This window comes from Pinus tabuliformis, chromosome 3_2 (assembly GCF_031772625.1).
Source record: "Pinus tabuliformis cultivar Carrire ecotype Pingquan chromosome 3_2, CPIR1, whole genome shotgun sequence".
Lineage (NCBI taxonomy): Eukaryota > Viridiplantae > Streptophyta > Pinopsida > Pinales > Pinaceae > Pinus > Pinus tabuliformis.
In genome coordinates, this window is record NC_142302.1 from 1083030906 (window position 1) to 1083102994 (window position 72089).

Below are 72089 nucleotides of genomic sequence, written 5' to 3' on the forward strand. Positions count from 1 at the left end.
AGATAAGGAGGCACTAACCTGAGGTTGTGATTGAGTCGTTGAGACAAGAGGCTGTTGTATTGCAACCTGAGAAACTTGGGGTTGACCTACAACAGGTAGCGCTTGTACTTGCGACGCAGTCACCAAATCAGGTATAGTGGGAATATTCGACACAGGGTGGACTGGTTGCATTGAATATACAACCCTTGGTTGCTGAGGCAGTATTGGTACCCAACCGCTGGATGTAATTCCAGTTTGACCTGAACTTTGTTGTAAACTCCCATATGGTTGTTCTCTGGGAGGGAACAATGAAAAGGCATACTGCCCTCCATATGGTGGAAATCCAATACTTAAAGGGTAGATTGGCCTTTGAGGACACATTGGATCAATTTGTTGAGTTTCAACATAAGAAATACCAGATGATAATCCAGATGAAGAAATAGGAACTAACCATGTCGTCGAAACAGTCCCTGATTGGACTCCGGCTTATTGTTGATAACTTGTCGGGACAGATGGTATACCATCGTACATCGTTGGAGTAGCAGCAGGAGGCTCTGCCACTGCTGCGTCGGATGACACAGTCCTGGATGTCGACGGTTGTTCAGACATATATAGTTTATCCAAAAGATTTTCTAGCGATTCTATAAGAACTTTGCGATGAAGGGAGACTAACTTCTAAGACCAACGAGGGAACAGTGATGTTATTTCCGATTAAAATAAATTTTAGACGCTTTGACACAACTTGTTTTTTCAATTTTTAAGAGTCGAGAAAAAACAAAAGATGACTCTAGTCGCCTTCAATTTTTAATGAGCCTGAAGTGACAAGTGCTCAGATGGACCTTTTCCGTTAAGGAGTCTAAAAAGGAATGGAAGGGACTGTTCTAGAAATCTAGGTAGAGGGATTACCAAACCAATCACAAAACTGCAAAATACTTTTTACTGTACGGCAGTCAATCTTCCCGAATGTTGTGTTCAGTGCATTGCGATCGATAGGGTGGCAGACACGGCTTCCTATGGATAAAGGATTAAGCCTATTGGGGTCTCCCAAAATATACTCAACGGTACGTGGGAGCACAAGTCCGTACTGGCACTTATCGTCTCAAAGTGGAGGAATCACCCAACCATCAGTGAGAACAACAGTTACCAGCTTTACGACGTCGGAATACGTCTCTAGCCTAGACTTCTAAATGTTGTGCGTTAGGTTCCAAAGCGTTGTTAGATTCATTGAATTTATTTTATATTTGATCTTGTTTATGAAGTTTGCCTTTCAAGTTCACCGCGAGATGTAGATGTAATTCCTAAAATGCAATCTAAGATGATAAACAATCTTTTTATCTTCTTTGTGCAATGAAAATCCTAGATACTAAGGAAAGAAAGACAGAATCCTTTCACAAAGAGCAAAGAGCACACTCTAAATGCACTTTCCTAAATCAAACCAATTAGACTGTCTAAATGCAAATGCACATGCATGTATTTGTTTTCGACTTTCTTAGTATGTAAATGATAAAAAGAAAGTTGATGCACAAATCTGAATTACTTTTCAAGCGACAGTTATCAACAAGTTTCTTTTCGAAATCAAAAATGGAGGCAATCACAACACCTTACGATTTGGAAATGAATACTTGTTTTCGACACTAGAAAAATTACAAATTCAGACCAAAAACAACAGTAACAGGATAACCGTCTATCAACAGCAATCAAACTCTTTCCTATGCCTGAAAACGACACTTGCGATGCTTTCAAATCAAAGGACAACAGTACGATTACGCTACTTTTGCAAAGGAGAACTGAAAATGACTCAACAAACACACAAAAACATTTACAGTTCTTTTGTACAAAGGAGGCGGAATAACAGCAAGGAAAAGGGGTTTCAAATAGAGATATGCTGATCACTGGCAGCAAAATTCATGAATAGAACTTGAAAGAATGAATCACAAAAACCAAAACTGAACAATGCCTAGTCTGATCAGCGCACCTGTAACACAGGTAATTTGAAATGCAGGGCACCTACTACACTCGGGAAGTGCGCTGAATTTCAGATTCTCAGAACAGTACCTGCGCTGGGCCAGAAACGAGACTTTGCTTGGGTTCCGGGTCACAGTTTGCAGTTCAGTTCATGGGTTTTGGCCGAGCAAATGGTAATCAGTAATGCAACAATCAGGGGTAGATCTAAGGAGGATCTAAGAGCTACCACAAGGGCAGTCAAAGAGTTTGTGAATTAGTTGTTTAAATCATAAACAGATCCCGGAGATTGACCGAAGCGGCATTTATCTACTCTATGCAAATGCAGTTCAAAAGCTACCTAGCACGACTTCAGACTCCGTCTGTAAGTTTATGAAATAGACAACAAGGAAGATAAACAAACAAACTAATTCTTCCCCAGTGGAGTCGCCATTTTGTTACAGGGAAAAGTGTCTACTCAGAACTGCTTATCCCACTAAGGTGTGATAGCTGCCTTAGAAACAAACAATGTAAAGCTACTTTCATTTTTCCTTTATGAAGTATAGATAGAGAGGAACAAAGAAGACCAACCTCTGTCTTGCGCTAATCTCCTGGTCCGATTCCTCTCTTCCTTGATAGTCTTTCGCTACTTGTTCCCTTGCACGCCCAGCTTCACAGAGTACCTGTAAGATCACAGTAGCATAGCACTATACAAGAACATGGATCTATAATCATAAACAATCTAGGATCAGATGTAAATTGACCATACAAATGCAGCAAACATAAATGACACAAGAGTATGGAGGAAAACTTGAATAGCTTTTATTGATAAACAAGAAAGAGCGAAGAGGAGTTACAACCAGTTGTTCTGACCTAGCATCAACCTCTCAGCAAGGAAGCCCCTCTTCACCTCATACAAAGCTTAGATCACCCAACAATCTGATGTTTGTCTCAAGAAACGAACAGCGATTCCTTACAATATGCAAAATTCTAGCCTCTGGATCTCTGGGATGAGGGATCCATATATAGATATCTATAAGGGAGATGAGTCAGCTTGTGATTTGATTAGTGTCTTCCCTCTGATAGTTCTTGCTTCCACTTGGAGATTGATGATCTCTTACTCATCCTTGGTCGAATTCAAAGAGGCAAGTGTCACAGGAGAAGTTTCTGGAAGCTTCCGTTGCCTCTCCACCTCGCAAAATGACACTGCCATTTGTCATTTCTCGCCCATCGCACCCCATAGAAGGGCTTTTTGAAATGCAACGCACCCACACAGTATATTTAGGTGAGATGCAATGCACCCACACAGTGTATTTAGGTGAGATGCAACGCACTTGGCCTGTGGAGCAGCTGAAATGATCCTGTTTTGACCAATTCTGAGCAGTTTTTCATGGAGAACTTCTGGGAGAAGCTGTAATCAGTTGACCTTGTTCCTTTAGGGGTTAGAACAACACTTTTAGGGACTTAGGAGCCCTTGGTTTATGGACATTTCATGCTTGGGGTTGTAGTGCCCAAAAATGTCTATAACACCCCTGGTTCTTCAAACACTCAAATCATTCTTACCCAACTAGGAGTTTTTCTTCCTGGATGCGAGAGGTCACTCGGGAGGACTAGCCTTGGGCTTTAACATCTCCTCAATCAAAATCACAAATGTATGGGGAGGGAAGGGGTTTCTGGGAGTGGACATCACCTCCATCACTCCCCATCTCACTCTAATAATCTTCAATATCTATGGCCCTTGCCATCACAGAGAGGCCTACTGGAAAGCCTATGAGAGACGGACTTCATGTAGCCAGAGAATATAATTATTGGGGGAGATATAAATTTCTCCTTGGGGCTGGCAGAATCTTGGGGGCACAGGGCTCAATCAGATGCCCGAACAGGCTTCTTTGAAAAATTACTGAACAAAAATGACCTCATAAGCATAGACTCAGGCCATAAAATGCCCACCTAGATGAACCGTCAAATTGGGGAGCATGCCCTTGCCTATTGATTAGACAGTTTCCTTATCAGATCTCCCCTCCTAAATAGTATTGGCTGAATCAGGGATTGGGTCGGATTTGGGGGCAGCTCAGACCACTCCCCGATTTTTCTGGAACTTGAAGATGAAGCCAGGAAGCCAGGATCCCCATTCAAATTCAATGCCGCCTGGATTGGGGAAGAAGGGTTCCAGGACTTGGTAAAAGGAAATTGGACCCATTATAACAGGGAGGACGAGCTATCTCCCGGATCTGCTATCACAAAAAACCTAAATTGTCTCAAACAGAAAACAATTGCCTGGATGAAGACAAGAAAGCAAAAATAAGAGGAGGAACTGGTCAAGATTGAGGCAGAACTAGCCCAGCTCGATTCACTGGGGCTGACAAGCTATTCTACTCTCAACACAAAGGATCAACTCGTCAACCTAGAAAGAAAAAATAAATAAAACTCCTAAGACGAGGTGAAGAGACATGGTGCCTAAAGAGCAGAGTAACTTGGTTAAAAGCTGGCAATGAAAACACAAAGTTTTTCCAACAATTCGCTAGAGGAAGGTGAAACATCAACACCATATGGGTTCTAATGGACCAACATGGAAGAGAAGCCAACTTTCGCTTAGCTGGTGGATCTAAGGGTTCAACACTACTCGAATATCTACAAAAACCCAAGAGTAGCAAATATAGCAGAAATCCTCTAGGTAGCCAAAGCGGTCCCTCGTTTTGTCGAGGAAGAAGAAAGGGAGATGCTAAACTCGCCCATCACCATGGATGAATTGGAGGCTGCCCTCAAAAGTCTGGGCAAAGACAAGAGTCCTAGGCCGGATGGCTGACCCATCGAATTCTACATCACTTTCCTTGAGTTCATCAGCCAGGACCTCTTGCTAGCTGCCGAAGACTGTAGAACCTCGGGAAAAATGTCTAATGCCTTCAACTCCACCTTCATAGCTCTCATTCCCAAGGTGGACAAACCACAATCCTTTGACGACTACAGACCTATCTCTCTTTGCAACTATATCTACAAGATCATCTCCAAGATAATTGCACTCCGTATCAAACCAATCCTCTCCAGGATGATCTTAAAGGAACAATTCACTTTTCTAAAGCATTGCCACATCTAGGAGGCTATAGGCACTGCCTAGGAAATGCTCCACTCCATAAAGACCTCTTCAAAAAAAGCAGCCATCCTCAAAATTGAGTTATCCAAAGCCTTCGACAGAGTCAACTGGACTTATCTACAGCTCATGCTCACACACATTGGTTCCCCTCACCAATTCATCAAGTGGATGAGGTGTTGTTTCACGTCGGTTTCCTTCAATGTTCCGAACAATGGAGCAGCTTTCAATTTCTTCCACGCTAAAAGGGGCCTTAGACAGGGCTGCCCTCTCTCCCCAATGCTTTTCCTTCTGGCAATGGAAGGACTCAGAAGACTCATAACATCAACAAGGAACAATGGCACTCTAGGAGGAGTGAAAATCAATGACAGGACCACCATTTCTCACCTTATCTTTGTTGATGATATTCTAATTTTTCTAAATGGATCCTATAGGGACACCTCTAGTTTCAAGGCAATCTTTTCTCTCTTTTGTAAAACTATAGGAACGTAGCCGAACTATATCAAATCAACAATCATATTCAGCTCCTACCTCCGGAATGAACAAAGATTCGCCTTCCAACACTTCGGCTTTGTGAGACAAGAGCTAGAAGATGACTTAAAATACCTGGAATTTAGACTCAAGCCTAATGGGTACCACATTGCATATTGGGCATGGATGATAGCAAAGATAGAAACCCGCATAAACATCTAGCGACAGAGGTGGCTCTCTATGGTAGGCAACCTCACTCTCATCAAATAAGTCCTTGAGGCCATATTGGTCTACTGGATGTCCCTAGCTTGGATCCCTGAAGGCATACATCGCAGAAGGCCAAACAGTTGGCAAAACCTTCGCCCGGGTCAAGTGGGAGAGGATAGCAAAACCAAAGAAGTTGGGAGGTTGGGGATTAAAGGAACCCCAAGAGTTTGCTAAGGCTTTGGGAGCAAATTTGACCTGAAAAATCATCACTACAGGTAGCCTCTGGACTTAAGTGATTTACAATGAATACATCTATCCACAATCAACCATAGATTGGCTATGTAGCCCAAATCACCGCCAAGTGGGGGTCTCAAATATCTGGAAGGAAGTCACATACTCCATCGACATCATCAAATTAGGCCTGGCCTGGAAGGTGGGGGACGGCTCACAAATCAGAATTAGGGCCAATTCCTGGGAAGGTAGTGGCAACGCCCACATTCTACCACAGGAAATGAGACAGGAACTAAATGCGGCTCAATACTCATACTTTGCCCACATTAAAGAGGAGGGGCGGGCTGAGAATCCTTACAGATAATGGCGAGCATTTGAAAATTTGGGCATCAGAGACAGATGGAGCAAGGAGTGGTTACGATTCGTTGGAGGCCTGGAAGAGGAAAACATCAAGATTACAACAAAATAAGATATGCTAATCTGGGCAAAGGCCCCCAATGACAACTACACCCCTAAATCTGGGTTTGCGGCCATCATGGAAGCTCAAGTAATTGGCCCTCTGTGCTGGTGGTGGAGATCCATATGGAAGCTGAAAGGCCCCCACAAAGTGCGACTCATCCTCTGGTCTATCCTATCAAACAAAATCCCCACAAACCTTCACCTGACAAAACGGAACATACACGGGCCTTCAAGATGTAGTCTTTGCAAATTGGTGATGGAGAATACTGCCCACCTATTTCTCCATTGCCCTGTCTCGGCGGACATCTTGAAAATAACCACCACTACGCTTAATTTTCATTTTCACTGGATCGGCAATAATATAAAGGAGGCATGGGAAAATTGGTGGTCCAAAACAGATAGCCAAAAGCAAAAAAATCTACCACCCATCATCTGCTGGGGCATCTGGATTATCAGGAACCAAAAAATCTTCCAGGATAAAGACATATTGGGAGCGGCAATATGCAACAACATCCAGGCCACATAAAATTCCATCCCTGAAGACCAAGCACCGCGTCCCCCTCAGACAATAATCCCAGAAATAATAGACAGGGGTCAGCCTTGGGCATATTTTGAGGGCTCTGCCCAACTAGAGGGATGTGGTGGTGGAGCTATCCTACACCTGTCTGAGTTTGTGAGCTACAAAATAAAAGTGGGACTAGGGAGAGGCACAAAAAACTACGCAGAACTAAACAGTCTTAGACACCTACTCCTCTTTTCCAAGGAAAAACACTGCCGCAAAGTACAAATATTTGGAGACTCTCAGCGCATCATTAATTGGCTAAATGGGACTTATAACTGCCACGTGCACACACTCAGAGACTTGGTGGAAGAAGCCATTGCATTAAAATCACAGTTTGAGTCTTTTGTCTACTCTCATATTTATAGGGAAATGAATGAAGTCGTTGATCTTCTTTCCAAAGAGGCTGCATAGTTGACTAGAGGACAGTGGATAATCCAGGAATACAGGGATGGAGACTTTTTCCAGATCTACCATAGGCCTTACATCGACGAGGCAGTACATCCATAGGACTGATCGATACGATCATCCTAGTTTTTTGTTTACTGTGGTTTTTTACTACTCTATAGCTCTACAAAAAATTACAAAAACAGTCATGGTTATTTTTTGATCCTTCAAGTTTAATGAAGGAATATGTAAATATTTTTTCTCAAACAACAAAACTGAACATTAGAACTGATCCACCACCTGACAGTAGTGAAAGCATTGCACAAATGCTGGCATACAACTTGTAATTTTCTTAAAAACTTAATGAAAATTACACATTTTTCTTTGGAAAAAAAAAAAAGTGTTAGTGATAAATAAATCCACATTTTAGGGTTATCTGGACATTGCCTTTTAGTATCCATGGAACCAAGGTAATCATGTTTCTAAATTAAATACATCTACTTCTTTTAAGAATGTAACAGGCATGGGAAAAAACAATAGAGTTAAACTTTATGTTTTGGAACTAAACTTAAACTTTATGTTCTGTAATTACTTTTGAAAAATACAGATGATTGTAAGATCGAAAAACTCTAAATAATAGAGAATTCAAAACTTTTAACTAAATAAAAATATGGAATTGAAAATTTAAAAATATGCCTAATAATACTTGTACTTTATAAAATAAAAGATGAATTTTTAAAATTCTCATTTATACCAATCTTCCAAGAGTGTAGAACCCAAATCAATAATTTCCTAAATTTGATTTAGGAATAAAGGAAAAAACTTTATATAAAAAAAAAATAAGAATTAAGCTTCTCTAGTAATCTTACTGATATCCTTTCTTAAAGATTTTATATATTTTTTAATTAGAAACAATGGTTTTTAATTTCAAAATCTTGATATTCTATTATAAAAACTATAATGATAGTAAAATAAATAATTATGAATTTCAACCCTTTAATATTTTATTTAATCAACTGCCATGGTAATAGAATAAACTCTAAAGTTTTTCCATGGGTTCTTGTTAAACATGATTTTGGAGATTCTTGAACCTCAAAATCATTACAACGTGATTTATATAATTCGTTATAACAATGTGATTTATATATTTATTTGGAGGAAAACACTTCAATAAGTTTTTATTTTAGTTATTTTTTCTAACACATGAGTGAAAATATTGGTAGTGTAATGATTAATAATAATATATCTTATCATTATAATTATAATTTTAAAATATTTAATATAATTTTTTGTTTTTTCTTATTATTGAAAATATGTATAAGTATAATATGTAATTTTGCTGTTTAGTATTTGTGTTTTATGGAAAAAGTAATTGATAGCAATTATTGAATATTTGAACAAATTCATAAATCGAGTAATAAAATACATTTGAATACATGAACATAAGTAACGAAAGTAATTAATGGGCTATCTAACTATATAATGTGAGAGAAAAATAAATATATGTGTATAGATAATTTTGGATAAAACATTTTCTCCAACATCATGATTTGTTACAAAAGTTAAAAATTTATTAAAATTTGAGCGTGCACATTTTATTCCATCATTAGCTTATAAAACCAAATAAGAAAGAGAAGTTACAATGTCATATATATATATATATAAATTACAATGTCTAGTATATTAAAAAAAAAAAATAGTTACATAAGAGTTTAAGTATGAATGCAAAAGTCTTATTTTTGTTAAGTTATGATTAAAATTATGAAGATAATAGAAAATATTATGTACCGTAGCATTGACTTAAATATGATTTTTTATATTGCATCATGATTTAAAATTGAATTGTGAAAATATATAATATAGTTAAGGTTTATTGAGGAAAATTATTAGACCAAGTCCATTCAATAATAAAAATCAGCAAAGAAAAAATATGAAGAAAATAAGTAAGAGAAAAATCACTATAATGTCCACCAGTGTTTCTTTTGTTTTTTAAATCAGCAAATTTCCATATTATTATAGAACTCTTTTTTTTTAAATATTAATTATTATTTTTAAACACTTTTTAGTGTTGAAAATTTGATTTTAAACCACATAAAATTAATCATCTATAAAAATTCAAATTTTAAAAATAATTTCAATTTCTAAAAAAATAAATTTAAAATTTAATTTTACCAAAACTTTCATAAACTTTAAGAAAGGAAAATCTAAAAATCTAGTTAAAAGTCCAAACATGTGACCCAAACTAATTACAATATATTTTATCTTCCACAAATATAAAAATATATTAGGACTTCAACCAATATAAAAATATATTAAGACTTAGAATTACTTATCAAATACATATCTAAATCTCCCTCACTTTTCACTCTTTTCAAGTAGGAACATTGATTAAAATATAATAGATATTGTAATATAACATATATTGAAATGAAGCATGATAAAAAAAATATATAAAAAGAAGGGAAGGGAGCTTCATACCTACCAACTTTGACAAGATATCGATCATGCTCACTAGTCGCAATATATTCATCATTAGGCGTATCTTTTCTTAACTAAAAAACACTTTATTTTTAGGCATATAGTATAAAGCTATGTTTGCGTTTTTATGAAGGCATTCCATATAATATAAATCTGCTTATATACCATTTTTGTTTAATAGGATGAGCACCTAATATAGTTATGTTTATCTAGGATGTTTATACAAGGGGGTAAAACTAAAACCCAAACCACAATTTAAAGTAAGAGATCATATAATTTTGACCCTTTATTGAGAAAACAAATCGTGAATGAAGTTTTAGGAACTAACATGAGCTGCAACCTAATTCCACACTCAAACATAACCTAATGTGCCTTCCATGGTCATACATAACTCAATGTGACTAAGGCTTAAGTTTCAGGGTCATGTGCCCATGGGGCTTTGGATTGATGGTGAATGGGTGCGCTGTTAAGGCACTCCTTGCGATATGTCACCGGTTCAAATCCTCATGGGTACTTAGGTTAGTCTTAATTAAGAAAAAAAGTTTCAGGATCATGTAAAAATTTATGATGGAATGTCTCCCCCCATATTTCTGAGCGTTAAGTTTCTAGGCAATGTAAGAATTGGATTTTTTTTTTTTACAATGAAAAATTAAATTTTTAATGTTTTAGTATCTTGTTGAATTAAAAAAGTTTTATCACCCATTAAAAATCATTTGCTTTAATTAAATATAAATAATTGCTTATTTTTATTAAAATATTAATATGTTTTAGAAAATTTGTTTTATATAGTTTAATATTATATATAGAGATGTTCTATAGTTTAATATATAAATAATTGATTAATTTTATTAAAATATTAATATGGTTTTAGAAAAATTGTTTTATCTAGTTTACTATTATATATAGAGATGTTTTATAGCTCAATATGGTATTGTTTTTGTAAAATATGATTTAATGTAATTGTTTTCGTAAAATATGATTTAATGTAATGTTGATTGGTTAAATTATTTAAAATAATATAAAATTAAAGTTAAAGTTAATAAATAATAATTATATAAGTTTGAGTTAGTCATTTTATAGGTTTGCAGATGGTGGTTTGCAATCACATGGTATTATATATTTTATGATGGCTTTTTAGATGGTGGTTTACAACCCCATGATATTGCATAGTATACGATTTTTGTTATGATGAAGCCTATAGTATAAGAAGATGGATCTAAGATATTTATTAAAATAAAGAAATATGTATAAGATGAATTTAGGCTATAATTATAAGATATTTATTAAAACAAAGAAATATGTATTTTTTAAATGGAAAGAGAAATACATATAGTATTTTGATTCAAAATGGAGTAGGTTAAGAAGTATCAATTTTCTTCTATGGACATTTTAATATGATCGATTATATTTTTGAATTAATATTTTTTTGGGGGTTAAAAGTTATAGTTCCCCTTAATTAATTAGAAATTTGATCATAACACTCTTTATAAGAGTTTTATTTTATTTGAAAAAAGGCAAAGTTTAAACATTTTAAATTTTAGTTTTGTTTATAAAGGTTTTATTTTATTTGAAGAAGGACAAAGTTTAAACATTTTAAATTTTAGTTTTTTTAATAAAAATACGATATACGATAGTACAATTTTTAGTAAGATTACAATTTTTCATTATTTAAATTATATTTTTAAATACATAAATATTTTTAATATCATAAAAAAACTTGATAGATTTAATAACTCAAATATATAATTTCAACCATTCTAATTAAATATTAATTTTATAAAAAAACAAAAATGAAACCGACATTTTTTAAAAACTCAAACTATTAAAAAAATAATAACTTAAAAAAACGAAATCGAAACTTTACTCTACCTTATTCTTAACCATAACAAAATAAATAAATTAAATCTATGATTTTTTAACATATTCCTTTCAAAACTTACTTGCATTACCTAGGACAAAATAAAGTAGCAATATATAAATAATTATATGTCACTCTACATAAATATAATAATGACCAATATGCAAAGGCACCCTTTTAAATGTTGGTACTAATGAAGTTGTTCCATATGCTATACAACTTTGTGTAAGCCAAATTCCATAAATTAATATGGGATATGTGCTTTTGTTTTCTAATGATTCAGCGCTTTGTAGACCCACAAGTCTATAATTAGCTTTATATTTTTTGGGATTACGTACACAAAATTATATTAAAATATCATTATATCATTAATAATTTTAATAAAAAATATTTCTTTTATCTTCACATGAATCTTGTGATATAAAGAACAAAACTCATTATTGAATTGAGAGTCCTCTGTGAACGGTTATGCACACATGAATCTTGTGATATAAAGAAAGATTAAGTTCCTTAAATCAAGATTTTGTTGATATGGAAAACTACATTATGTCAGTGACTACATTATTAAATTGGAAGCCTTCTCAAAGTGGAAATCTAGACAAGATTCTGATGTTTTCTTTGGGTAATATTATCTCATTAATGTCTTGAAAAGTCAATAGTTATATTATTTAATAATTATGATGTTTACATAGATTAATGAAATCATGTTTCACAAGATATCGATTTGTTTTAAGTCAAATCTACAACCATAGCAAAATTCATTGAAAATAAACTTAGCTATCATTTTAGTATTATTTAAGGTAATAAAATCTAGGCGGAGATTTACATATGCACTGGCCAAATTAACTATTGTTATTTATGAGTTTGAATGAAGGGAAAGGTAGGAAAAACATTATAAAATACATTTTGAAAGGTAGGAAAAACATTATAAAATACATTTTGAATTATTATGAGTATTAGTATGTTCACAAAGGTTGCAGTGATAAGATTTTTTATATCATAATTTGGAGTGAAATTTTAAGCAAATTTTTTTCTCTCGTAATAAAAATAAATATAGTTAATGATGTTATGATTAGAGTTTAATATTAGGATTTAACCGTGTCTACATATTAGAGTATATATAATGTTAAATTAATTTTAATATATATATATATATATATATATAATTAATTTTAAAATAAAAGTTATATATATATATATTAAAAATCAAAATTAAAAAATTATGATGGGGTGGATAAACCAAGGTCATCAAGAGTTGTGCTTAGCCATTTTCAAGATGAGTCATGCATGTGAGCATGCGAATCACAGTGTGGCGGCACGTGCAATGGTTTGTTCGTGTGAAAACATCCATCGGCGGAGAAAGGCATTTATGCATCCACGGGTAGATTAAGTGTTTCATAAGGTGGATTATGGACCTCAAAAGGGTATTATTGTGGCTGCAGTTCAAGGAGAATGAGTGAGACTGGTGCCATAGGCCTATCCTCCGGTTCGTTGGCAATCATTAGAGGTTAGAATGGGTGATGTATTATAATTCAGTGGGTGACGGGCGTGGCAAGAGATTACAAAAGCGGACAAAAAGCAACTCTACCTCTTTCTTTTGTCAACTCTCCTTGTGGCGTCCTCCAAAACGACGTGGTAATTCAAAATTAACCCGCTTTTGGTTTTCGTCCGATAATTTTCAAAGATCATTGTTTGTATTGGCATCTTCTCCCCGGGGTGCCATTGAAATTGAAAGTAGTGTGGAACAAGAAATGATAGGGTTGTTTTCCCAATTGATTTTCAGCCCCTTAGTGGTTTTTTTTCTTGTGTCATTGAGTTATATAGATACAACAGTGGTCGACATTTGGTTGGAATTTGTCCATGGGCTTTAGAGCATCCATCTAAGGTGGTGCACCTCCAAGAAGCCGAACCAGGAGTTGGTGGCTTGAATTGTGGGAATGAGGAGGTTGGCCTTGGAGGGAAACATTCACTATGGTTTGAATTCAACCCATTTGTGGTTAAATTTGGTCTGGGTGTCAGACCCTTTGGAAGCACCTATATGGTTCTGGAGTAGATGAGCTAGAGATGAGGTACGTTCAATATCTCAAAGGAGGTCTACAGATGTGGGACATACATGCATTATGTTGAGTCTAGGGGTGACTCAAGGCACAGTGTGGGTGGTGTTGCAAGGGAGCCTTCTTCTGAATTCTCCCTCCATGGCTTCGCGTAGAAGCTCCCTTTTTGGAACTAGTGGTAGGGACAAAGCTTTGGTGACCATGCCTTGGCACCACCACCAAAAGAAGGAGTTTGTTGGCACAAGCGTGAAAGGAATGGGCACACTTCGAGCTCTCGTAGAGGTCACTGGCCATCCCGTCAGTGAAACCCCTACACAACCATGACAGTAAATTAAATTGCAGTTTGAGAACTATGAAAAAAATCGTAAGGAGGAGCATGAAGCAGTTATGGTGCCCCTGACCCAAATACAATGCTTCCAATGTCATCTACAAGAGTGAGTTATGGTGGTGTGGCATGGACACATGCGCATCTTTGAGAAATTAGAATAGTTTGAAGCCTAACTAACTCACCTAGAGCAACACGTCAGTTGCCCTTTCCGCCCTTCCCCTCCACCGAGGATGGGGCCAGATAATCCAACTTCTATCGCCTCCAATGACTGAGTATGTCCACTATTGTTTTGTTTGTTCTATATGTTTTTTGCATTTTTTGCCTCTTCGGTTATGGTCGGCTAGTTTATGTCTTTTTTGGACTAGTTTCCATGGTCTAGTACTACTGGTCAATAAACTTGGTTGAGATGAGGCCACTACGAACCTATGGAATAGCCATGTAAATATTTACATTTGCAATTATATATATATATATATAATTTTATTTTTTTGGATTTTTTGCATAATTTAATATTAAAATGGGTAATTTTTTCTTAGTATGATATTATAGAACACGACAATTTCTAATATGACATGGAATTGATATATCACATTTAAATTTTTTTTTATTAAACATTAATTAAATAAAAAATATACAACGTTGGTTATACACACACACACAAATATATATATATATATATATATATATATATATATATATATATATATATATATATATATATATAAGCTTTTGTGGGAAATTTAATTACAAAGCTCGTGAAAATATAAAGTACATTTGAATACAAAGTCTCATGTTCAAATCCTTGGTTGTTTAGCCATGGCCACTAGAGATGCTCAAACCATAGAATGTTGGAGATATATTGGCATACCAAAACAATGATTGTTTATGTCCTCGTCAAATAAGAAGCAAAGTGTAGAGAATTGTAAGCCGGATTGAACAAAGTAGATGGCAAAAAATATGGGCAAGTCCTTATCTTCAAAGCCAATGTAAGTTCCAACGAAAGCATTATTGACAACCCTTGATGATGCTCCTCTGGTTGAGCTTACAACCAATTAATTTCATTATCTACAATCTTGTTTGTGTTTTATATTTATTAGATATGATCAACTTGCACAAATTCTAAGTTTCCAAAAATTGCAAGATCCCTACTCCAACTTTGGAAATTTTGTGTATATGTTAATGACCACTGTATCAAATGTTGATGATGCCTAATTTCCCTATAAATAAACTTAAAATAACAAGAGTTAAAGAGCATCTAGGTTTATAAACTTATCTTATGTAAAAATATTTTAGCAAATTATTAAGTCAAATAGAAATAATCTTGTTAACTACTAACATTAATTTTATAAATAAATATATTATTAAATTTCATCAAATACATTTTTTATTTAAATTAAAAATACACCATAACCACCTAGTAGAAAAAAAGAAAAGAAAAAGTAAGAACGAAACCAATGAGAATACAAACAACTGGAACTGCTTTAAAGTCATGTCATGAGTCTTATCATGAATTTATTTTTAATGTGAAAGGACATCATATGATAGAAAATATATAAAACATTGTTATATAAGTATATAAAATGTGTGTTACTCAATACACCTAGTTGGCACATAAAGAATAATTTTGCATGCTAAGGTATATCACTAATATTATCATGGGGTACCGACCATCATCCTTAAAAAGGAATCTTACCCAATCAATAATTTTAGTTTTTAGTGTATATGATAATGAAAAAAACTATTGTTTATGTTAATGTACCTATAATCCCTCGCCCCTTACCTTAACTTCCTTTTTGAGAAAACTTAAGGAAAACCTCAAACATCATTTTCTTTCTAAAAATATCTGGACGTGGCAAGCAATTTTGTAAAGTGTCTCTCTTAGTCGTTCAATGGTCCCTATAACAATAATAGAGAGAAGTGGGCCCCTCCATTATGGGTTTGGAAGTAATCCAATTCATTGATTTGTTTTTAATCCAAAACATTTCCATTAACATTATAATAACATGTTATCACTTTAGCTACATTTTGGTGGTTAATAATATTAATAATTTAGAATATGAGTACACAACGTGAAAATGATACTTAAAAAGTTATAAAATAGTTATGTGCCCCCTCTAAAGTCAACAAGTCATAAATGTTTTACTTATTGCAGGAGTAAGTAATCATAATCATTTTATTGTAACATGTTTTTAGTACACTAATATTAATTTATATTTATATTTTTAAAAACATGAAATTAAGAGAATATATGTAAATTTTGTCTTTTGGTTTTTGAATAAGGATTAAAACTGATTTTGATTGGTTTAACATAATTATGATTAATTAAATATTTCACTTCTTTCCAAATGAAACTTCATGAGATAATTAGATATTTTTTATTATTTTACATGTATATTGATTGAAATTTACTTTAAAGTAAATTATTATTATTATTATTATTAGGATTATTATAATATCAAATAAAAATTCATAAAAAAAAATAATTTAATTAAATAACAATAAAAATAAATAAAATTATGAATATGAAAAATGAATATTTAAATTTTTTATATAGTTTTTTAAATAGTATAAATGTTTCTTTCAAAATTATAATTATGAATGATTTTTTTGGGTAAAAATGTTAAGTTAAACTAACATAATAATAATAAGGGAGAAGTGCTCTTACATAGAAAGAGAGAATAAAGATGAGATCACTAATATTAAAGTAGTGTACTTATATGTAATATTTTTAAGAGTGAAATTAAAATATACATTAATTTAAGTGGGCTCATAAAATATGTTGTCAATATTGTTTTCTAAATAACAATATTTTAGGCTTCCATGACCTTCCAAAAAAGACATCATTTTGGCATTAACCAAACATTAGATTATTATAAACCAAAAAAACATAATTGCTCTAAACTATTCATATTTTCCTTTTCTAGCATGCTTATAAAATTAGAGTACTTTTTTCTCAATATACATTTTTGTGGTTTTTAAAATGAAACATGTAAGTTCATCTTAACCCTAAACCTACTAATTTTTCAAAGAAATTAATCCCTATGTATACATTTATTTTAGAATGTGTAAATTTTACGAAATAATTTCACTATTATAAAGATTTACACCTTCAAGATACTCCGTGATCACTAATTGGTAAAAAAAACTCTATAATAAAAGCACCTATTTTTGACATAAGAGATTTAGACCTTGTAAATGTCTATGTAAGGAAAGAAAAATCTACAAATTAGTTATCTATCATATAAGCTCATTAATATGATCATATACCTATAACAATGTTGCCATGATGAAATTGGTTTTCATACTTCAACAACCTCTCAAACTATTGCCAAAAAAATTCCTATTGCTAGAAATACTTATGCAAGACCATTGTCAATTTGAACATTTCATGCAAGATAGTTAGTTCATAGTTGTCACATTAGTTATCTACCACTTCATGCATACATATTACATGTGACTTAATGTAGCGAAGAACATATCAACATTGTATTCTAATTCATATTCATCATTTTTATTCATTCTTGGATTCTTCAATGCTTCAATTACCATTTATGCTCATCTCTTCATGCATACATATTACATGTGACTTAATGTAGCGAAGAACATATCAACATTGTATTCTAATTCATATTCATCAATTTTATTCATTCTTGGATTCTTCAATGCTTCAATTACCATTTATGCTCATCTCTTCATGATAAATCTTTATCAAATAATGTCTTTATATTTCATGTTCTTTAGCAATCCAAACTCCATTCTTGACTTGTAAGCACTCTTATGTTTATTTTGTCCTCTCCCTCGTGAATTCCATTTCACATTTAACACAAAATTTGTTTCATTAACACATGATTGCATGCATACAAGTGATGAGTATTATAATAACTACAATCTTAATTTCTATTTTCCTAGTGTTTACTAGCCCCAGAGTAGGAAACTAAATCTTAGGGTCACTAAAATTTGAATTTGTTTAGAAGTAACAATATGATCTTCTCATATTTCATGTATTTTCAATTTATCATACTATATGTCTATTACATTTTGCATCCGATAAGTAGTTACACTTGGGGTTACACTTGGAATTTGACTAAAGTTATAAGGGTGTAAATTGGAAAAAGAAGTTTAAATTTTTTCCCGAGTACTTTACAAAACTATTTACCTTTATAGTTAAGGCCATCATCTTAAATCCTATTGGTTAGCTTAAAGTTGATGTTGACAACACAATTTTTGTTTTTAAGCCGATTTTGGTCAAAATTTCTCTAATGCTTTATGATATACATAATATTTGCATCAAGAAAAGATATGAATGATTTATATAGCCTTAGATGATATCTATAATACACTCTAGAATCAATATGGATCACATGTGGAAAAATGCCCTTTTAATCCACAAGAGGAGACAACTTATGTATATATATCTGGGTATGTTTTGTATGTATATATGCATTTATGAATATGGTATATATATGTGTGGGGGCGATGGGGTAATTAGTAATTTGTTAGAGTAACCTAGGTTAGGCTTGGGACATGACAAACTAGTTACAATTATAACCTAAGAGTATATCCAATATCCCACATGTTAGATATAACAATAAGTCATGACTTAGCAAGACTTGACATGTGCCAAAACACACTTATGGGGACCTCTATTGAAGGGAAAGTCTAACTAACTCTAGTGGAGAGAATAGGAAACTTAACTCTTTACAAAACCATATTTGTATTATGACTTAATTAAGGAAAATGGATAAGAACACAATATTCTAATTTGAAAGACCTAAAATATATACCTATTATAAACAAGTCATTAGATTATGAAGAGAAACTAGCACACCAATTTCATATTTAATAAAGATGTCCATTGTTAAGAAAACTTATCACTTAAAATAAATTAAATTACTATAATTATTATATATGCATATATAACATAATATATTCATTTCAAATATTAAAAAATAATAATTTACAACACCAATAAAATCATCAATATTGAAATAATAACATATTAATGAAGTTAATATTTTAATTATACAATAAATTATTATGTGAATTTATTTAGAAATAAGCATATATAGCCATCATTATCATATTGGCTACAAATAGCTACATATATAAAATAAATAAATATTTATATATATATTGGCTATTACAAATATAAAAAAAATAATAAATATTTATATATATATTGGCTATTACAAATATAAAAAAAATAAATATTTTTATAAATAAAAATGAATAATAATACAATAATAATATTTTATTAAAATTATTATTTTAATGGAAAACTAATCATCATTCATATTAATTAGCAATATAAAATAAACATAATAACAAAAAATATTGTCTCCTCATATAGGTTTTTTTTATGTATATTTTTTTAATTTTTTTTGTTAAAATGGTTGGAATTATACATTTGAGAGTTATTAAATTTAAACCAAGAAAATTTTAAAATGTTAAATTTATTAAATATATTTTAAAAATAAGATTTAAATAATAAAAATTACATTCTCACCAAAAATTATATAACTAATTTTAAATACCACAAAATATAATGTAAAATATTTATAATTAAATTTATTAAAAATTTAAAAAATCATATATTTATTTTATAATAATAATATATTATATTTTCTCCTTAACACAAAACTAAATATTTTAGAAAATTAAAATGTTAAATTTATTAAATATATTTTATAATACAATAATAATATTTTATTAAAATTAATATTTTATACGGAAAACTAATCATCATTCATATTAATTAGAAATATAAAATAAACCTAATAATCTCCACATACGTTTTTTTATGTATATTTTTTTTTGTTAAAATTGTTGGAATTATACATTTAAGAGTTATCAAATTTAAACTAACTAAATGTTTTACAAAATTTTAAATTGTTAAATTTATTAAATATATTTTTAAAATAAGATTTAAATAATAAAAATGATATTCTCACCAAAAATTATATAACTAATTTTAAATACAGCAAAATATAACCTAAAATATTTATACTTAATTTTATTGAAAAATCGTATATTTATTTTATAATAATAATATAAATTAGTTATATGGTAGTATTTTGGAAAAGAAGTTAAGCATATGGCTCGAACGTGAAGGTAAGCGGGCTAAAGGCCAAGCAGGTTTCAGAAGGCATCACTCAACAATAGACCACCTCGTTACGCTTAGGATCATTGCGGAGGAATGTCGTAATGATAAATCCAATTTATTTTGTTGCTTTGTGGACTTTAGAAAGGCTTTCGATACGGTTCGTAGATACAACCTTTGGAATAGATTAGAAGAGCTAAAGGTTCCTCTCGAGTTGTGAGTTGTCGCTATAAGGTTATACGAGAATGTAATTGCCAAGCTAATGAGCAATGAGGGGTGGTCGAAAGATATTAAGTGTAACATCAGAGTTAAACAAGGTTGCCCCCTCTCCCCTACCCTATTTGGCATTTACATCGATAAGCTCGAAGGCTATTTAGAGGAAGCAGGATGTGATGGCACGATCTTAGTTGGGATAGTCATCATCCTTCTTCTCTATGCTGACGATATTGTTCTTTTGGCAAGGTGCCCATCTGATCTTGATAAGCAACTCGGGCTTCTTAAGGATTTCTGCTCTACCATGGGTATGAATGTTAACACTGACAAAACAAAAGTTATGATTATCAAATCCAAGAAGGACACTTACGTTAATTTTATGTATGACAATAATAACTTGGAGGAAGTGTATTCTTACAAGTACCTAGGAATTGATACTCATCACAAGCTCAAGTGGAACCATAGCATTGAGAAAAGGATTAATGGGGGGTGGAAAGCTTATTTTGGTCTTGAAAATAATTGTAAAACAACAAACCTTGTAATGTGGGATAAAAAGAAGTTCCTCTTTGAAACTTTAGTCAGTCCTGTTATCTTATATGGCTGTGAGGTTTGGGGTTGCAGCATCTCCAGAGAATCATGGAGAAAGATTGAGCAAATCCAGAAGCGTTTTATAACTTATAACCTGAAAATTAAAAGTAATACACCCTATCCTATTCTCCTTATAGAAGCAGGTATTTCCCCTATTGAGAGCCTAGCTATGATTAGGTTTCTATTGCACAAGCACAAACTCAATAACATAGACGATCATAGACTTCCTAAGATAGCTTTAAATTCTAGCCAAAACCACCTAAGGCTCAATCGGGGGTGGCATAAAGACACAAGGGCCTGGTTAAACTATTGGGAGATCAACGAGAATGATGCATTGCAAAACATAGATAACATTAAAGATATTGTTACTTCTAAGTTCAAAGAAAAAATGTGGTGTGAGAAAGATTTAGCGGGTAAAAGAAAATTGAGTTATTATAAGAAGGTCATCAACCCCACCCTAGAAGATCAAAAGTATCTTTCTATTTTAACTAGCTCAAAGAAGAAAATTAATATAGCAAAGATTAGAACGAATTCTCATGAGCTCCATAGTGAAACAGGTCGTTGGGCAGTTCTTAAAACGCCATGGATGGAAAGGATCTGCCATATATGTGAGAATAGAAACATCGAGGATGAAAACCACTTCCTCTTATAGTGTCCCGCTTACAACCACATTAGATCTCAGTTTCACAATCTTTGTTACAATACTGACCTTCCTAGCCTTTTACAATGTCAAAATTATAGTGAACTCGAGAGGCTTCTCTCCAAGCTTTTTGAGCATGGGAATAAAATCTTAAATCAAAATAAATAATTTGTTTCTTTAGGTCTGATAGACCAATGTTTGGTCTTAGCAAACGTTAACCATCATCATCATCATCATTATATTTTTTATACATAATATAACCTCCTTAAAACAAAACTAAATATTTTAGAAAATTTAAAAAAATTAAATATATTTTAAAAATACAATTTAAATAATAAAAATTACATTTCACCGTAATTTTAAATACAACAAAATATAACCTAAAATATTTATACTCAATTTTTTTTTGAAAACCATGTATTTATTTTATAATAATAATATATTATATTTTTTATACAAAATATGGCCTCCTTAAAATACATCACTATTTAAAAATATCATTTCAAGTGAAGGCCACCTTGACCTGCCTAAATAGGAATAGAGTTCGAGGGAGCACTTCAATTACGGAGACTTCCCTTATCCCACGTGTCCTTCTCTTTGCCATTCTTTAATAAATGATTACCATTTTTGATAAAAAAAAATATATATCACGTACTTTTTGCTAAAAACATATCAATCACTTCTTATTAGGCCGTAAAACATATATATATTATATATACATGATGTATGTATATATATAAATATATATACACACGATAGCTCAAGGAAAAGGTCAAGGAATTTCCAGGCATCCAAGAAGTATGGGACTTTATTCGTGCTTGCCCTTTCCCCGAGGCCGTGTTTCTATTTTTTGTCAAAAGAAAGGGGGCAGTGGGGACTCTGAGAGGTGTTGGGTTATGTAAAAATTCCAAATGTGTTAGGTAGACCCACGCCACGCCTCCATTTTTAGATAACCAGTGCAAATGATGCTGGTCGGTCGGTATAGGTCAATTATTCAATTATAGTTCTGAGATTAAGAGTAACGTTGTAATGAACCTTTTTCGGGTCATTCCGTGTTTGGCGAGGGAAGAAGCGGGGCCGGCGCCGTTAAAACCATGGGGAGATTAACTGATAAGCAGCTGCCTCGTCATTTGAAGGGCTACGGCTGTGTTACGGCGCCGGCTACCGCACTCCTTTTTTTTTTTCCTCCCCTGGTACGTACGAAGAAGAAAAACCGGATGGGATGGCGTTAGGGATTTTTTTTGACCGGCCAGGTAGGGTAGGGTTAGGGTTGTGTCAGTAAAAACCCTAAAAATTCGGGGCAGGGTGACTGAGAGCGGGCGCTGGGCGGGGTAGTTGTGATGAGGGAATTAATAAATGGATAGGCTTGAATTTAGTGAAAAGATTTGTGATTATGAAATTTTGGGTTAGGGAATTTTGAATTAATTTTGATTCAGAAATTTTGAGTGGGATGGATTGATGATTGATTGATTGCAACCTTTTGATTATGAGATTTAATAAATTAAGAATTTAGGTTATCTAATTTAATAGGTCAAGATTTTGGTTAAAAAATAATAGAAATTTCTGCATGATTTTTAGAAAATTTGGTGGAAATTTTTGGAAATCCTAGTTATAGACTTTAACTTTTAGGATTTTGGATGGGTAATGGGTTTTCTATAGTGCAGTGTGGATTTTAGATGGTGCTTAATCCATTTCTACCTTCAAGAAAACTATTGAAACACTCATAGGATTAGTGTTTTAGATGGGGTTGAATCCATTTCCACCATCAAGAAAACTATTCAAACGCTCATAGTATTAGATTTCAAGAAAAAGATTCAAATACTCCTAAGATTTGATTTCTTGAAAAAAATTTGAGTGGGCCATGGTGCCTTGCCTTGTGGGTTTTAGATGGTGCTGAATCCGTTTCCACCATCAAGAAAACTATTCAAGCAATCATAGGATTAGATTTCAAGAAAACGATTCAAATACTCCTAAGATTCAATTTCTTGAAATTTTTTTGGGTGCTCAAGGGGCTTTCGATGGTCCCTCTGGGTTTTAGATGGGGTTGAATCCATTTCCACCATCAAGAAAACTATTCAAACACTCATAGGATTAGATTTCAAGAAAAAGATTCAAATACTCCTATTCAATTTCTTGAAAATTTTCTGGACCAGGTTTTGGTTATATTTGTTGATGGTGTTGAATCCATTTCCACCATCACAAAAACAATTCATACACTCATAGGATCAGATTTCTTAAAAAAAAATTCACCAGATTCAGATGAGAATTTTGGGTTCCCAACTGTTTATGGCGCTGAATCCATTTCCACCATCAAAAACACTATTCAAACACTCCTAACATTAAATTTTTGAAAAAATTATCACCAATTACTAAAAAATTTTCTCCCCAGAGCAAATTGTAGCCGTGTTAGAGTAAGCCCCAAAAAAATCACATTTGAATTAATTACGCTAAACTCCAATTGATTATGAACAGGACAATCAGACTTGGACAAAGTGTGATGGTAAATCAGAATCCGATAAAACTTCCACTGCCCAACCACCCGGCTCGAGTATTTTGATTGCGTTCACTTTTATGGGTTAGAACATAAATGGAAAATGGGAAAAAGTGGGAACTAAATACCTTCTGGCGTCCTATCGGCATCCAACGACTCTGTTCACACATCTCGAGAATATCTATTCATGTCTATCTTGATATCTTTTTTTAAAGTCTCGTCTCACACATTTTATTCATGTGATTGCGTCTCGCGTATTATTGAAAACACAAGCTTGTCCAGCGGATTTCTAAAGCGCCTGGGTCAGAGGTCCCCGAACGCCGTTGCTGCTGCTGTTGGTTGGGGATTCTACAGTTTCTGACTTGAGGTCTCATCCATTGAGGTGAGCCTTGATTCCCCAGATGGGTAGTAACACAGGCGCTGGTATTGAAAAATGGCAATACGCTGTGTCAGGAGTTTCATGGAGGAGGAGGATATAGGGGATGAGAAGGCTTGTCTGGTTGGGTGGTTGGGCAGATGGTGTTGCAGCGTTCTGTGTTTTGTGTTGGAGGATTTAATTATTAATGTCTGCTGGATCTTAGCAACTGCAGATCTGAATAAATAGTCCAGAAAGCAGAAAAGTTTCAATCTCCAGGAACTCACTATTCTGTGTGTTGTTGCAATTGGTCTGGGGGCTTTGTGTCTCAGTTCTTAGCACAGTGGCTGTGGCCAATGTGAGTAAGTAAATAATACTGCAGACCCTCTAATGAAAATTTGCAGGGAGCTTGAAATGCTTCAGTGATCCAAATTTTGTGAATTGTGAGGAGCAGATGACAGAATAGTGTGACAGCCTGGTTGTGAGCTCAATTGCTTTATGCCCTTTGGATAAGAGAGAAGAGGAAGAGGAGGGATTTGAGATTTTAGAGTTATAAAAGTTGTTTCAAGAAGTTGTGTTACAGGTGTATTAAGAGAAGAGAATCACAGAAACTGTGAACTCAATTACATGATCTTTTTCAAGAAGAGGTATTTATTTTGAATTAGTTTTCGAGTTATTTCAAGAAGCCACAGCTTACACAGCATCCTCATATCATAGAAGAGGCATAGATCAACTAACAGCCTGGGACATAGGAGCTGAAAGCAACTTTGAAGGTTTAGGCAATGGAAATGATGTTAGATCTGAATGCAGTTGATACTGTAGAGGTCGACGGTTCGAGTCCCGAGCCGGGTTCTGTTTGCAGCGATGATGCGATGAGATCTGATATTATTAGCAGCGACAACAAGCCCACGTCCAACCAGGATGACTCCGGGACGTCGAATTCTTCTGTGGTTAATACAGTGGCTGTAGAAAATGGTTGCCCGGATTTCGAAGCCTCCTCGACGTGTTCCAACATGAATTCTTACAGTCTGAAAGCTGCCAAATTTCTGGGATCACTGGGCTCCGACATCGACCGAGCAGCTCACCCGCCTGACAATCTGATATTCCTTGCCAACGAGAACCCGGTTGGAAACGATTGCGTTACCCGACAGTTTTTCCCGGTCGATGTCCCGGAAAAGCCTCCGCCTGATACCCTAACCCGATCTCGCTGGACGGATGTAACGTTCTGTGATTCGCCCGACCCTGCCGAGCATCAGAAGGCAATGGCGGAAGGTACTCAACCTGCTAAGAAAAGCAGACGCGGCCCGCGGTCCAGGAGTTCTCAGTACCGCGGTGTAACGTTTTACAGGCGTACTGGACGATGGGAGTCACACATATGGTTAGTATATATATAGATATAGCACTATTTCAGGCCTAATACCCATGCCAATCAATGTGGAATTCTTCAATTGACATCAATACAATATTACCCATTTTAATCCACTCCCTTGTACTTCCTTCTGCAGGGATTGTGGGAAGCAAGTTTATCTGGGTGAGTATTGCATTGTTCAGCTCTCATTTTCTTCTGTTAATATATTTACTCTCCATCATTAGCTGTAGACCTGGTTGTTCTGTGAATTTTCTTCCCATTATAGAAGCAACAACATGGTGGTCTGTAATGTTGTTGCCATGGATGTTTATGGATGCAGGTGGATTCGACACTGCAAACGCAGCTGCAAGGTAAATTTTTTTGGGTTGATACCTTTTTTTTTTTTTATGAATCTTATCATTGGATTTATGTGATGGGGAGGGTGTTTTGAACGTAATGATTGATTGAAGATGATTATACTTGTTTACCTGACCTTCTCCTCCACTTCATGAGATGTGCTGTGTGGATTCCTTCTGTGAAACAACAGTTGAATAATTTGAGTGTGGATTCTTTCTGTGAAACAACAGTTGAATAATTTGAGTTTCATCTTTTGATATTTCACATTAAAAAAAAAATTATGTGTAAATTTTTCGAATTATCTAGTGTGATTCATTATTGTTTGTTTCTGTTTCTGTGATGAACAATATTAGGCCGTTAGAAACATTTGCACATAAAGAATTCTTAATATAATTCTTAATATAATAGATCCGAAAAATAAAACTTAAATCATTTCCCAGGCCTAAATTCTGAAACAGTTGAATACTTTTACTTTGTAACCTCTTAAAATCTGTTGTGTGATCCCTAACAGTCCATTAAACCTACTTTGTGAATCTTAAACTACTATGCGACTACCTCTCGTTTCCAGTATTTGTTCAGGATGGCTTTCACAATTGTGGATATTGTTCAGTTAAAGCTCTATGCCTGCCTGAGGAGTGGCCAGATTAGATTGGGTATACTAGGGGTCAATTTGATTGCCTTTTAGAGCTTTGCCTGTCTTGCAGTTTGGCTAGAAAGAGAAAAACATTTAATTTTTTCAGTCTTCGAAAGTTTATGAAATTACTTAAGTGTTTGATTGTGCCTAATTGAGTAGTTTCTAGGTATTTCTGTTGATTGGAATTGAAGATCAGATAACTCAACAACCCTGGACATTAATAGAGGCGTGCGTGTGTTTTTATTTCCATTCTTCCAGGGCATATGATAGGGCTGCTATCAAGTTTAGGGGAGCGGAAGCTGACATAAATTTCAACCACAGTGATTATGAGGAGGATATGAAGCAGGTGACTTCATTAAATTTTGCAGGAAACCCCACAGAATTTTTATTGGTAGAGTTGCTGACAAGCTTTTATGTCGGATTGACAGATGAACAATCTTTCCAAGGAGGAATTCGTTCATATTCTCCGACGTCAAAGCACCGGTTTCTCGAGAGGGAGCTCCAAATTTAGAGGCGTAACCCGGCACAAATGTGGCAGATGGGAAGCCAGGATGGGGCAATTCCTTGGGAAAAAGTAAGGAACTTTTTGTAATTTTGCATAGGGAAGATGGTGCGGGAAAGCATTTAGAGGTTCTGTATCATCATCATCATTATCGTGATTGTCTGGATTTCTTTGTCCAAATTAATGCCCTTTCCAATTTTTTTGCATATCCAATTGGCCTTTAGATTAAATTATCTATTTAGTTGCTGCTGTGACTCAAGAAAATTACTGTTTAATAACCTTGCAGGTACATTTACTTGGGTTTGTTCGACAGTGAGATCGAAGCTGCAAGGTATATATGAATTTATCTTGATTGTAATTTGACAGCGCTGGTTGAAATGTACTATGCTTTCCCGGTCCTCTGAAGGTTGGAATTGGTGTGAATGTGTTATTGTGGGGATTTCAGAGCCTATGACAGGGCTGCCATCAGATGCAATGGGGCAGGGGCAGTAACAAACTTCGAGCCTGCATTATACCAAGATGAACTAATCGCAGAAGGGGAGAATGTAAAAGGTATGGTTCTGGCAATTTCCTGTTTCTTCTTTGTATATATGTAAAGAAGGGAATATAATAAACTCATTTTGTGCAATATTGATACAATGGCTGCAATAAGGTCAGAATAGACCTTATTGACACAATGACTGCAACCACCTTTTGCTCGGTTGATCTTGAAGTAAGGGTTTCTTTCCAAATCCCTGAATTCACTTATTTTTGATAGGTAGTTTCTTATTGAGCTTAGAGGCTTATTTTACAGTCCAGTATGATGTGTTGGTGAGTCAAAGAAGTTGAAATTTTGCTATGTTCCAAAAAAAAAAAAAAATTCTACAAAACATTTGAATAATATCCGCTAATAAAAAAATTTACCCATGAAAAAATTGAATCCCTCTAAACTCATATTAAATCTGTATTTAAGATAGATCTATACTAATTAAAATTCAATATGAATTTTCACCAATCTCACAAAATTGAGATTGTTCCTTTTGTCTACTGTGAACATAAGCATATATTTTGGTAAATGACACTTCCCTGTTGATAGTGGATACATTATGACATTGTACCCTACCTGAAGCTACGCTTGGGAATTTCCCATTTTTGATTGGTTATTCAATTTATATCTTATTCAGACCTGTTATTCAAAACATGTTTTTTAAAAGTCTGTGATTGCAGTAAGATTTGGATACCAGTTCTAAGATTTGATACAGAAAAAGTTTGTATAAAATAATGCAGTACGGATGAAATATCAAAAGCTACAACTAAAAATACATTTTTAAAGAACATTTCATAGATAAGATAGGTATTTTATTTGTACTTCGCACTTTCATACAAAATAATCCATTCTTTGAAAAAACAAAAACAAAATCAATTAAAACTGCAGATTCTTACTACTTTGTTGATATTGTTACATGTGATCTCATATGAAATTAAATTTTAGTTTCTTTCGGATTATGGATAAGGTTTTGACCATCCCAAAAGTTACCAACACCCAAAAGTTGCTAGTATTAAATATATAGTTTTAGATATTGATTTAAACCACGAAATCAACCCATGTGAGGACCATTATACGATGCAGGTTTTACAGTGTTAATTATTCTTCTGTATCACCAGGAAAATACGTTCTCATATTCTTCTAAACAAATGTATCCCCTTATCGCTTTCGAATTTTCATGTCCTCCAAAGACTTTAGGGAAGTCTATGTGAAGCCCCTGGACCCTTTTTCCCCTCCAATGCAGCCCATGTGGAGGCCATTTATATGCTGTAGGGTTTACATTGTTAATTATTCTTCTAAGATTATCTGAAAGCGTATCACCAGGAAAGGACCTGTGTTGATATTCTCCTGACCAAATGCACCCCCACACGGTTGGGGAATTTTCATATCCTCCAAGGACTTTAGGAAAGTATATGTGAACCCATGTACGGTTTTTCCCACTAATGCATCTTGCAAAGAATATTCTGTCCCAACTTTAGGACAGTTTGGTTTCATATTTTACTTTTAGATATGATCTTGAATCAGATAATTTACATAATATTTAAGAAAAACTATCACAAATTTAGCTACCCCATAAACTTTACATATGAAAATTTTTAAGGAAATTCAAATGCTTATATTCAAAAAATACTTATATTCTAAAGCTTATATTCCAGACAGACTTCAAATGTGCAGGTGACGATCATAATCTGGATCTTCGCCTCGGCATGCCTCCTCCAATGTATAGCAATGTGCCATCAGATGAGCAAAAGAGAACACAACTCAAATCCAATAAACTGGAATCCACAAACTTTTCTGAAGTACCGGATTGGAAGAAAAATCGGTTACTGAATACTAGGGTAAATCGTATTTCTTTTTGAAGGTTTGAATTTTCATTTAGTACGTAGAAACCCTAATGCTTTTACTGACTTTCTTCATGAACCTCTGCCAGCCTGAAGAGTGCAATATCCAACAGAATCAGTTGGGGCAATTGTTCAACGTCCCGCCTTCAGCAACGGGCGAGAAGATTTTGTCATTCCAACAACTATCAAACGCCGAGGGAGGGAACAACTTTACGTTCTTGCAGCCACAACGTCAAGTCAAAAGCTCAGTATCAGATAACGGAGATCGTCAGGATTTAACTAATGTTATGGAGTATAACTCAGTAAGGCATTCCCGACCAAGCGAGGACAGGACTGTGAACCTTTTCTCGGGGCAAGCACCTGGTTGGAGTGGAATGCATTCCAGATCCATTCTTAATCAAAATGTAAATCTCCTTTCCTCAAAGTTTTAGTTCAGCAGCGTTACTTAACAGAAATCGACGAATTTTGGTATCATGAAGCATAGGAAATCAGTAACATTTAGCTGAAATCTTTATATTTTTTATTTAAGCTTGCCTCGTCATAAAACAAAAATTATTCTTAGCCTAAGATTCGAAAAGTTTCGAGGGTATATATTACTTCTTTTGAACTGCAAATTCAAACTGTTAATAGTGCTAGAAGTAATACTATACCACCCACCAAAAGAGTATATCGTTAAGATTAAATTTTGGGTTTGTCACTCTAATACTAACAACAGGAGTATATCAGAGAGTAATTATACTAGGAATTTATGACTTAGTAAGATTTTAGACTCCAAAAGAGTTGGGAAGTCTATTTGAGTTTACTTTTTCCCCCTTATTACATGGGACTAAAGATATCTTCTCATCTAATTTAAAATTAGGTAGAGAGGGCCTTATTACATGGGGTCAAATATGTCTTCTTATGTAGAGAGGCTAATATCTCATTGTGTCAATCACTCAATAGTCCCACCAAAAAACCTAACTCCTTTTTTTTCAACTAGAAAATAGTGCTTATAGCAACTCACAAATGTACATAATCCTGCCCAGGATTGGACGGCAAAACCTATGAAACCAAAATTTCCCACTAACCAAAAATCAAAACCCTTATATTAATTTTACAATACATCTCATTACGTCAAATTAAATTATTAAATTATGGCTATTTCATCCTTTTAAGTACAACTCTTTTTAAGGTCCTTTTAAGTTGGAAAGACCTAAAAGTAGGTACTTCAAGGATTTGTCCTTTTAGTTACACTTATAAATTTAGAACTAAAATGAATCAAACCTCATTTATTGAATTATGTTTTATTAATCTGTAGCACATGTTTTACACACATCTATGGACAATCATGCTGAATTGTGCAATGCTTCTCTCAACCCAGTAACAATTCCACTGAATTTATTCTCAGCAATTATACACTCAATTTCATAAATCTGATGCACAGTCAATGTTGTTTTCCTAGCAGGTACCAAACAATGGAAATGATGATTTACACCGTGACAGAAATAGATGTGCAGATAGTTCGATTGTATCTTTGCCACATACAGAAAAGACACCAGGCTGGGCTTGGAAAATTCAAGCTGCCTCCACTAGCTTACCAGCTGCTCCAGTATTCGCTAGTGCAGCATCATCAGGATTCTCACCCCAAATATTTTCAGCTGCTGTTCCTTCTCCACATGATTGGTTACAGAAAGCGGGATTGCATTACGTGGACCAGTCTAATGGCAGGATTGGTTTCACCGAAAAGCCTAAGGTTGCATTTCAGGAGGACATTCCTTTGGGTATAGATCACCTCCTTAGCCTAAGTTCAGGTCCCACAACAACCAAATTTAAGGGTCTGGGCTTGTCAAGAGACAAGTAGTGATCACCTCAGCAGGGCTGAGAAATGCCTCTCTTCTGAAATGGGGTTGAAGTTCGTGGAAAGGAAGCACGGCTTCTGCTCCTTACAGAAGAGCCTGGAACCGTGCAACATGGCTTTCTTTTTGTCACTTGTTTCGATTGTATTATTACCATACGTTATGGGTTTTTTCCTATCGATATATGCTATAAAGAAATCAAAAAATCTAAGCTACTGTATCCTAGTTTTGGGAGTCGTGGGATTCATTTCGCTGCGGGGATTACAATAAAAGTGTTCTTATCTATATCTCTACTTGGTCTGTTGTATTAACTCGATCTCCACGACCAGAGATGGAACGTATATGTAATATAAAATGGTTTCTAACAGTTGAACTTTAAGGAGCCTTAGCAATTATTGAAACTCGAACATTTTCATTTTGCAACTGTTTTAGCCAATTGTATTATATGATTGGTGCACATTTATAAACATGATTTACTGTGGAGTAAGTATTGTTATTTATAACCAGAAAAAAATAACCAAAACAATTGAAAATATTATTTAAGAGATATTTTCAAGTTTTTCTTAAAGTATATAAGTAATATTTATTAAAGGAAAATCAATATAAAAACATGATATACAATTTACTGAACTTATTCTTTTGTGAAATTTACTGTTAGTGAAATTTACTGTTATTTTTACATCAACTGAATCACATTAAATATGTATCATTAATCTAAATAATAAAAAAATAAAAATAAAAAGATAAGATAAAAAACCAGAAAAAACATTTTATCACTTGACTAGTTATGCTGAAAAGTTTTGTTTTAGGGATTTTTCAGAATGATAAGTTTTATATATCTAAATTAAAATGTTAATTTTTTTATATGTTAAATTTATTTTTATATTCAAAAATATATTTTAAATTACTAAATTTTAAAATTTTACAAATAATTATTTTAATTAAATCACTACTTATTATATTTTTTAATAAATATTTTTATTAAAATTAAAATATGGAAAAAAAATTATTTTAATTAATTTTAGACTTTTGTGATGTATACTTATGATGTGATTAATAGAAATCATTTTAAAATCATTAATTTTATTTTACAATCTAACGCAGCCAACACACTTTGAATGATCAGCAGATTATAATCCATCACACTTTTTTTTCAAACTTTTAATTTGTAAAACGTCCATCAAGCTGCAAACTGAAGAGTTTCGTCAATGAGAATTAGAACTACGAAGTACAGAATTTCTGTCCATGATAATTAAAACATTGAATAATTCTATTAAACTGCGCAAGAAACCTATACCTAGTTGAAATATTGAAGTGAACTTTAACTACCGCAGCAACACAGGTTTTGTTGGGTTGTTCTATATTGTTTTGATTTCCCTTCTATATGCTTTTAATTTCCCTTCTTTCAGCCGTGCTGCAACTTTAACCATTATCAACATTGTTAATATGGATAAACACATCAGCATAATATAATTTTATTTCAACGCCTCGGAATTTGAATTACGATCTTTATTTTTTTTGATTGATAAACCAGGCCATTAACAACGCCCTCCAGTTGACCTAAAGCTTTGCCGTTTACAAACACAAATGTCCAACGCAAATACTTGGTAGTGTAAAAATTATTTTTGTGGTTTTGATGTCGTTGTAGTACAAAAGGGAACTGTGTTGTTTTAATATGAATGAGGACTATTCGTTATCACGGGGATTGGGCGAGGAAACAGACTAATATCCACAATATATCCTTAAAAAAAACACTCAGTGGTATGCTTTTTCAGAGGTTACATGATTTCAATCCGCTCATCAGTAACTGGCCAACAGTTAATGCTGATCAGTGAATGCATTGCTAGGTGTTTACATCAAGACACTATTTGTGATTGAAGATTGAAAATTCAGTTAGTGCATTTTCAGTCTTAGTGCAGAACGCCGATGGTTATTGGCTATAAGAACTTTTCAATGGCATGTGAATCAAAAAGGTGTAGTTAGGAAAGGAGGAAATTCTATTTTTCACTATTATCAATATAGATTTATTTTAAGTACTGATGTAACATGAGCCCAGAGGGATTAAATTTTTTTTAGTGTAATTTTCTTAGAGTATAAAACACAATGTAATTAATTGACATTACTTTACAATATATTTATTGTTTTTTTACTATTACTTACATTATTTTTCTATTTAAAACATAATCTTTAACTTTTATTTTTGTTTTAAAAGGTAACTCATTGACAGACAAATTTACACATCCTCTCATATTGGGCTGTATAATGAGCCTCTAGGGTCAATGCTATATGGCTATTCACAAGTCATATAATAACATTAAGTAAATGTGAAAATATAATCATGAATTATAGATGTAAGGAATTTATTATTGAACTCCATTCATTAATGCAGTTGAAAAAAGAAAAAAACAGAACATATATATATTCAAGTTTGGCAAGACTACACTAACAAACAAACTTACACATCCCTTCTTACTGGGCTGTATAATGAGCCTCTAGTCTCAATGATATATGGCTATTCACAAGTCATATAATAAGATTAAGTAAATGTGAAAATATAATCATGAATTTAGAGATGTAAGGAATTTATTATTGAACTCATTAATATAGTTGAAAAAAGAAAGTATCAGAATATATATATATATATATATACGTTTGGTAAGACTACATATTCAACATCTCTAATATATCAATTATATAAAGATAGGGAATTGAAAAGAGATTTCACATCAAAGAGTGCCTTAAGAAAGCACCAAATCAGTCTATACAAAATCATAGACAAAATATACTAATATATATATGATACCTCATCATAATATCAAAAATTTTAACTAAAAAAATATATACACAAATTCGATAAAAAACACCTATAAACTTAACTATTTTTTATATTTGAAATTAGTTTACCATATAAAAAAATTATATATATATCTATATATATATATATATAAAATTTGAAATTGATAATGCAAAAGTTTGAAACCTCATATAATCCAAAAATAAAACTTAGTTATTTAATTCAAAAACAAAAAAAATAAAATTTAGTGTGAAGTTTACACGGTAAAAGAGCTTGAAACCTTATTTAATCTAAAACCAAAAATTAATTAATCTAAAAAATAATGAAAAAGTTAAAATAAATTCATTTTCCTATATATACATGTAGATGAACTAATTTATACAGTTAGGTGTTTTTAAATTTTATAAGATATCTAAAAACGAGACTCGAAAATTTTCAACTAAAAAGATACACTGTTAAAATTAGCTAACGTTTACTGCACCTTCTAATTTTAACATTTACTGCACCGTCTTGTACTTTATATGCATTTGTATGTTACTGTAATCTTGTGGCTTCTTTGATATCTGCCACAGTGCTACTGAATTGCATGTTATTCTAATCTTATTGTGGACTTTTATTTCTGCCACAATGTTACATATACACATTTGATTTATACCCATTTTATTTCTAAAATGTTATAGTGTTGTTCTTTAATCTGTTATGATCTCAGGTCAATCTTATTTGTTATTGGTTTATAAGTTTACACTTCAGAAGCCACCAGCAACAGAACACGTGGGCTTTAGAATTTTCCAAGTCAAGCTCCGTTTATTAAATGGCATGTGCAAAGTTGTCAGAATCCCTACTACATATTATTTATGGTAAATATTGATCTCTTCATCTTATTTGTTGTATAAGTTTACTTACAGAGCAACTGAACATGTGGGCTTTAGACTTTTCCAGTTAACGTCGAGCTCCTTCCATAAAATGCTATCTATAAAGCTGGCAAAATCCTTCCTATATGGTACCGCTGGAGTGAGTTTAATTGTTTAGAACAAGATCTATTTTAAAAAAAAATTATAGATTTAAACACACAGTGAGTCGAGTAAGTATAATTTTATGGACTTTAGCAATTAAATTGGTGTGGATACATATTTTTGGCTTTATAAAGCAGAGATTTAGTATATCAATTTAGCATTTAATTTTTTTATAACTTTAAAATTAAATAATAAAATTTAAGGAATAGGCTTCTCACCGAGTTTAAATTACTTTAAAATTTTTATAAATTTATCATAATAATAATAATAATAATAATAAACTAATTATTATTTATTCAATCTAATAAAACTTAATAACTATATCTTAAATTTAATTTAGAATTGTGTTTTACCATCCAATGAAACTTTGATAACTATGTCTTATATTTGATTTAAAATAAATAAAAGTATTGGATCTTTGATAACTATGTCTAAAATTTAGATTCAATGTCAATCTCAAGGAGGGATTCAATGCCAATCCCATTGGAATTCAGAGATTATGGGGATATGTCTACATAGGTTGCTAACCATCGTCATACCATGGGTAGGAAGAAGCAATACCGGTGGCTTTGCATTCCCACATGAAGACCCTCTTGGGTTTGGCCTTGAAGGACAAGTAATTAGAAAGATATGGTGTCTTTCCCTTGGAAGACATTAAAAGGATGCTGAGGTACCAAAGATAGGATTGATTCTTGTGGAAGGCCATATCACATCAAATAGTGGAGACTTGATAGATCCTCCAAGTTCCAATACAAGGGTTCCTTGAACAATCTCCTCTTCAAATAATTACCCATGGCTGTACATGATTATTTTTCAGTAGCTAAATTTTTTGTTCTAATTCTAGGCTTGATGGTGTGACCTCATATGATTTGCTTCTAGCTCATTGGTTCCTATTTATGGCTTGCCACTATGAATATTGTTGTCTTGTTATGGCTGGTTATGTAAATGGATCTATTTATTATGGGGTATATTTTTTGTGAGGTATGTTTACTCTGGGGTATATTTTTGTGTTTCATCCTAGTGCCCTCTTGAACATATCTTGGTATGTTCATGGTGTGTCCAAACACATCTCTTTGTATGGGAGGTGAAGTGCTTATATTTTTGTAATAATATGGCATGAGCTTTGCTATCATATGAGGATATTCTTATGCCTTGTTTAGCTGGGTATGTGTTGGAATGGGGTGAGCATTTAGCAACTATTTTGGGTACCTAGTGTTGTCTAGTGTCTCTTAGATGAGTTCCTATAATGGCTAGAATTTACTCAGCATATAAATATTAAGAAAGAAGAAATAACTCCTAAAGAGTTATTAGAAAATCAATATATCAATATTTTGAATAATACAAAAGTTCAATTTAATAATAAAACAAAGACTATGTCCTAGATTTAATTCAAAATAAATGAAACAAAACAATATGTATTAGATTTAATTCAAAACAAATGGAAATATTGAATTATTTTAAATTTACTTTCTTATCACACTAATATAATTCTTTATAAAATTATAATTAATAAATATTTAAAATAAAATTATAAACTAAATAAAAATTAAAATAATTAATTTATCACTTATATTTCTTGTAGCTTATAATCAATTTACCACTTATATTTCTTGTAGCTTATATTCTCTATATTTTATGTTTATTAAGATACTAAAAACTATAATTATAATTATAGATATACTTTATGTGAGATAATTAATTTGCAGCTTATATTTTATATATATTGAGGTGCTAAAATAAATATATATCCTCAAAATCAAGCTTTCACCCCGCTAGATACGATGACCCAGTTAAGGAGATGTCCGATATATAATCTGAAGCCTGGTCTGAATCTACGCTAATTAATTTGGTAATTCAACAATTACACTTATCCATTTGGTAATTCAACAATTACACTTATCCCTGTCAGGTATAACAATGAATCTAATATCTCTCTGGAGGCAATAAAGGCTGCGAAAGTACGACTGTTGAATGAAGTGGGAGATCAATATATTTAATTTCCGCAAACGTTATGCACAGTTTAGCACCAGACCTGCAGGAAACAAAACGCCCTTTTATCCAGTAGCCTTCGTTGGAATTTGGAAAAGTAAAATAAGTCGATCCGGCGCAATTCTGGGAACGATCGAATTATGTGCGAAACTATGATTCGAGTGGAATTTTGAACAGAACAGTGATTGCCACCAGAAAATTTTACCAGAAAATAGGGTTTGTCGGCCGTCTATTCCACTCTGTGCTCCATTTCAGTGGTGAATCGCAGAGACAAGGGGTTGTGGAATATATAACTTGTAATTGCTTTTCATGGGCATCGGACAATCCGGTTCCCTCCCTGCACTAAAAGCTCAACAAGGATTAAGACTGACACACACCCATGTACAAACGGATTGATTATTTGGAACTAGATTTGGATAATGGCCGCCTCCTATCGGATTCTTTGAGAAAAGCAGGGAGCAGTACTGGTTTTTCTCACCTAATGGAACGACAGGTGTATACATGCCCCATTTTAACTGGGCCAGAAGATATTATTATTATGTGATATTGCGCCCAGCCCAGTCCCATAGGGTCACGCCAGAAAGTTTGACTAGTGAGAGAGAGAAAGAATAACCACTGGCTCTGTTGGTGGATTGTGTGCATAGGCAAATCTGACATGAATGGACAACACATAACAGCGATCAGTACGATGTCGATTGGAGATATCTAGTCACGTCGATGAGGCTGGAAGGAGCTAAGACTTTATCATAAAAAGGCAAGTGCAGAATCATTCACATGCACAAAATGAATGGTTTTAATAGCGTCCAGGCATGGCTTGTGCAGAGGGACATGATGTAGTACAGAGTCCACGGCACTGGAGCAGGAATCATAGGATGAGGATAGGATGATAGGATCTTTTGCAAGATCTGGATTTTCCTATTTCTCCAACCATGGCTTTTGAAACAACCCTAGAGTCCCTTTTCACGTTAAACAGGTGGTCCCAATTAGGTGACCTGCGTAGTAATAATAATAAAGTAATAATAATAAAGGGGTAAATTTGTTTACGTGTGTCACAATTTTGTTTTGTTGTTGTTGTTTTTTTTTTTTTTTTGGTGTAAAAATAGATTAATATCATCAAAAATTTTAAGAGAGACAGGTAAATTGTGATTTTTTTAGCTAATAATATCTTGACAAATATTCTATAGTAGTGTCTTTTAGATTAATCACATTATTAGAATTTGGTGATGAATTTTTTAGCCAATAATATTATACATAATAATGTTTTTGGGATGAAGGATGTATTAATCACATCATTAAGATTTGGTAACATTTAGAATTAAGTAATGTAGTTCGTCTTCATTAATATTTGGTGGACATTTCTAACCAACTAATACGATTCATCTCAAGGACATAAACCACATTAATTAGTTGAAAAAATTGACCAAATCTTAATATAAATCACAAAAATCTTAAATATAAAAATATTGTATATAAGTTAAACAATACCATATTAATAATAAGTATATACTGATGTAAATACTTGCTATATTAATAATAAGTGTAAACTGATGTAAATACTTTTTATTTAATAGAAAATGGTGTTTTTCCTTTCTCTTAAAAAATAAATAAATCTGTAATCTCCAACCAGGTATTTCAACATTGTTCGCTATGCACCAATTGCTGGTGAATAATAACTTTCTTTTAATCATAGTTCTGCTCATAATTTCATTATTTTTGCTGGTGGTGGATTTTGATTGAAATTACAACTTTATTTCAATCATAGTTCTGCTCATGATTTCATTATTTTTTGAGAGACTTTGGTAGTGAACAATCTACTTCAAACGCAGGATATAAAGGTTTGGCAACGCGACAGTGATATTATTGGGGCTGCAATTCAACGCGATTCGATAAAGGTTAGCCAATGCGTAATAGGGAATAGTTTTAAAAGGGTTTTAATGGATGTTTTAAGGTTTGGTATCTGATTAGTTGACAGGTGAGTATGTTTAGTTATTAGGTTTTAATTGATTTGTTGACAGGTGAGTATATTGGGTCGTTAGGTTTTATGAGAAATAGTGTGCACATCTACATGAAAATCATGGTGGAATATATTTATTAGGTAGGGTTTAGAATAATTTTATTTTATTTTTATTTTTTTGATGGTAGGTAAGCATTTATTTGAATTAGTAACTTATCACAAGGAGCCGTTTAACAGTGCACTCATTTACTGTCAATCCAAAGTTTAGTGGGTAATTATAGATTTAGAATAATTTATGAAAATTATGAAGCATCATGAATATATTTACTTCTTTGATCTTTTAAATAAATTTTGTTATTTATTTAGATATTTTTTATTTTATAAATTTATTAATACATTTATGTCATAGATTTCAAAATAACTTTTACTGTTACTTACCTGAAGTTTGAAAAAACATTTATTATCATAAATTTTCATTTTTCTCTAAATTTAAAAAAATATATATATTATTAAAATAAATATCAAGTATATTTATCTAATATAATTTGAAATAACTTTACTATAAAATCTTCTCTGTCCTCTCCTCCTTTAATGAGTGTCTGATTAATATATATATATATTATTGAATTAAATATCCAATTCATTATCTGGTATGATTTGAAATAACTTCCCTATAAAATCTCTTCTTGGTTCTCCCCACCTTTAATGAGTGTATATGATTTTTCCCCACAAAATCTTGTAATAGCTGTCGCAAATTCGCAGCTAAAATTCACTGTGATTCCTCTACCCTTGACAATGAAGGTTAGAGTTTTAAATCAAAAACTCTTACGAGAACTTAAGGTTTTAGGACTGATTTAGAACTGGTTTTAGTTGATAAATTATTAAATCAAGTTTCTGTAAGTACGAAATCAGACCAATTTAGTTTGGAGGATACAGTATCCTAGGATATCTTTTCACACAATATCATTATTAAGTTTTGGCTATTAATTTTTAATTATTAAGTTACATAATCCAAATGTTCATAACTTTTTTGACTTTCTCAAAAAGTTAAATCCATTTCTATGGCATTTTCCTTTCATGGGATTCTTTGTTTTTATGTAAATTTCGTTTTTTTTATATATAAGTTTGTTCACATATTATCTACATTTTCATATTTTTATATAATTTAAATGTTTATAGATTTCATTTAAAACTGAATCTATTTCTATATTAAAAAATATAGTATAATTTATACCATTATAAAATAAAATAAATCTATAAATTTAATGTATTTATAATTATAGATTAAATCTATAAATTTAATGTAATTATAATTATAGATTGGGCAAACAGTAACAGAGGTTCCTTTCAACTCATCAAACCTATAGATACATGGAAATGCCTAATCAAAGTCCTGCTCCAGGTTTTCAACTCAGTCTCCATCAATGGCTAAACAGATGACCATAAAAAAAAGTTACAGCTCAGATCCCCACAAGAACTTCTACAACTAATTTGCTTCTGATTTAATTGAATGCACCTGCTAGTAAATTCAGAAACTTCCATAGGAATGTGTAATAAGAATGATCCATCTCTGCAATTTAGAACAATGTTAAGTTTACTAGTTTTTAAAGCAATGTTTATTTGAAGTATAAGATGGTTTTTAGAGCAATGTTTATTTGAAGTATAAAATCGGTTCTTTTTCAACACACAAGACGAACCAGCTAGATCCTAATTAGCTGTTTTATTGTACTTTCTTATCAATATTAATCTCAAAGAGTTTTTCTGTTTTGGAAAAAAAAAGCAAAATTTACCTATAAACCTACTTTACATTAAGTTACAGAAAGTGACCCATATTCCAGTGATAAGTTACAGCCAAATTTAACTTACTTTGCCCAAAAAAAGTAACGTTTTATCTACATCTTTTTGGTACAAGATTCTATAAAGGCCGTTTGGGTTCATTTTCTCCGGCCTCTCTCTTTCACTCAGCGTGTTCAATCAGCTCTCAACGCGTATCAGCCCCCATTAAAATCTGGTTGTGTTGGCTTAAAAATACACAATATGCTCCCACCTAGTTGCCCAGCTAAACCTAAGTGAAAAAATTACCATTTCTGGCCTCTGCTGCGCCTCCCACGTTTCTGGAATCCCTGCCATTTTATCACTCATCTGATTGGGCAATCCAAAAAAACACATTAAAAAGCATCCACGTGAAATAAACTTGCAATTCCAGAATTCCTGAAAGTCATTGTCGCTGTTGCAGTAGCTATAAACACTCCATTGATTGATTACAGTCCCAACTTTTTGGGTGCCTTTCTTTACAATCGTGCAATAAGTGTCTGTGGTTCATTCTCACCCGCACAATCTGAGCGCTATATTGAAACCCAAAACCTGCCAATCATGTGTACCTTAATAATTATTATTATCATTATTACGTGTGTTAAAATAGAAGATAAAGAAGGAAAATAAGAGCGTAATAGTGAAGGCAGTGACATTCCATTCCATTCCATAAAAAGGGTGTCTGAGAGGAGAGGATAGGATATTGAGACGTGTATTCGTACAGTGTATGATTGATGCAGCCATAAATACAAATAAAGCAATGGGCCACAAGAAAATGACGTTCACCAATTTGGTAGTCCCAACAAAAGTAGTGGATAATGACTTCATTTCCCACGGCCCCCTGCTCTACCCTACTCTTCTCCTCCCTTTCTCAAAAATGTCATTGCAATCTTCATCACTGTTCCCGATTTACTAAGAAACATAGCAACCTCTACTCCCACCGTACACCCATGTCAAACCTACCAAAATAAATAAATAACACAGACTACCATACCATATATCACTTTCTGTACTCTACCTTTCATATTCTCCACTCCCATTTCTGCAATCTCTTCAAAAGTGGGTTTCAAAATCCCGTGATATGTGACTGTGAAAGACTAGCGAATAGATCTTGTACTCAAATCATTTGAGAGCTAAAATCTGCAAGTGATAATTATATTAAGGGAGGCATCTTGAGTGAGGTAGATATCAGATATAGTAGTTTGAATAATTTACTGCTAAGCTTTACTAATAAAAAAACTTTAGTCCATTCAACTAATCAAAATGCTAGCTAATCTCCACGATCATGCTGATGGGTGTGTTAATTTGTTTGTTCATGTATTTTATTTTATTTTTAATTAAATATTTTGCAATTTAATATGGAAGTTTTTTTGGTCACTAAATATTATATTAGAAATATTAAAAAATTAAAAATAAATAAATTAAAATAAATAATTATATAATTACAATATATTAAGTATTTAGTGGTTTAGTTTAAAGGGCTTTTAGAGGGAGGGTGAACAGGTATATCGTTAAGTTACTCCAAATTCCCTTTTCTCTTGGGTGGTTAAAAAATATATTTAGAGGTTCAAATTTTAATATTAAATTAAATTATGAAAAATTACATATTAAAAAATTTAACATTTTTTCATATTATAAAATTTATATTTAAATATATTAATATTAATAAATTTGATACTTTTTCATATTACAAAAAAATTTAAATAAATTAATATATTTAAATAAATTTAAAATATATATATATAATGATGATGATGGTTAACGTCTGGTGAGACCAAATAATGGTCTATCGGACCTAAAGAAACAAATTATCTATTTTGATTTAAGATATTATTCCTATGCTCAAAAAACTTGGAGAGAAGCCTCCCGAGCTCACTATAATTTTGACATTGTAAAAGGCTAGGAAAGTCAGTGTTGTAACAAAGATTGTGAAACTGAGATCTAATGTGGTTATACGCGGGGCACTCTAAGAGGAAGTGGTTTTCATCCTCGATGTTCCTATTCTCACATATATGGCAAATCCTTTCCGTCCATGGCCTTTTAGGAACTGCCCAACGACCTGTTTCACTATGGAGCTCATGAGAATTCGTTCTAATCTTTGCTATATTAATTTTCTTCTTTAAGCTAGTTAAAATAGAGAGATACTTTTGATCTTCTAGGGTGGGGTTGATGACTTTCTTATAATAACTTAATTTTCTTTTAGCCGCTAAGTCTTTCTCACACCACATTTTTTGTTTGAACTTAGAAGTAACAATATCTTTAATGTTATTTATGTTTTGCAATGCATCATTTTCGTTGATCTCCCAATAGTTTAACCAGGCCCTTGTGTCTTTATGCCACCCTCGATTGAGCCTTAGGTGGTTTTGGCTAGAATTTAAAGCTAGCTTAGGAAGTCTATGATCGTCTATGTTACTAATTTTGTGCTTGTACAACAGAAACCTAAGCATAGCTAGGCTCTCAATAGGGGAAAGACCTTCTTCTATAAGGAGAATAGGATAGGGTGTATTACTTGCATAGCTAGGCTCTCAATAGGGGAAAGACCTTCTTCTATAAGGAGAATAGGATAGGGTGTATTACTTTTAATTTTCAGGTTATAAGTTATAAAACGCTTCTGGATTTGCTCAATCTTTCTCCATGATTCTCTGGAGATGCTGCAACCCCAAACCTCACAGCCATATAAGATAACAAGAGTGACTAAAGTTTCAAAGAGGAACTTCTTTTTATCCCACATTACAAGGTTTGCTATTTTACAATTATTTTCAAGACCAAAGTAAGCTTTCCACCCCATTAATCCTTTTCTCAATGCTATGGTTCCAGTTGAGCTTGTGATGAATATCAATTCCTAGGTACTTGTAAGAATACACTTCCTCCAAGTTATTATTGTCATACATAAAATTAGCGTAAGTGTCCTTCTTGGATTTGATAATCATAACTTTTGTTTTGTCAGTGTAAACAGTCATACCCATGGTAGAGAAGAAATCCTTTATTTTTTATTTTATATATATATATATATATATATATATATATAAAATAAAAAATAAATTGATATAAATATATTTTAAAGTAACTTTTATTTATAAATTTATATTTATATTATGCATAATTTTTTTATTATCTAAATTATAGTTATCTTTATTTTTAAATCATAATAAATAAATTAATAATTTAACTTATATATATCTATATATAAAATAAATAATTAATATATAAAAAACAAAATTAATATTTTTACATATATATATATATGTATATATATATAATAAATAATTAATATATAAAAATTAAAATCTAATTTTAAAATATTTATTAGGATATAATATTCAGTTAACAAAGTTACAATTTTGGACTTATTTTTTATTTCTTTTTAACATTAAAAAAATTAAATACTTAATTCTTTAAAGATTCTAAAAATCACCATGATTTGAATTAATATGAATTATTATTATTATAAATTAAATAAATTAGTTCAAGGGGTCTTGGATAGAGGTTGATTAGATAAACGTTGATCGAGTAGGTTCTTACGTCACTCTTGGGTAAGTTGTTAAGGCACTCTTAGATGTTAAGTTATAAATTCAGTTTGTGCCCTATTCAGATATTACTCTTAAACATGACTATGACGTAACCTCACTACTACCAAACTTAAAAAATAATGAAATTATTTATTATTTTATTTTATTATTATTCTCACAAACATCTATTCATTATGGGACAAATTATTATTCTCATAAACTTCAGTGATTTATTCTATTTATCATTATTGTGATAAGCACCAATTCCTTCATTATTTTTTTAAAAGAGAACATGAGATTAACATTCTATTCTATTGTCTTTGAAAAGTATTCTTTCACTTTATTTTTGATATTTAGATTATTTAATAAAGTTAAATCTATATTTTTAATTTAATATTTATTTATTTTTTATTTTAAAAACAAATAGCTATATATATATAAACCATTAAAAATATTAAATGATGACTATGATGATTAACATATTATATATTAAATGTTAAATACAACTAAATTTAAAATATCTATATCTATATATATATATATATTTTTTTTTTACTATTTTATATGAAAGAAAAAAACATAAATGATTGAAAGTACTAAATATGTCTTGAACTTTAAGAAATATATCATTTTATATACAAATAAAAATGATTGAAAGTACAATTTGGACAACTTGCTGTGGAAGTTTCTTTAAATATAAATATAATTTATTAATATTAAATTATTATTATTGTCCAATACTTTTAAATTTGAGATGATTAATGTATTTCTTTAAATTAAAACAAAATAAAATTTTGAAGCTTGTGGCTCTAATTAGATAATTAACATAATTTTCCTTTTATTTTTTTCATAAATAAACAAAGACTCGTGAATTACTAAATCGAGTTAAAGAGACTAGTTAAGGAGATTGCTCCCAAAAGAAAGATTTGATTTACGAGAAATCTTAATATTAAATTACATAATTTACATAATACTTCATAATACTATTGTTACTAATTAATTTTCTCTTTGTAAATTTTATAATTTTAAAATTTGAATTATATTAACTTTAAATCTTACTTTTAAGATTATTAGCTTTTCTCTTTGTGAATTTTATAATTCTAAATTTTAAATTATATTAACTTTAAATCTTGTATTTAAGATTATAACTTAAATATATAAGTAAAATAAAAATAGAATTATATTTATATCAATTATATATATTATAATAGAACCAATCTTATAAATTTTGAATGGAAATTGTTTTATTACCATTAATAATTATATCTCTATTTCCAATTACCCATATATCTATTTTTTCCTTATTAATATATGAAAAAAAATTATAAAATTATCCATGGTATATTTTAAAAAATTATATTTAAAAATAGTGATGGTGAGGATATGATTAACCAATAAAAAGAGATTAATTGAAACTCTAAAATTTTATTTGTATGATGGAAAAGAAGAGAGAAGCATCATGAGGTCATATAGTTTTGCTAAACTTAACCAATGAAGAAGATTGATAGTGAAACAAAATTTTTGGAAATAAGAACAAGTAAAAGCTAGACATTCCAGGAAAAATATTGTTAATAATTTTATTTTTATAATATAATAAAAAGTACTTGTAATTTTATATATTTAATAAATTTGAAAATTTATTTATATATTAAACTATTTTTTCATTTTAATTTTTTAATTTAAAATTTTAAAATAATCAATTAAAAAAAAAATTATTTTTATTTTATATTACTTTAATTTTTATTTAAATTGCAATTTAATTAGAGAAATATTTGTTATTATAGTTGTCTTAGCCAGGAGAAGGAATTTTACCTGTATTATATATATATATATATATATATATATATATATATTATTAATAAAAAAATACCCATCATATATATATTATTAATAAAAAATACTTGTTATTATAGTTTTCTTACCGAGGAAGAAAAGGAATTTTTCATATATATATAACCAGTAGCAATACCAGTAGTTTACCTAGCAGTAGCAACCTCCTTGGGCACGGCGTCTCATCCCCCGGTATTCTTTTCCGTTTGGTTGTGAAGGGTTTTAAGCTCCCTAAAACTAAATCACTATGTTTCAATGAAAAAGTGCTATGTATGTATATTAGTTAATTTATAAAGATTAAGGAATTTGATTATTATAACAATATGATATTAGAAAAAATTAATTTATTTTTTATAAAATTTTGAATAAATTAATAGTTAAAAATTAAAAACAAATATTACATATAACTAACTTTGTACTGAGTTGAAGTAATAAAATGCTTCTGGTAGGATATTTCACATCATCCTTCTTGATGAAGAGTTGATCAAAGTCCAAAGTCAACTGTGTATATATCCAACAATTAAAAAAAAATGCTTTGTGTATAATGTGTGGAGGTGTGCGTGGTGCATAATGTTTTTAATGTGTTCTAGGTTATGTTTGGAGGTGTGAGTGATGCAAATTTTGGCCTAAATGATCGTAGTTATTAATTCCTCCACCATCACACCTTAATGTTCTTGGAATTTTAATAATGGGATATTTAAATATAGAGTATATATGTATCTAAATAATAAATATATTTAGTTATATGTTTTTAATGGAAAGTGAAATAATTTAATTAGTATCTTTTAATATTTTTATTTTTATTTTTTTAAGGGTAGTTTAATTGGTAAGAGTTGTGAAAATGAAGTGTTATGTAGTAAGAAATTTGAGGTTAATTTTTTTTTTTTTTATTTGTGGAAGCGGGTATATCAAGGAATCTATGGTTACAGTGGTAGTGATAGGATTTGTAAAAATGAAGTGTTATGTAGTAAGAAATTTGAGGTTGAATTTTTTTTGTTTCTTTGTGGAAGGGGGTATATTAAGGAATCTATAGCTACAGTGGTAGTGGTAGGAATCTCTGGTGTAAAAAAAATAGCTTTATTGTCCACTCCTCTAGTAAAAAACATAAAATGTTTCTTTCTTTTCTTTTGTTCAATATATATATATATATATATATATATATATATATATATATATTATAAATAATAAAAAACAAGTTATAAGTTTTTCCCTTCATTTTTTATTATTATAATTGGAAAATTCATATTGTGTACCATGATATTAAAATATATAAATAAGATGGGTTGTTCTTATAGAAGTGCTTTAGAGTGCATTTCTCTGTATTAAAAAAAGAAAGTGATACAGTTTATGAGTTTTTGTTTTGTTATTGGATAGTGATAACTACCTAATGAATAATGGATAATAATAACTTATTATTATTTTTTCCAAAACTTATCATTTTTTACTTTGTTAGGAAGACTTTGATATATATATATATATATATATATATGAGTTAGTTATAGAGGAAAAGTGGCTTTGACTCTTTTAGGTTTGTTTATTAGAAGCAAAAAGGAAAAGTGGCTTTGAATTTTTTAGGTTTTGTTTATTAGAAGCAAAACTATATAGGTAAAGTGTTGTTCTAGAAATATATGAGAATTTTTTTTCCTAGTTAGAGTTATTATATAATGATAAAGTAAGAGAGGAATTACCATTCAATGTTTGGAAATGTTTATATAATTTATGTCTAAATATAGCAAACCATTTTCTCAATGACTCAAAGGTTTAGCTTAAGTAAGTATAGTTGTTATGGCCAAATTACGATCCTCTGTTTCCATTGATAAAGCTTATTACAAAGCACATGCGAGAGTTTTCACAAAAAGAAGATGTGCATGTTCTTCTTTAATGATGTTGATAGTGTTAAACTTTTCAATAATGTTAGACATATTGATAGTTTTTATTATGAGGGAAGCTATTTAGAAGTATTGTTAATTTCATAAATGATCAAGAATGAACATTTAAAACTTGTTCAATAATTAATTGTAGAGGGAGTGTATGAATGATGTCAATCTACATCCAAATTATTCACAATTATTTATGATTTATTTGTAAATAACACATAGGGTTAACTTCAATTATCTCTTCATTATTTCTATTGATTTATAGGTTTATATTATTCAATATGCACATAAACCAATTACTTAAAAGCATGAGATACATGGAGAGAGAATAATAAATGTCATTTATCAAATAGTATGCTTTATAGATTTATATTATTCAATATGCGCATAAAATAATTACTTAAAGGCATGAAATACATGGAGAGAGAGTAATAAATGTCATTTATCAAATAGTATGTTGCAACAATATATAAGGGATCTCAAAGATAGGATAATTAATATATACAATTAGCAATTTCTCAAATATCTTATCTTACATTTCATAGTATATATAACAATACTAAAAAAGTTAGATCATCTAATTACCTAAGATTAAATGTTATGGTCACATTAATTTATTAATATAATGATATCAGATCTTATAATTTGCTTCTTAGACACCCTCCTTTAAAAAAGATCTCTAATAAAGTAATTAAATAGTTCATCAAATGTGGTATTTCAAACATTATATCCCAACCGTAACAAATATAGGATTTAAGGATGAACCTTAACCAAATATGGAACTCCTACAAATTTAAGTTTTACAGATGACTCTTCCTCAAATATGGATTTTATAAATGACTCACAATCATACAAATTTCATTTGAAAAAATATAAAAATCAATGACTTCTACCTAAGTATTGATTTTAATGGATAATCCATAGCCATAAAAATGTGAACAATTTAATATACAATCCATATACACATTAAAAATAGTTGATCAAACAAATCTTTATCACCAAATTTATTACTATCATCAAATTTATTACTACCTTCTTTCTTAAACTCTTAAGAAAATAAATTTCCCTTGATTAGAATTTTTTTCCTTCACACTCATAATTATGATTCATTATAATATAGGTAAATCTCTTACAACTTTCCTCGTGGATTTTTCAAGATTTTACATGTATTCCTCTGATATAATTTAGAACATAATAATGTTTTTTTTAAAATAAATATTTGTTAAGGAGGTGATATGTGGGATTCCTTAATTCAACATGTCCTTTTCTTGTTTCAAAAACTATTTCCTAACAACTATGTATTTTACTCTTCTACTCTTCCCTTTGAATCTTTAATCATAAATATGAGGGAAGGATTTTGAGTATTCCCTTGATGACTTTGTCTGGATTGCACATATATTCTTCCCTTATGTACATTCTATCACATATATGGTAATAGTGCCTTCAACATATCTTTCTCTATAAGATTGTTCAACTCACACAATCACTTCAAATTAATATGTTGACTTAACTTGCTCTGGTTTCTAGAAATTTTTTATTTATTTATTAAATTGTTCAACTCAACTACCACTTCAAATAAGTTTAGTTAGTGACTTTATTTCCTTTGGTCTTTAAAAGTTTTTTATTTATTTATAATAGTAAGAAAATAATGTTTTATATATTTTTTTTCAAATCAATATGATAAGTCAATTTCCTATCTTGTTGAGCGACTTCTCTTTTCTCTATGACAACACATAATAAGAAATACCTATAGACACATTTTCTTCATACTAATTACTTTCATTTGAACATCTCAAAAATATTATTATTTTTTTTTTATGACAATAATTTATAAGAAACATTTTCTAGACAAGTTTTATTCATAATATTTTTTTCATTTGAAGACCTCTAAAATGTATTTTTTTTTTCTCTATGACAACACATAATAAGAAATACCTATAGACACATTTTCTTCATACTAATTACTTTCATTTGAACATCTCAAAAATATTATTATTTTTTTTTATGACAATAATTTATAAGAAACATTTTCTAGACAAGTTTTATTCATAATATTTTTTTTATTTGAAGACCTCTAAAATGTATTTTTTTTTTTAATCTATAAAACAATGATACTAATTTTCTTTATATTAATTTAATGTTTCAAGAAAGCCATGAAAAAAATATCCCACTAATTTTCTTTTCATCCTTTTTAAGAAATTTACAACACATATATTTCCATACTTTAAAAATAATGCACTTCTCATTTCAAGCCTCCACTTCATGCAATCATTTTTTTTCCTTCATCTGTAATTCCTTATTTAGGATCACCATTCTTTTATATAAAATTTGAACTTTCAACCATATCACGAACACAATCTTGTATTAATTTGTTTTTTATATTTATTTTATCTGATTTAAAATAAACTTATTTTCTAAAAAAGATGGCCGGTCTTTCCTAAGCATCGTATTATTTTTTCCATAGTTAAAAAAGAAGAAGAATAAAATGATGTGCATTTCTCATTTCTCTATAAGTCTCCGCTTCATATAATATACATAAAAAATTTGTTTTCTAATTCTCTATCAAAGATAAACTTACATTTAATTTAACATACACATTTTTTGCTTTATTTAACTTCTTATTAGTCCCTGCTATCTAGAAATGGCCGGGGACTATAGTAATCGAAATGCGCTGCTATAACATTAATTTAAAGTGTTATGTTATTAATTTACGCTGATTATTGGAGGGTGACCAAAGTTTTCAAATGCGACGGTGTTTGCCATTGCCAGGGTAACCAAAGTCTTCAAAAGTAACCTTGTTTGCCATCTTATTTGGCCTCTTCCCGAGGCACAAGAGGCTGGACCATAGGTTTATTTTGCTTTACTCGGTTTGTTATTAGTGGCAGTCAAATAGTTCATATTAATGTTAACATTACTTTGAGCGTTTGTTCGCAGGTTATTTGAGCGTTTGTTTGCAGGTTAGCATTCTAGTTTGAGCATAGTTTGAGCATATTGGCAGGTTGGCAGGTGTTGTGCATGCAGGTGGTGTAGGTGTCCATGCATGGTGCGGGTGTTTTGCTGGCCTCCCTTCCTGGTTTCCTCTTTCTGCTGTCGTCCCTTAATTCAGCTCAGTTCCGATTCAGGTCAAGTCCAGGCTACTAACAAGCAAGCAGGTCCAGCACAGGGAAGGGCTGACAGTCAAGGAAGGGCTGACAGTTAGGGAGGTACCATACTTTGATTACTTTGATGTGCTAGTTCCAGTTTTCTTGCCATACTTCGACCAGCATTTCCGCTTGCAGCATATCCTATTCCAGATTCGTCAGTTGTGGATTCATAGTGAGTAGATTCACCAACATCTAAGGCGTATAAGGCAGCAGGAGGAAAGGCATAGGCCGTTAGAAGGGGCAAAAAACAGGGGCAGGCACTAAAACAGATACTAAAATGGGCTCCTACCATATCCAAACGAGGATAAGGTGAACGACTGTCAGGGAGGTTAGACATCCTTGGCACCATGGGTGAATAAAGTCATCCCCCATTGGGTGCACCCTTTAGGGTATAAAATCAGAGGATTATCTGTAATCAATTGGGACAGTCAGTCCCCAGTCCAGGGTCTGGCAGACAGACTCTCAGCCTTTGGCGAGGGCATATAGGGCATCCAACCGGAGGCCCCCCTTGGTAACTCAAACTATGGACAAGAAAGAAACCAATTTCTTGTTGGCTTCAGCCCGAGCAACTTTAGCTGGTCTGTATGCCAGAATGAAACTGTCAATTCAAATCCATCTGCAACCATGAATGAGAATGCAAATGGGGTATAATACCTATGGATAATGGAACTGTCAATTCAAATCCAGCTGCAAGCAAGCAAGGTTTAGAATTACATTCAAGGTAACGCTTGAAGAGCAGAGTTGAACGAAAAAAAGAGAGGAAGAAAAATCAGAGTCATTTGTGCTACCTTGTGCGTTGAGGCCACATTGCCATATTGCACCTTCGATATATATATAACTGGGCTTGAGCAAGTTATCAACTTTAGCTATCTCATAGCACAATTGAAAACTTAAAAAATTCAATGGAATTTCGATTTTAGAGCAAAATTATACCATGGATTTGTGTTGATTTATATGTGCAGTGGCAATGTCTATCCGCTTGTGATTGCTGCACATCCATCAGAACCTAATTAGTTTGTTGTTGGGTTGAATGATGGAGGTATTCAAGTGATTGAGCCTCTAGAATCAGAATGAAAATGGGGTATAATACCTCTGGATAATGGAACTGTCAATTCAAATCTAGCTGCAAGCAATCAAGGGTCAGAATTACATTCAAGGTAATGCTTGAAGAGCAGAGTTGAAAGAAAAAAAGAGAGGAAGAAAAATCAAAGTCATTTGTGCTACCTTGTGCCTTACAATTATGATTTATATGTTCATATATCTACCATCAATAGTGGTGCCATCTATCAGAGTCATTCAATTCAATTTAATAGAAGTTACAGAACGCTATATTGCCATTTTAACCCTTCTCGGGTTTCAACCTTCCTGCTCGGGTTTCAATCTGCCTACTCACAAATTTTAGCCTAATGCAATGTTAGGTGGCCTGCTTTAGAGCTTGCATGCTATTTTAAGGAGACAGGTGTAAGCTTTCATGTTATGTTATGGAGAGAGAGGTGTTAGGCACATGCCCCTCATGCAGGGCCTACAAGGTGGATAAATGTTATGATTTTCATTTTTATTCTTATTGAAATCGTTTGGTTTTTTTTATCTTTATTTTAAATTTGAAATTTCAGGGTGCACTGTTGTTTCTCAGTTGATCGAGTTTAAAAGCTGCGAGGGATTTCATTATATGCTACAGAGAGCTGTGAGGGGTTTCATCATACGCTACAGTTTCCTCTCTGGTGTGTCTTGCATCTGATCAGGTATTTTTATGAAACTAATCGATTTGCGTATGCCCATTCCACTGAATTTTAGCCCATTTTCATGAAATTTCATCTCATTTCTCCAATCGTGAGTATTAGTTTTATGTTAATTAAAGCATTATGTAGTGAATTTGGAAGAACCCAATTCAAAATTTTGAATATAGAGGGTTGAATATCTGAAGGAATTTGTTGGGATATGATGCAATTTCAGAAAAATGATTACTACCCTCACTAAGAAATTGGTCAAATTGTTCCATGCAGGATTATTTCTCCACTCGTGAGTACTAGTTTTATGTCAATTAAAGCATTCTGTAGTGAATTTGGAAGAAACCAATTTAGAATTTTGAATATAGAGGGCTTAATCTCTAAAGGAATTTGTTGGGATATGATGCAATTTCAGATAAATGATCACTGCCCTGGCTAAGAAATTGGTCAGATTGTTCCATGAAGGATTACTTGGTATGTTTAGTCCTCTTTTGAATCAAAATTTTTATTCTTTGTAGTCCATTAGGTAGAGAGAAACCCAATTACAAAAATGGTTGGTGGTCGAGACCACAGGGATTGCATTTCTGATTCATCGGACGAGACAATTTCAAGTAAGTAGTGCTTGCATTCAATAGTTAATTTCTTGATAAAAAATATCTTACCACCCTTATATTCCCATGATTTTACAGACTATGGTATATTGTTCTAGGTTCAACAGTGACTGAAATCCTAGGTAGAGGTTCTGTGAGGCATTTCCTTGCAAGGAATTGAACGGTAACTCGGGGCTTGTTTGTCTATTGTGATTGACCACATTTTCTTTATGTTAATTATATTTGAAGTTGCAGGTTTTTGTTAAGACTGTTGGATTGACATTCCTATGGTGAAGGGTTTTGTTAAGACTGTTGGATTGAAATTCCTGTGGTGAAGGGTTGGAAGCTATCTTGGAGTGGAAGTTACAGTTTTTGAATCATTGACAACAGTTTTGCAGTTTTACTAGAAAATGCCTCAATCTAATGAGCCTAATCTTTATGACCTCTATATTTCGTTATGTAGAAGAAACTTTCCACTTTGGCGAAAAGATTTGGCAAAAATGTTCTATTTCCATCAGTCAGGTGGAACTATTGACTTCAAATTTCCGAGGTTGTGGATTTTCTGCGAAGTGCGACCAGATCCTATTGCATTGGAGTGTGATTGTCTGGTTCGATGTAATTGATTTATAGGTGAAATCTTGATTATAAATCCCTCTCGAATCGGATTAGCCATAGTGTAAATTGGCCACAAATTTTCCCCTGAAATTGGAAATCCAATTTCAGGAAATACTGGAAAGTTTGTTCGTTGAAATCTAGTGTTACATTGATATTGTCCTTCGTTTTGGAGTTTGCATATCCTTTGTTGGGATCCCATGTTACATTGATATCGTCGTTCCTCTATCATTAATATTGATAGCACTATTTGTATTTGATTTCTGTAATGGTGGCATATTGTGGGGGGATGGTATTTTGTCTTTGCTGCTTCTTTCCTCGTTGAGAACTCCTTTTACATTAATAGCCTCCTCCTCCTATGAATTTTGATAGCACTACCTTTTCTATTTGTATTTAATTACTGTAATTATAGATTTAGTGCCATGTAAGCCTATGTTTTCAGTGTAACATCTTATAATGTGAGCAATCTTATACAATACAAATTAGACAAGTATTTTCCTTGTTTCTTACTTTTTATCTCTAGCTAGCAAGATTGGTTTATTTATCATCTTTTAACAGAAAGATTGCTAGGGAATCTAAAAAGCCGTTAAATGATGCATGATTGTTGTACATGTCTACATTGCAGTGGACGCCCCATGATTCACTGTCTGCATCAATTTCAAATGCAACATACTCATGTGACGGCCTTCTAATCTATGTTAGCTTCATCGATGGTGTTGTTGGAGTATTTGATTAAGAAAGCTTGAGGCCACATTGCCGTATTGCACCTTCCATATATATACAGCCGGGCTTGAGCAGGTTAGCAGCTTTAGCTATCTCATAGCACAATCGAAAACTTCAAAAGTTCAATGGCATTTCCATTTTAGAGCAAAATTATACCATGGATTTGTGTTGATTTATATGTGCAGTGGCAATGTCTATCCGCTTGTGATTGCTGCACATCCATTAGAACCTAATCAATTTGTCGTTGGGTTGACTGATGGAGGTATTCAAGTGATTGAGCCTCTAGAATCAGAATGCAAATGGGGTATAATACCTCTGGATAATGGAACTATCAATTCAAATCTAGCTGCAAGAAATCAAGGGTCAGAATTACATTCAAGGTAACGCTTGAAGAGCAAAGTTGAAAGAAAAAAAGGGAGGAAGAAAAATTAGAGTCATTTGTGCTACCTTGTGCCTTACAATTATGATTTACCTATTCGTATATCTACCATCAATAGTGGTGCCATCTATCAGAGTCATTTGTGCTACCTTTTGCCTTACAATTATGATTTATCTGTTCGTATATCTACCATCAATAGTGGTGCCATCTTACTAGGATCATTTCTCTTTATACTAAATTGTTAGCAGAGGTTTTGATATTTTGTTTTGAGAGGGTGTGGTATGGAAGGCATATTGGCAAGATTGTAATTTCTTACTAGAACTAGTTCAAGAAAAATTCCATGGAGCAAAGACTCTGCATGTAATGTAAATGATTTCAAGCATAATGCTACATGTTGTGGATTTAGCATCCTCGGCTGTTTAAAGTTTTCTTCTGTTTTGTTGTTTAGAGGTAATTAACTCGCTTCTGTGCAAGGGTGTCCCTCAATAATGTAACTCTCCTCTCTAATGTATCTTTTTGATAAGTAACAGTGAACAACGACATGCTTTCAAAATTATGTGTATAGGATCTTTATATTAGATTGCCACCAGCATCTCTTGCTTGAGCCTTTTAATTTTCTGAGTCTTTTTGCTCAGCTTCAACTCCAACTCCATTTCATTTTTGATAGTGGACTCATTTTGAATGTTGGATTATAATTGAAATTCTTTTGTTGCATTCTGGTATCACCAAGCAAAGTCCTGGCAACAAAACAAGGACAGAAGTACTACGTAGAGATGTATATTTCCTTTCCTCTATCCAATAGAGGGGTGCTTTTTTTTTTGTGTCCCCTCATGTGAGATTTTAGCCCTTGGGCCCTGAACTCTTAACATTTTATGGAATCAAACTTAATACCATTTTTAATGTGAAGGAAAAAGAGGATTTATGGTTTATGTTTTTGTTTGGTGCTTGTTATTATGTGAGCAACTTGTGTTTCATCCCTTTTATATATTCTTATGCATATCATATCTCTCTTATAATTGGAGACCTTTTCCAGTCATTAATTCTTGCTTGGTTTTCCAACAGCTACAGTTTTGGAAGATGGAACTTCAATAACAAGGTATTTGTCTTTTAAGAAGTTTTGCAAAATATGATTTCAAACAAACTCGCTCTAGACTCTTATTTTATCCCAATCACCTGTTCTCAGACTATGGTTCGAGTAGCAAAAGGTGTAGCCTCTGAAGCATTTTTTAATCACTGTCTGCCAGGTTAATGATATTACTTTAAAAGCCATGAGCTGTCATTTGCAACATTAACCATTGTTATCATTCTAGACCAAAAGACTGAAATTCATGCTAGTAGTTGACACTAGTTTAATGTCATTCAATATGTTCTTGTTGGTGTTTGCTTGAGAATGACTCCATCATCATGCAGCGTGCGTGAGCTTCTAGTTAAGTCTAGTGGCTTTGATTTCATCATCTAGTTTTCTACGACCATTGAATGATACCATTCAGTCAACCTTCAATCGATTGGGGATAACCATAAAGGCATTCTCTGCTTGGCAGTGGTATTTTGAAGTCTGGTATCAAAACTGTGCATTGGCTTTTGCCTTTTGATGACTTTCTTGTTGATTGTGGCTCTACAAGCTTTGTTGCATATCACCCTCCTCTATCCAATAGATCCCAAAAAACATGCTCTGCCTCCTTAGTCATGGATTTCCTGAACTTTGTTGGGTGAAACCAAAGTTGAATGAAGGTCCTTGTGCAACCACATATGGGCCATGGAAGCGTTGGCCAATTAATTCTTGTGTTCTTGATACAAACAGCTCAACACAAGTTGCATCAGGGGACAACAGTACTGAACATAAAGGTATGTCAGTCACTTCTGTAGTGAGAGGTTTGGTTGCTATGGGCTTGCTTGCCTTCAAGGGTTTATACAATACTGGGAATGAAGTTTCACATGATATAAGAAAGGTTTAGGAGCTTTTAGTTAAAAAAATAAAAAATAAGATTCAAAATGGAAAAGATAAATGCCAAATTTTCCCTCTATTAGCACAAGCAACTTCTCTGTAGGACATGGTTAACATTTGCGCATATGCCACGCAGAGCTTGGAAACATTGCTGCATTCCTGTAGTGGATCCTTCTTCATGTGCGAGGAAAGGTCAGAATTAAACTCCCAAGGGCTTACTAGTATTAACATTGTTGGTCGTGGGGAATTGAATGTTCAAGCAACCTCTGATCCTTTTCCAGGTTCTTATTTAAATAACGAAAAAGGTTATTTTCGGCAACACTTCAAGCCCAAATGTTTTCAAACCTGGTATTTATGGTCCTGCTACAAGCATAATTGGGACAGAGATATCAAGTCCAAGATCTTTGTTAGCAAACAATGCTGTTTTGTAGGAATGTTGTCAATCGATCTTTCCCCCAGTTTATGACCCCAAAAAATTTTCTTTGTGCGGAGCCTCTGTAGACCAGAATAATGTGGACTCAGGTGACACTATTAAAAAATATGCTCAGGAAGCTACTGTGGCAAGGCCGGCTAGGTTTTGCAGGATGATCAATGGAACAATATCTAAGGCTGATCCATTTGATGGTTATCCAAGATCTAAGATATCTAATATACACTGAGTCAGAAGGATCTTGAATTTCATACAACAAATTTTGCATTAAGCATATGTGTCTTTGAATTGCAAGTTGCATAATGACCGAATAAGAAACATGTTCAGAGCATGTGATTTATTATCATTTTCTATACTATAGAATTCACTGCTAACTGCATGATGAAACCCCTATATTCTTTCTTCTTACTGCTTTTAGCATCTTGCACAACTATAATTATATTTCTCTCCTTTTTAATGGCCTTCATATGTAGAGGAACTGATTCATATTCTCTCTTTTATTTCATTTATTATTCTTTTCAATTTGTTAGTTACTCCCTAGAGCATTATTCTGACCTTCTGTTCTTTGGGAGAACTGAAGGAAATTGTCTCTAATGTATCCAAAATTCAAATACAAAGATTTATACTCTACTATCTTCCTTTTTCCTTTTCATCAGAAGAGGTGGGTTTCTTAGTCATTAAGGCTTTATTTGGATTATATTAAAAAAAGGCAGTGGGAAAATCTCCAGAATTGTGTAACACCTTCTGATCTCATTGATATAACCTAGCATGCAGGAGTGGCACTTTCTCAGCATGTAGTTCACATTTATTGCTATAATGAGAGTCCAGAGTTGAGGCAACACCTTGAGGTTCGTATTCTAGCTCAAAAATATGTTACATTTTGTTGTAGCTCTTTTTTTGAAACATTGTTATTAGTTCACATGTCTTGTCACACAAGACTATAATCATGTCTTTTATTTTCTTTTCATAGTTCTCTGCAATGAACTGTGTATATTCAATACTTTAAGGTCTGGTGAAAGCAATCTTCAAATATGATCTCATTGATATAACCTACTTTATTAGCTGTATAGAGTTTTGGATGTCTCATACTTATTTCATGTTATGTTCAGGTCGCTCTTTCAAAAGAATCAGTTCCAGTGACCTTAATTAAAAAGTGCATTCATAATAACATTGTTTTCCTCTCTCACCAACAATTCTTAGAATTTTAATACCAAATTTGCTCGTAATACCAACTCAATGCTCCTTGCAAAATCAACTCAACACTGCCTGTAATACTTCTACCAAAAAGTTGCAACCAACTTTGTTTGCACCATCAAAACGATGCAATGTCAATGCAATATCAACGCTGCAATGTATATCACTGTTGGAACATTTGTAGGTAGATTAAAGCTGGAACCGTTCATTGATATAACCTACCAATTTTGCTCGTAATACCAACTCAATGCTCCTTGCAATCAACGCTGCAATATATATCACTCTTGGAGCATTTGTAGGTAGATTAAAACTGGAACCGTTCATTGATATAAGCTAGCATGCAGGAGTGGCACTTTCTCAGCATCTAGTTTGGTCAACCTTCAATCGATTTGGGATAACCATAAAGGCGTTCTCTGCAAAAGTGTTCCCAATTCAGTTTGACAAAATATATTTTTTTCGTGACTTGTATTATTTTCATTCTCAGGCTGAACCTACTCAATGCAGGTGCATTCTCAGGCTGAACCCACTCAATGCAGGGACTTGCTGCCTCGCAGCCTCCCTTGTTGGACTATGATCTCACGTGGTGTCTATTCTCCAACAATGCATTTACTTTGCAATGATGTGTATTTTCCAAAAATGGTCTTACTCTGCAATGATACTATTGGTTGTTCTCTATTCACAAAGATGTGGAATGGATTTGATATCATATATGATTTCTAGGATGTGATCATACATGAAATGAATGAGTAAAAAATCACAATATATCAAGAGAAGAGAAGAATAAATTTCATACATGAAATATTACACATCGGTTGCAATGTATACATAAATATAAATCGAATTTATTTTGCATTATATCACATATATAAAATTCTAAGACAATTAGATTATCTAACCATTTAACATTAATGATTCTCTTATGTAATCATATTAATTAAACAATAATTAATTAAGCAATAAGCTTTAATCATATTCATATATATTTTTCTTATTATTTTTTTAGTTTAATTTTTGAATGTCATTTAACATACTTTAATACAAATGGATACTATATATAAATGATTACAATCATATTTAATTATATTGCTAAATGTAGTAGAGAAATTTTGAGGTAAAAAATAGGTATCCAAACAAAAACGTACAACTAAAATCAAATTTATAAGAACCAATAAGATTGATGATGTCAAACATGGCCAAGATTCATCATTTTTGAGTAAAAAAGTTAAAATTAAAAAATTATTTTTTCAACTGTTATTTTCAACTTGTCTGGTTTTACTCAAATTTTGAGCGGGAACACTTTTTGGATGCAAAATTTATTTCCTCATCCAATCAATACCCAAATTGCATACTTTTGATGGACCCTCCTACATGAAAAATGAGAATTACATGGAAAACATTATTGCAGTCATGTTTTTCATGTATTTCTCATTTTTGATGTAGCAGACACCATTGAAAGTATGCAACATGATACTCGTTGTATGATGAATTAAATTTTGCATGCAACGAGTGCTCCCACTCGAAATTTGAGTAAAACCATTGGGAAATAAGTTAAAAATAAGAATTGACAAAATAGTTTTTTCATTTTTCCTTCTAAAATTTAATTATGTAATCTAATCTTATTTTATTATTTCCACTATTATTTTATAATATTCTTTAAAAAAACTGATTCTAATCTTCAAAATTTCTCTAATAAATAAAACAAGTTTAATATATATTACACAATTATCTTGTAAATATCTTAATTAACACACTTTTCCTTTTCACATTAAACATCAATACCAATTTTAATTATCACTAAAATAATATATATATATATATATATATATATATATATATAAAATTTCAAACACAAAAATGCATATTATCAATACTCCTAATATTCACATTTAAAATGCCATCAAATTACAAACACCCTTCAACCTTCATCAAAAGAGACACCTTGACACCCCACAAGTTACAAACACCCCCACAAGTTACAAACACGCTTTAACTTTCATAAAAAAAGATATTCTAATTTAAAAAGAAAAAAACTAATTTTAAATTTCATTTTTGCAATATATAACAAAGTTATTTCCTTATTTTTTCATTTGAAAATACAGATTGATATAAGAAAAATGTTATAGTTAACTAGGTCTAATTTGGCCAATTGAAAGGAGGAACATTTTTAATATGTATGTTTCAAAATCCATTACTTCTTTAATTCCACTTTTGAAATGAGATTACTTTAAGTAAATATAAAATACTTCTTTAATTCCACTTTTGAAATGAGATTACTTTAAGTAAATATAAAATACACATTGATATAAGAAAAATGTTATAGTTAACTAGTTCTAATTTGGCCAATTGAAAGGAGGAACAACATTTTTAATATGTATGTTTCAAAATCCATTACTTCTTTAATTTCACCTTTGAAATGAGATTACTTCAAGTACTATTTTGAAATGAGAAATATAGATTTACTTTAGGTACTATTTTGAAATGAGAAATATTAGTTTTGATTTATATGAATTATCATTTTACCATATTTATTACAAAAGTGTTCTATTTATTTGGTCAAATATATTGATATAACAAAAATGTTCTAGCTAATTAGATTTAGGTTGAAAATAAGAATATTATCTATTATATTTTATATGTTATGGTTAATAAAACTTTAAACTTCTTAAAAATATTTTAATTTAATTTGAAAAAAACAACAACAAACACTTCCCGAAATGGAAGAAAAAAAAAATAAAAAATCTTAGTTTATTTTTAATAAAAAGATATCTCATGATTACCATTTATTCAATTTTCCAAAAACTATTCCATCTTGATATAAAATACAACCTATAAAATAAAATGCTAATTCGAATCAAAGGTACACAGAATGAATTCATTTGCACCTTAACTACAGACTCCATTCATTCCAATACCAACTTTGTGGGTCCCATCATTCACAATCGTCCTGGCAGTGTATGTGCTTCATTCTCAGCCATGTGAATTTCCTAAAACTAAAAATTAAATAATTGACCTAAGCTGATCACCATCATTATTTTGGTCTCCTTTTCTGCCGTGGGTCTACTTCGCACTGTTATAAATTCTAGCTAAGACAACACCTCCCACCTACCATTACTATTTGGGCTCCTGTCTAAATATGGCCGGGCGCTTTCGTTGACAAATTAAAAATTTTCGTGGAAAAGGTAACCACGAATATTATTAAAAGTTTCAAACTTTTAAGATGATTTCGAAATTGATTATTTTTTGAAATAATTTATTACAACCAAATTGTATAATAATATTAAAAATAAAAAATATGTATATTATTTTATAAAGTTATTGGTTTGGATTTTAAGAGGATTTTGAAATTGATTTTTTAAAATAATTTATTACAACCAAATTGTATTATAATGTTAAAAATAAAAAATAGGTATATTATTTTATAAAGTTATTGGTTTGGATTTTAAGGTATATATATATATGAATTTTTTATTTTATAAATATTAAGATTTCATAAATCAATTTAATACCTTTTTAAATTGTGAAAATATAATTTTAAAATTAAATTATTATTTTATATTTATTTATATATATATATATATATATATATATATATATAATCAAGATAAAAGTTTAAAATAAATTATTATTATTATATAATAATGATATCTTCTTTTTTTATGAATTTAAAAAAAAAAAGTTTTATATTTTTTTTCTTTTTCTTTTCTTTCAAATCTCATTTATCTATTTAAAAGTTAAATACAAACAACATTGATTATTTACTTTAATGATTTTCATTTTTATTCCATAGCTAAAAAAATCCGTGATAATGTCTTATTTCCCTTCATTCATTTTAACCTTTTTTAACCTTATGTAAATTCAACATTGATTAATTATATTTCAAAATTTGAATTTCAAAGATTTATATGGATTGCCCATTCTAATTTAAATGTTAAACTTTGTACACAAATTTTTAATTATATATATATATATATATATAAATATATATTTTAGTTTTAAAATAGCTAAAATAATCTCACTTATTTTATGAAAATTTACTTTATAATTTTCACTTTTATAAGAAAATCTCAATATTTTTGTCTTATTCTCCATGCTCTAAAAAGCAACTAAATATTCAATTTACATTTCTATATAAACATTATTTTTTTTCAAAATTATTTTTAATTATATAATTATTTTCTTAATGCACGTATAATTATTAACAAAATTACCTACTTTTTAACCTTAATAATAATATTAAAACAACACTTACATTAGTTATTGAATTACATTTTGCCATAAAAACATTATTTTTATTTTTTAACTCTTTATTTATACATTCCAACACACGACAAACAAGTAATTATTATTACACTACTATTTTGAATAGAGTATTTGTGTTTTTTCTTTTCTTTTATAAGATAATATAACTATTTTATAACTTTTAAAAATCTTTTTCACGTTTCTATACCATAAAGTTTTAATATTCTTAACTACTCAAACTTGGCAACAAATAAAAGCTTTATTCTTATCAAAACTAGAAAATAAACTATTATATATCAAAACTGGAAAAGAAATATTTTTCCTTAATTTATGTAAACTTTTTAATGAAAGCATATCCAAAATGTCCTTACGTGGGACCCATTTCAGAGCATTGTTGTCGTATTGACAAATAACCCCGTATCTCTCTCTCTATATATATATTACCGGAACTAGATTAAAGGGATATAGGGTAGTAGGCTTAGGGATCTTATTTGATTTTAAAAGATATAGTAAATAAATTTTGAATGAAGATTATGAAAAGTAATTAACGGTGAAGTTGAGGAATTGGAATCGATTATTTATTAGAAAAATTAATATTTCGAAAAAAAGGTTTGATTATATAGATTTTTATTATTATCATCAAAATTATTTATCAATTTATTATCTTGAAAGATTGTGTCGATTAGATTTTTCTATAAAATATAAATATAAATAAAAGTGGAAAGGCTTAAATCTATAGATTTGTCACGTACACATATGGAGTAAATTTTTTTTTTATGATGATTAACCACCATTTATTGACTCATACATGCATTCCATTTGATAACCTTATGAATACATACTTATAACATTTATAATAGTCAAGAACTGTTCGAATATCTATACATTTATTCGCATACAGATAATACAGATTCAAACTATGCAACCAATTCTAAGGTTCGCTGCGGAGTAACCATAATCTATTTAATTGGCGGTATAAGGTAATGTCCGAGGATGCAAAGGGTTTATATGCACAACCCAATATGGCTGTCAGTCCTTAAAGGCGTAATTATAGCAGCTTATCCCGAGATATCTGAATGTTTTAATGCTGTGTCCGGCCTTGACTTCGGAGTCCAGTTGGCGACGGCAGCATCGTCCATTTGGAAAGTTCAATGGTTAGATGGCATGCTGCCATGTGCGCCCGGTGCTCCAAGCACCTACGGCCTGACACCTCGGGCATACCAATTTCGCGCCTGGAGCCTATCGATCCCAACCGGCTATCGAACGGTGGAAATGATTCTCTGCAGATCAAGGGTTGAGACCATGCCACGAGTCGGTAAGAAAGGTATGATATATAATATATGTGTGTTCTCATTCAGCTCAGTTTTTTTTTTTTTCATTTCATTGCGACTGTGTATCGCAGCGCTGTGGCGATTCACCTACTCCAATACTCATGCGGCTTCATCCAACTCTAAGCTCCGGTTCTGTTCTACTTTAGCACGGTTGACTATCAGGTATATGATGACACTACCCAGTCTCGTTGTTGTCTGCACCAGTTCCTTTTCTCGTTACCATATTTCATTGATTAACCTGAGTTCTCTTTTTTTTTTTTTTTTTTTTTTTTTTTTTTTCTGGTTTGGCTAATGTGCCCAGGTGGACGGCTTGTCATTCACCATCGAGGAAAGGAACTTCTTCGTTCTATCTGCTAACCTGATAACAGGTAGATTTGATTGCCGCCTAACTTCGTTTGTTTAATCGGTTCAGGGTAAAAGCTGAACTCTTATTTTACTTGACAGGAATGCCGGGTAACACCACCGCGGCCTGGGGTCCCTGTACCAATTCGGGGTTCACCTTGGTTTCAGTCTTTGCTTGTCGGGGTTCCTACCCTTGTTTTAGATGATAATCTTCGGTTAGGAGATGATACAGGCTGAGCATTGTATGCTTGGCCGTAACCCCTTTATATGTATAACTGTTCAGCTATGAAGTTTGTTCTTGTTTGTACACAGACGGTATTATGTTAAGCTTTGATACTGAACTTGAGGGTTTGGTTCCCTGGTTATCTCGTTGAAATGTTTTAGAAAATAAAGGGCATGAGAGATTCAGTAAGTTTCGGCTCTATGAATAATGTTCCTTTTGTTTATTCGCCTCCTCGGCAATGGCTATATATACAGACTTAATGTTTCAGGATTTATACTATTCCTTTCTAATTAAATCTTATTGCATGTCCATCTTTTCAAATGCTGAGTTCATATGTGCTCTTATGTTTCGATTTCAATGGTTTTCTTCTGGTTTTGCGTCCGGTTTAATGCGGACAAGGCGACTCTTCCATAACAGAGTTGCTGGTTAATCTTGACTATGTGCTTATAGATATATAATACATTCATTAGCTCTTTTCAGGGTATTATAGTGCTCTGTACATTTATTGTTTTACCATAGATATATACATGTATGTGTTTTTCGTGCCAAGCGACACCACTGTGCGGCTGTAACAGAAATGCCGAGGCGTTTAACAAATTTTCAATGCCAGTCTCCGGATTCGTTTCACGGTTCCGTCGACCGAGGTTTAAGGTTTTTTTTTTTCTTTAAACACAGACTCACGCAAGTAATTTCTCAGTTAACAGGTTTAGTGAACCTTACCTGCTTAACAGCAAACCTGTTTGTATTGCTTGTCAATCCACCCGTCCGTAGGAAGATTCTTCTTTGATCTTCCACCCCCAAGCACTTGCAGATCCTCTCGACTGCAATTTCACTGGCCCCGCCAGTAATCGCTATCTGGTCCTAACCAGACGTAGCGTACACAGGAAAATTCCTTTCCTCATCATATGCCATCTGATCCTCACCAGACATAGCATGACTTTTTTTTCTTTTCTTTCTGCCATCTGATCCTTACCAGACTTGGCAATCTTTCCCCTTTTTTCTCTGGGGACTCAACTACCTCCTGAAGGTAGTTAGGGTTCCATTGTAACTGCTTCCACAGTTACTAACCATGATTAATCATATGCTCAGCTCAAATAGTACTAACACAATTGTTTTTAATTAACATAAAATTAATAACAGAGTTATATACTTTTTCAAATAAAGTCTTTGTTCATAATTACTTTTACTATTTACCAACATTAACTTTTCACGAGGGATGTTACAAGATTAGAGGTTGAAAGGTCAAAATCACTAATCTATTCTCTTTCTAAATAGAGCTACATAATTGAATGAGTGAATTATAAAGATAAAAGATAGTAATTTATGTATATATCTATAATCTATGTCTAAATTAAGCTTCACTTACAGTAAAGTTTATTTATGTATATGAGACAAGCAACAATACTTAAAATAAGTGAAAATGAAGTAAGTACTTACACATATCCATGGAGGAGGTTCAATCTCATATTGGCCTTGGATTGATTTTGAAGATTGAAAATGGGATTAATTTAGACATAGATTTAGTTGGCTCTTTATTGGTATGGTGATTTGGGTTACTTTGAAATGTCTTTTTTAGCTTTTCTTATTTATGCCAAATTGAATTGATGCATTTCAAATGATGTAAAAGTAAATGATCGAGATCAAAATTTAATATGAGTTTTTGGGCTTGAAAATTTACTTGGCATTTAAGTGCTCACTTTTTTGTGGGTTAGTGGTAATTCTCTATGGTCTTGGAATTTTCTAGGTGGCTAGGTGTTCATTCTATTTGCACTAGTGGTAACTTTCTTGGCACTTAGGAAAACACTATTTTATTCTCTTATATCATAATCTAAAAGAGGTAGACTATGACATACCATAACCACTTAGGATTATGTTTTTCAAGTGAATCCATGGATCTATGTCATGTATTAAGGAGATAGGAATGATTTCATGTAAATAACTAGGTATCCATCTCTAGACTTAAAGCAAAACATCTTGTTTGGACGAAGCCAAAAACATTGATCATGTAGACTTAGTAGAAATAGTGACACAATAAAAAAGGTAAATTGAGAAATTTAAAGGTAACTTAAGGACTTCATGTAGATGGCTAGGTAGCTACCTTCAAACTTCATAACGAAGCTTCTAGTTTGGATGAAGCCCAAAACATTCGTCATATAGAATTACTAGAAATAGTGACACAATAAAAAGAGTAAATTTTGGAACTTAAAGCTAACTATAAATCAATTATTTTTTAGCATGGATACAAGTTCTTCAATGATGATTTCAAATCTTAAAATATAATTGAATTTAATTTATATCTGACAAAAGAAAAAAACATAGTGTAACAAGCATTTATAACTTAAAATAGAGCGATCAAAATAAAATATCAAAACAACTTCAAGAAATAAACACAATTGATAACATAAATGATTTTATTTAATTCCAATTTTAATTATATGTTATAAAATAAAATCTATATTAACCAAACATTGTAGGATAAAAACAATTCAAAATATAAATTTTAATTTTAATTTTTCAACAAAATTTAGATATATCAACGTTAAAATTCCTATCAGTATATTGTATATCACAATCATAACCATTTTTAATAAAATTGTTAAACAAATTATTAAAAAAAATCAATATATTGCACAAGCTTATAACATAACTATCTATTTATATAAGTTTTACATAAACTTGTATCATAGAAATTGAGTTTTTTTAAATATTTTCGAAGAGAAGAGTTTTTGAGCAAGTTGTTCATATTTCTTCATTTACTTTCTTAAATAACATGATTTATCATAAAATTTTAAAGACAATTGTCAAGCTTAATATGATCATGTTAAGGAATTGAAAATTTATAAAATATTTGATAAGAGACTAGTATTCGTTAGACCATGTAACTCTCACTTATTTCAATGTGTGTTATGAATCTATTCATATTAGTTAGGAGGTTGTTTAGGCCTAGCTGGTTGGTTGAGAGAGTCCCTCCAACTAGTAGTCCTATATTGGTGTGTGCTCAAGATATTCTATCAACTCAGTGATTATGTGTCTAAGTTAGTTTGTCTATCTTTAGACAATACTTCATGTAATTATATGTAACATCATTTGATTAATATGAAGTGTGAAGTGTGTATGCATGACTAGTAATTATGTGTTGGTATCAGAGCCTAGCCTGGGTCGACTCCCTCACGGAAGGGCCTAGGGGCATAGGAAGAGTAGCCTTATGTTCAATGATGTTTTTATTTTTCCATTCGATTGCCAAAGTTCATGTGGAGATAATTCAAGAGGAATCAAGTTGTGCACAAATCTATGTTGGAAGTCAGTGCATTCGTTAGTTCTATGTTTCTCTAGCTTGAGTTAGTGGCCACAAGTGCTTTGGGTTGAACCCCATGAATGGTGATGTGTTGTTCAACAAATCCATAATATATTGTGTACATCGCTGATGCATGTTACATCCAAATATTTGTGGGTAAGTTCATATTACATTTTCAGTTACATTCTCAAGTGACTCACAGATGTGAAACCAATGTCTCAGGTACATGCATTTCCTTTATTATTTCAAGTAAGCTGTTGTGAGTTCTATCTCTCTACAAGGAAATTGAATTTCAATTTATTAGTCATGTGGATTGATCCGACTGATTTATGAAGAGCATATGATTAACCCCGTTGGACTATTTGAAGGGCCTAGTTACAAATGGTGGAGGTCTTAATTTTCTCATCAGGTGAAACTATGAGAATCTAAGTTTTTGCTTCATAATTTTTTGGCATTGGATTGGACGATAACGAAAATAACTCTCCTAATAACAACAATTATCTCATTGGTTTATACTTTTATCCCATCCATGGTTATTATCATTGTCATGTCATTGAGCGCGATAGCTGGGATCTTGAGGAAATTTCAAGCTTGGGTCGTGTTGCCTAATCTATTCTCCTCTATGAGATGATTAGAATCTAGATCAATCTTTGTAAGTAGAATGCAATTAGTCATTTAACCTGTAGATAATCATCTTGTAGTTGTTTCATGAGTGAATTCTCAAATTCAGGGGTCTACATTTGATCTTGGAATCGGTAGGGTAGTCGAGGCATGTAATAGAGGAAACTTCCCAACATAAGATTAGTTGATGAGATTAGAGTGAGATGGTTAATATATGATATTAGTGTGTGGTTAAAGTATGTTTTTCCATCAATATTAAGCATTATATTCATTGTGCTTCAACTTTTCTTTCTAATAAAGCAAATTGGTACAAATGTTTGGTCAACCCAATAATTTGAATTTGAAATTGAAATGGAGTGATGATGGAAGTGTCATACATACAACTATTCCCTTGGAAATGAAAATTTGGGGCTTCCAACTCAATGCCCCTCAAAATCATGCAAGTGGCGAAGGCATGTTAATGGTGATAAAAAACTGAGTGAAAATGAAGAAGCCTAAGAGAAGGAGGTAAAGGAATAACATAAAGTGATGTATTGTGATGAAGTGTAAATGGGATTATATGTTTGAGTAGATAATTGTCACATATGAATGTTGTTAATATTTGTGTTTTTATAAATCGTTTTTAATGCGTGTTGTACCTAAATTTATATTTTTGTAATGACGCATATTTGTTGTGAGGGGTGCATGATCGATTATACCCAACACCAAAAAGTATTGATCCAAGTTGATTTCCCCAGGTGTGTTGTAAGCCTTGTTGAGTTAGGAATGTAGTGTTTATCCCTCTTATGTAGAGAGAGGATATGACATAAATTTGTGGAATTAACCATTAGGTAGGTAAGAATGTGATATGTGTACTTGTATCTGAGCTTGATGTGTAATTGAATAAGTTAGTCTTTGAATTAAGGGTGCGGGGGGCGGGGGGGCAGGGAAGATAAGATGGAGTTTGAATGTAAGGGCCCAAGCGAGACAGATTTTAACATTCTTAATGAACCATATAGTGGAAAGGATTCCTATATAAATAGAAAGTACAACAGATGGTACCCATGTACCTTAGTAGATGGATTTCTTTTTACATGGACATTAATAATCAATTGTAACTGGGCACAGGAGAGAGAATAAGAATTCCATTAAGAAGAAATCCCAATAGAAGGTAAGAATAATTGAATAAAATTCTTTTGGAGGCGCTATAACAACAAAAGTTAGAACATTAGTTGAGAATGGATGGTGTACAAATGTAAGTAATGGTGTGGTGTAATGAAGCTCATTATCCACACCTATATATATATATATATATATATATATAATAAAGTGAACATAAAGATTACTTTTCATATCTCTCTCTATGTATATCATTGTATTTTTGTCATAAAATACTTCTTTGCAATATTTCAAGGTAATTAATATGTAAAATATTATGATGCTCCATAATCACCATTTGAGTATAGATATTTTCCCTTGGTATTATGTTTTGTTTGATCTATACTACCTAATCACAATATATATACTAGTATAATCATAATATACACATTATTTCCTTTACTAAGGGGCTCCTTCTTTTTTTCTATACACATATATACAAATATGTAAAATAATTCTGATTACAACATTTGTTTTATTAGGTTAACCCCCTTTGATATCCTTTACACTACATGCATTTTCTATTAATTCATTTCTACCCTTTTTGTTTGTATTATAGGGTTTAAAATGTTTGGTATAATGTTTTCATATACACTTAGGTTATGCATACGAATACAACCAAGTTCATAAGTATACCTATCGACCATCAACATGTTTATGACCACTTTATGTCAATGAGATTTGGTTTACTTTCTAATATTTCAATTATATGTAAATATATATGCGCTCCTATATTAAGTCTTCTGACTTGTGTTATGATTAAATGACAGTTCTCTTTATATTATTTTCCACCATGAAAAATCTTGTAACTAACATTTACCACACATATGATTATATGTTACCATTGTTGGAGATTCAATACACATTAGAGATTTTAAAAGGGTTCATATTATATGTTATGTAAACTTTGTATTCAAGCTCCATGCGGCATATTGTTATTGATGATTTCTCTAGATTTTTTGATGAAAACAATGAACATGCCTCTTTCCATGTGTTATCCCGTGATGATGACACAAGGGTTTCGTAAAACCATAAAATCAATGGTTATAAATGTTTCTTTCTATATCTATGGTAAGTGTTTATTAGAGTCTTGTTGTTGTCTCTAAATCCTATTCAGACCATCGACTTGTATGTTAACTCTTTCATTGTTTTCGAACCGAGCTCCAAAACATTGTAACTAACTTACCTAGCTTCTTGACATTACTACGTCTGAAGATTCTTAGCTCTACAAGTCTCTTCCATTAACTTCCAAAGCATAGTTATAAATTTATTCTCTTATGGTGTTCATTTGAAGTAACTATATTTCATTTTTTGATAGAGAGTTCTTCATTTTTCATTGATTTCTCTCACAATGTTTATTATTGTTTTCCTTCAAATAGGTCAATTCTTTTCATTATTTTTCTTGCAGGTATGTTTATGCATTTTTAGCATAGTGGTGGCAATCTCGAGAGGGACGACGTGTCACCAAACTGCATTATTACGTATCTTTTGAATAAAGGGAATCAGGGTTTTGGTGCGAGGGTTTAATGAACCTTTAATGTATTAGGCTTGACCCTATGTACTGGCCTCGGTTCCACAAATGCAATTCATTTCCACCTGCCGAGGTAAAACTACGCGTCGACCTCCATTTTTTCGTGTGTTGTGGGTCTGGTTCGGCTCTGTATGTATGTTGTGCCTTCGTTTGTTTCTTGGGGTGATTTGTTTGCTGTTCCACGAAGGCTTTAGGTTGGCTTACTCTCTACGAGTTCCCTCTTACTCTCTGTTCTTTGGTTTAAGCTTTGTTTGGTTCTGCTTGCAGTGGTTTTTGTTATTGGTCCCGGACTTGACCTAGCTTATGTATCCACAGGTGTTTCTCTTGCTACTACTGTGGGTGGCTTCAACAAACGCTATTTCAGGTGAGATTTTGTTCT

The 72089-nt window shown here is 31.9% G+C and overlaps 1 protein-coding gene across 2 annotated transcripts; it reads left to right on the forward strand.

Moving 5' to 3' along the window:
* The first annotated feature begins 24284 nt into the window (after positions 1-24284).
* Positions 24285-31755, forward strand: LOC149184443 (uncharacterized). Of its 2 annotated transcripts, none has more exons than XM_089417489.1 (10): positions 24285-25805; positions 25933-25958; positions 26116-26146; positions 27025-27112; positions 27195-27340; positions 27555-27599; positions 27714-27820; positions 29454-29632; positions 29725-30039; positions 31080-31755. In XM_089417489.1, exons 1-10 carry the CDS (start codon positions 25210-25212, stop codon positions 31473-31475), a joined length of 1929 nt encoding a protein of 642 aa, XP_089273615.1. In that variant the 5' UTR covers positions 24285-25209; the 3' UTR covers positions 31476-31755. The 2 variants fall into 2 exon arrangements, with proteins under 2 accessions (XP_089273615.1, XP_089273616.1); XM_089417490.1 differs by having other exon boundaries at positions 29469-29632.
* The last annotated feature ends 40334 nt before the right edge of the window (positions 31756-72089 follow it).

Coding starts and splice junctions, on each gene's coding strand:
- LOC149184443 (XM_089417489.1), top strand. CDS start 25,210: ATGGAAATGATGTTAGATCTGAATGCAGTTGATACTGTAGAGGTCGAC. Junction 26,147..27,024: donor ACTGCAAACGCAGCTGCAAG/GTAAATTTTTTT, acceptor CCATTCTTCCAG/GGCATATGATAGGGCTGCTA. Junction 30,040..31,079: donor GATCCATTCTTAATCAAAAT/GTAAATCTCCTT, acceptor TTTTCCTAGCAG/GTACCAAACAATGGAAATGA.